Below are 60,948 nucleotides of genomic sequence, written 5' to 3' on the forward strand. Positions count from 1 at the left end.
GAAGCGACTTGCCTGAGGTCACACAGCAGATCACACAGCAGACAAGTGGCAGAGGCAGGATTAGAACCTATGATCTTCTGATTCCTAGGCCCGTGCTCTATCCACTACACCATGCTGCTTCTTTCTTGTAAGTTCCCTCTAAACTGTAATCTCACTGTGGGCAGGGAATGTGTCTGTTTATTGTTATATTGTACTCTACCAAGCACTTAGTATAGTGCTGTACACACAGTAAGCACTCAATAAATATGATCGTCTAGCTCCTTCCCGCAGGGCCGACTGGGTGGGGCCCACCTTGAGAGCGGGTGCATTTCCACAGAGAACAGCATTTGCAGAAGTTCCTCTGTAGGAGGTTCCTGAGGGCTTGTGGTTCCTGTTTTCCATCAGGAGCCAGTGAGTCAGACTGCAGTGGTGTGTTGGCATGGGGGACGGTGTTCACAAGGGAATTCTCTAGTGGAAGATTCCTGTCTGGGCTCATATCTACATGGGACAGATGGACCTTTTGGCCAAATGGTAGTAGTAGTTAAATACCATTGAGAAGAAGTGTGCCCTAGTGGTTAGATCACAGGCCTGGGAAACAGAAGGACCTGGGTTCTAATTCTAGCTCTGCCACCTGTCTGCTGTGTGACCTTGGGCAAGTCACTTTACATCTCTGGGCCTCGGTTACCTCATCTGTAAAATGGGGATTGAGACTGTGAGCCCCTCATGGGACAGGGACTGTGTCCAACCCTATTTGTTTGTATCTACCCCAGCACTTAGTACAGTGCCTGGCATGTAGTAAACACTTAACAAATACCATGATGATAATAACAATAATATTTTTATTAAATGTACCAGAGCAGCTAAGGCTCAGAGTATGAGCCTCATGTGTGACAGGGACTGTGTCCAGCTTGATTACCTTGTATCTAGCCCAGCGCTTAGAACAGTGTTTGGTACACAGTAAATGCTTAACAAGCATCATAATAATAATTATTATTATTACCCTTAATAATCATCATACAGTACTATAGAAATATATGATTATAGAGTGATATACAGTAATAGTATTTATTAAGTGTTTATTGTGTGCACAGCACTGTCCTAAGAGCTGGGAGAGAATACACACAGATGAGAATTAGACATGGTGTGTCAGCTAAGGGTTCTTCATGAAGCTGAGCACAGGTTCTGCCTGAAGTTGATGCCTGAAGATGGGAAGGTAGCGTGGCCTAGTAGAAAGACTTTGGAACTAAGCACCGGCTCTGCCACTTACCTGCTGTGCGACCTTGGTTAAGGCAGTTAACCTCTTTGTGTCTCATTTTTCCCATCTATAAAATGGAGATAAAATATTTGTTCTCCCTCTTCCTTAGATTATGAACTCCATGTGGGTTACTGTAGCCAATCTGATTGCCTTGTACCTTATCTGCCGCTGCGTTAAGCACAGAGTTGGGCACATGGTAAGTGCATTTTATTATTATTATTATCATCATCGTCATTATTACCATCACATTCAGGATACAACAGATGCCCAGTATAATTCTCTACCCATAGTCACTTCACTTCTCTGTGCCTCAGTTACTTCATCTGCAAAATGGGAATTAAGACTGTGACCCCACATGTGGGACATGGACTGTGTCTAACCCAATTAGCTTGTATCTACCCCACTGCTTAGTTAAGTGCCTGGCACATAGGAAGCACTTTACAAATACCATTAAATTTTTTTTAAATAGTAATAGCATTTTTGAGTGCTACTTAAATATGTTTGATTGCAACCGAATGCAATTTACTGAACTATGCGTTTGAGAGATACCATAGAAGCATGTCTCCCATCCACAGTAGGCTCCCAGTATGGTTTTCTTACCACAGCCAGTATCTAGTGCTTTGTTCTGAACCCAATAGGTTCTCAGTACACTGCTCTGTAGCACTAGTATTTATTAAGTGCTTACTTCTCCATGTGCAGAGCACCATAGTATGTAAGCACTGTAAAAAAAATACATGTTTTAGAATTAGACATGGGTCTAGCCCTCTTGGATTCACAGCCTGATACTGTAATAAAAACTGTGGTATTTGTTAAGCGCTTACTATGTTCCAGGCACTGTTCTAAGCACTGGGTTGGATGGATACAAGCAAATTGGGTTGGACACAGTCCCTGTACAACATGGGGCATGCAATCTTAATCCCCATTTTACAGATGAGGTAACTGAAGTACAGAGAAGTGAAGTGACTTGCCCAAAGTCACTTATCAGACATGTGGCAGAGGCAGGATTAGAACCCATGTCCTTCTGACTCCCAGGCCCATGCTCTATCCACTAGGTCACACCTCTTCTTTTGTAAAGTACTCTTTTATATTATACTCTCCTAAGTGATTATGCAGTGCTGTGCACACTGTAAGCACTAAGTAAATATCATTGCTCCTTTTGGGCAGGAACGTGTTCACTAACTCTGTTGGATTGTACTCTCCTAATAACTTAGCACAGTGCTCTGCACCTAGTTAAGAGCTCAATAAATGCCAGTGATTGACTGACTGATAGATTAAGCTGGGAAGGGGTTTTGTGAGTGACAGATAGGGAAAGATCAATCAGACAAAGGTAGTTAATGAGAGCTTAATGTGTGCTGATCACTGAACTAAGCTCTTGGGAGAGTACAGTACAATAGAGTAGACATGATTCCTCCCTCTAGGATAGTAAACATGAAGGCAACAAGAAAGACAAGACTCAGATTCTAATTGGTCCAGTGGTAGAGCCTCAAAGTGCTGCTTTCCGTGTCATCCAGGGGACATTCACGTCAGAAGCTTTGACAACATCTAAATTTAGTGGTGGCTCCACTACTGCAGCTTGTGTCTTCCCTAGTCTGGCAGGCCCAGAGCAGGTCAAAGGCTGGGGATGACATCCCGAGGGGGTGGAGAGTTAGCGGGGAGACGGCAGCAGGTGTTTCTATGTGGGACTGTAAGCTCACTGTGGGCAAGGACCTTGTCTATCCAGTCTGTGCTATTGTACTCTCCCCAGTTCTTAATACATTGCTCCACACACCATAAGCACTCAATAAATACGATTGATTGACTGTTATCTACTGTGTGACCTGCACACATGGAGTGCTCTATAGATAACAGGCTCTCAGCCAACACTGCTGTTGATGCTGATCAATGCATCAATCAATTAATGGCATTTATTGAGTGCTTACTGTGTGCAGAGGACTGTACTAAGCATTTGGGAGAGTAGAATACAATGGAGTTGGAGGATACATACCCTGCCCACAGCAAGCTGTTGAGGTTAAATTTGTTCCTCCTGGATTTAATAATAATAAATAATAATTTGGTACTTGTTAAGTGCACTGTTCTATGCACTGGGGTAGATACAAGTTAATAAAGTTGGGCACAGTTCCTGTCCCACATAGGGCTCACAGTCTAAGCAGAAGGAAATAGGATTAGCACAGTAAGTGCTCAAAAGATATGGTCAAATGAATCCCCATTTTACAGTTGAGGAAACTGAGGCACAGAGAAGTGAATAGACTTGCCCAAGGCCACAAGCAGACACAACGGCACTGTCATAAGAACACAAATCCTCTGACTCCCAGGCCCATACTCTTAATACTTATAATACTACTACTCTTCACTAGGCTTCAGGAGGCTTTCTGTGATGACTTTTGAAATCAGTCAATGGTATTTATTAATAATAATAATGTTGGTATTTGTTAAGCGCTTACTATGTGCAGAGCACTGTTCTAAGCGCTGGGGTAAACACAGGGGAATCAGGTTGTCCCACGTGGGGTTCACAGTCTTAATCCCCATTTTAATAATAATAATAATAATGTTGGTATTTGTTAAGCGCTTACTATGTGCCGAGCACTGTTCTAAGCGCTGGGGTAGACATAGGGGAATCAGGTTGTCCCACGTGGGGCTCACAGTCTTAATCCCCATTTTACAGATGAGGGAACTGAGGCACGGAGAAGTTAAGTGACTTGCCCACAGTCACACAGCCGACAAGTGGCAGAGCTGGGATTCGAACTCATGAGCCCTGACTCCAAAGCCCGTGCTCTTTCCACTGAGCCACGCTGCTTCTCACTGTGCCACGCTGAGTGTTTACTGCATGCAGAGCACTGTACTAAGCGACGGGGAGAATACAATATTTTCGAGTTGGTAGACATATTCCCCGCCCACAAGGAGCTTACAATTTTAGAAACCAGAGATCAAAGCCAAGACTGAAATGCAGAAAGCAAAGGGAATGGTGGCAGGGAGGGGTTGATCCCCAGGCAGAAATTTGATTCTGAGACAAGGAAAAGGAACCATGGGATCAAAACTGATTATTCTCAGATATGGGATGAGCACTATGATGACCTGAAGGAAAAAGGTAGGGACACAGTGAGACAGGTGCCAGGGTAACTCTTGCTGTTCTGGGAGCTGGAAAAAAAAAAAGCTCCTTCTCATCATTCCAGCCTCTGCCACCCACAGTCTGCTTGCCCCTTGGAATCCCACTAAAGAGCTCGGATTAACCAGTCGGCAGAATGTACTAAATGAGTTTTCCCATTCCTTTTTGTAATCCTCTTTGCCTACTTCCCAAACATCCAGTAATCTGGATCAACTGTAATTAACAGCACCCTGGTGAATGAGAATGCCAATATTCTTTAGGCATCTTGGGAGGTTGTTGCCTACACACTAAACTCACAAGTCATCCCGGACTGCCCCCTCCCCCACCTCAAGGTGGTCCTTTGGCTAATGCTGGAATGGCCCAACACCCCCTACTGCTTCTGCCAATCCCTTATATCTCCCTCAGCCCCACAGCACTTATGTACAGAGCAATACTTCATTTGCACTAATGCCTGTCTTCCCTCTAGATGTAAGCTCATTATGGGCAGGGAACATGTCTACCAACTATGATGTATTGTACTCTCCCAAGTGCTTAGTACAGTGCTCTGCTCAAAATAAGTGCTCAATAAATATGATGGATGGATTGACTGACCATCTGCTTCTCTGAGAGGAACCTTGGAGATGACAGGGTCCATGGCAGCAGCTAGAAGGAAGTTCCTGGGTGTATTGGGCGGGACCGGAGCCTGCATAGACTACCTGTCCCCCCTATATCAATAATAACGGAATACCGAAGAGAGAGGTGGATAAGTCCAGGTTGATAGTTTATTTAGAGTGGAACACGGTGGGGCTTACCCACAGAACAGTCCATGGCGGCCAGGGGACTTGGAGAGTTAACACCGCATCCTCCCCCTGCATGCACCGCCTTATATCTCCTCTGGTGTGCCAAGAACAAAGGGGTCCCTGTATGGGTGGAGGGGAGGGAGGCATCGGCCATCTGGCTCGATACTCCCTTCCAGATATCTCTGGGGTCCCAAGATTCACGAGGCAGTATGTCCTTGGCGGTCATTCACAGTACGGTCTTGTTGCTGCCGTGGGGCCTCCTTCCTCCGGCAGGTCCGTCTTCCTCCCACCCGGGGTGGGCACTACGCCGGCGCTGTGCAATTAACGAAGGCAGGATGGAGCAGGGGTCGGCCATGACTGTGCTAGCCCAAATGTTTCCCATGGAGTCTGACCATACACCGGGTAAGAGTTCATTTCCCTCCACTCTAGCTGGTTGTCCTCCTTCCCTAGAGCATGCTCGAGCTGTGAGGGGCCTGGGATTGCTCTGTAGGATCCCGGAGGCCTCTTCAGTGAACCTCATCTTCCTCTCTTTTACATTGTGTCCAATGTACTTATAATGCATCTGCCCCCAAATAGGTGCTTAACAATACTATTATTATTATTGCTATTATTATTCTTGTTATTATTAATAACAATACCATGAAGCAGGCACCCTTTTCATGGTATTTGTTAAGTGCTTACTTAATGAACCAGACACTGTACTAAGAGCTGGAGGAGATACAAACTAATCACGTTGGACACAGTCCCTGTCCCACATGGGGCTCACAGCCTTAATTTCTATTTTACAGATGAGGGAACAGAGGCACAGAGGTGTTAAATGACTTGCCCAAGGTCACACAGCAGACAAGTGGCAGAGCTAGAATTTTGACTCCTAGACTCATGCTCTATCCATTAGGCCACATTGCTTCCCCTCCTAAGATGCCACTGCTGTAGCAGCAGGGCAGTTTTAACCCCCAACCGTCCCTTTCCAAGCTATAGCTTTTTTCCTTGCTGGGATTCTTGTCTCCTCACTCCTCAAAAACCTCCAATGGTTCCCTATCTACCTCTTCCTCAAACAGAAACTCCTAAGCAGAAGTTATTAGGCACAATAGTAGGATAGAAATCCATAAAAAGTAGACTTGAAAAAGAAATAATAATAATAATCGTGGAATTTGTTAATCACTTACTATGGGTCAGGCACTGAACTATAAGTGTTGAAATAGATTCAAGCAAATCAGGTTGGTCATAGTCCCTGGCCTGCATGGGGCTCGCAATCTCAATCCCCATTTTACAGTCCCCATTTTACAGTTGCGGTAACTGAGGCACAGAGAAGTTAAGTAATTTGCCCAAGGTCACACAGCAGACAAGTGGTGGAGCTGCGATTATTACCCAGGTTCTTCTGACTCTCAGGCTGGTGCTCTATCCACTAGGCCGTGTTGCTTCCTCGAAGGAAATAATCTCTTTGTAGAACCACCTCTAAAGTGATCAAAAATCAGTCAACTAGCCCAACGGGATGATCGCTTTTAAGAAAGTCAGCTCAGTTATCCTTCCCAGAGAATTTACTAATTCAATTTATTGTGACTGATTAAAGAGTAACAAGTTTAACTGCAGGAGGCATTGCTGCCATCTATTGGCTTCTACCTGATTGCACCCTATTCCCTGACGCTCAAACACGTCCATTGATTCACATTACATCCTCTTGCTAAAACCCCTAAGAAACAGATTTCAGGGGCCAACAGGCTTCTTCGGGGAGCCAAGCATGGCTGAAGGGTGACCCCCTGACCTGGGAAGTTACCCCAGGAATGGAGGGACGTAGAGGACTAGAGTAATGGAAAAGGAAGTCACCCCACATGGGTTAGGTGTGTCTAAAAGGAGCATTCAATCAATTACTAGAATTCATTTATTCAGTCGTATTTATCGAGCGCTTACTGTGTGCAGAGCACTGTACTAAGCGCTTGGAAAGTACAATTCAGCAACAAAGAGAGACAGTCCCTACCCATACCGGACTTACAGTCTAGAAGCCGAGAGACAGACATTAAAACAAGTAAACAGGCATCAATATAAATAAATAGAATTTTAGGTATATGTACATCAAAACAAGTAAAAGGCATTAATATAAATAAATAGAATTATAGATTTGTACATATATACAAAAATGTTGTGATGGGAGGGAGGGGGAGACAGGATTGTCTCATCTGGCCTAGGTGATGATGGAGTCTCCTGTTGGGAATGATGGATGAGCCTCGTTCTGGGAAAGCAGCCTAGCCTAGTGAAGAGAGCAGAGGCCTGGAAGTCAGAGAACCTGGATTCTAATACCAGCTTTGCCACTTGCCTGCCATGTGATCCTGGGCAAGTCACTTCACTTCTCTGTGCCTCCATTTCATTTATTCACTCATTCAGTCGTATTTATTAAGCACTTAATGTGTGCCGGTCTCTGCACTAAGTGCTTGGGAAAGTACAATGCAACAGTAAACAGTGACATTCCCTGCCCACCACAAGCTCACGATTTCCTCATCTGTAAAGTGGGGATTCAATACCTGTTCTCCCTCCTACTTACACTGTAAGCCCCATTTGGAACAGGAACTGTATCTAATCTGATTAACCTGTTCCTACCCCAACCCTTAATGTTGTGCTTGCCACAGAGTAAGCATAAAACAAACACCATCATTATCTTCATTATTATCCTGAGACCTCAGGTCCAAGAACCTTGTAGAGGAATTGATTCTAGTGCTAGTGGCTTGCACAGTTCTATTCACACTCTCTCGACCTTGTCAGTCATGGTCCCACTGGAGCAAGGAGTGCAGTGAGGGAGTAGACCGTCAGAAGTGCAGCACATCGACAAGTGCACTTGCAAGTGTTTGTCAAGCATGGACTGATGGAAAGAGCAGAGACTGCTAATCCCTGGACTCCACCAAGTGCCTGCTGTGTGACCTTAGGCAAATCATTCAACTTCTCAGGTCCTCAGTTTCCTCATCTGTAACATGGGGATTCGATACCTGTTGTTGTCCCTCATAAACTATGAGTCCTTCATGGGTTAGGGACTGAATCTGATCTGCTTATATTGTATCTATTGCTTAGTACAGTACTTGGAAAAAGTCAGTGCTCAACAAATATCAAAATTATTGCTATGATTACATTCAGAACCCATTTATGGCTGAAGCAACTGAAGCCCAATGTCTTATAATAATAATAATGGTATTTGTTAAAGGCGTATGAGAAGCAGCATGGTCTATGGCAAAAGCGCGAGCTTGGAAGTCAGAGGATGGGGGTTCTAATCCTGTCTCGGCCACTTGTCTGCTGTGTGACCTTGGGCAAGTCACTTGTCTTCTCTGTGCCTTAGTTACCTCATCTGGGGATTGAGACTGTGAGCCCCACTTGGGATAACCTGATTGTATTTACCCCAGTGCTTATAACAGTGCTTGGCACATAGTAAGCATTTAACAAATACCATAATTATTAGTATTATCATTACCACTGTACTAAGTGCTAGAGTAAATACAAGCAAATCAGGTTGGACAAGTCCCTGTCCCATGTGGGGCTCACAGTCTAAATCCCCATTTTACAGATCAGGTAACTGAGGCACAGAATAGTAAATTGACTTGCCCCAGGTCACACAGCAGACAAGTGGCAGAGCTGGGATTAGAATCCACGACTTTCAGACTCCCAGGCCTGTGCTCTATCCTTTATGCTATTATACCATAGAGCATAACCCAGCAGGTAGTTCCCCTGTAGCAATCAATCTATCAGTCAATCATATAATGAGCACTTACTGTGTGCAGGGCAGTGTACTAAGCCCTCGGGAGAGTTCAGCACAACAATGTAACAGACATATTCCCTTCCCACAGCAAGTTTACAGTCTATGCTTAGTACAGAGCTCTGCACAAAGTAAGGGTTCAATAAATATGACTTACTGGTAGGATGCTATGATCTTTGCCATTGACATTTAACCAGCTGGGCCTGGCCATCTCATGGAATAATAATAATCATAACAATAATAACCATGGTATTTGTTAAGTGCTTCCTATGTGGCAACCACTGTTCTCAGCACTGGGGTAAATACTAGGTCATCAGGTTTTTCCATGTGGGGCTCAGTCTTAATACCCATTTTACAGATGAGGTAACTGAAGCACAGAGAAGTTAAGTGACTTGCCCAGAGTCGCCCAACTGACAAGTAGTGGACTGGGATTAGAACCCACTACCTCTGACTCCCAAGCCTGTGCTTTTTCCACTAAGCCACACTGCTTCTATAATGGAACGTTTCCTGTAACTCTTTGGCCAGAAACCGTCACCCGGGTAACACTGGGCCTAGAACCCAGGTCTCCTAATTTCCAGATCACTGTTCTTCCCACTGACCAGCAGCAGGGTTAATGCATTTAGAACTGCAGTGTGGTACTCCGGGATCCTGGTGCAACCCAGAAGGCTACAGTAGGCAGGATTGCTTATTGTTTGGAACAGCTGCATGGGCTGCTGAGAAGCAGCATGCCTAATGGATAGAGCCCGGGCCTGGGAGTCAGAAGGATTTGGGTTCTATCCTGACTCTGCCACTTTTCTGCTGTGTGACCTTGGGAAAAAAAAAAAGTTGGTATTTGTTAAGTACTTACTATGTGCAGAGCACTGTTCTAAGCTCTGGGGTAATCAGGTTGTCCCACGTGAGGCTCACACTTAATCTCCATTTTACAGATGAGGTAACTGAGGCACAGAGAAGTGAAGTGACTTGCCCACAGTCACACAGCTGATGAGTGGCAGAGCAGGGATTCGAACCCATGACCTCTGACTCCAGAGCCCGGGCTCTTTCCACTGAGCCACGCTGCTTCTCTACACTGCCCTGCACACAGTAAGTGCTCATTATATGATTGACTGATAGATTGATTGGGAAAGTCACTTCAACCTCTCTGTGACTCAGTTACTTCATCTGTAAAATGGGGATTAAGACCGTGGGCATCACTTAGGACAGGGAATGTGTCCGACCCAATTACCTTGTATCTACCTCAGCACTTAGTATGCCTCCCACATAGTATGCTCTTAACAAATGACATTATTATCATTACTATTAGTAACGGTAAACTGACACCTGCCTGAATGTGCTTCTAAGGCTAGGTGGAGATGGGCAAGGGGACAGTTTCCACTTGCACAATTTCCCAGTTTCTTCTTTCTCCATAAATATCCCTTCCCCCAATCTTTCCCACCCCCAAACCAGACAGATTTGTAATTTTCATTCATCTCTTAGCAATGTCGTAGAGGATGATGGTACGTGGCTTCCCGTGTGGCTTTCTATTTTCCTGAAAAATGTGATCTACCCTTTAAATCTGGAAAATGGCACATTTCATCCCTCGAGCACCATATCCCATCCCAAAAGCTTCAGGTTTCACAGCAAATTACAGGGTTATGTACGTGGAGGCTTCTGGGTAGTAAAATCAGGACAGATATTTTTCTTGGTGACAGCTGCAGCAGAAGGAAGCGACGGAAGTGGGGAAAGGCAAGCACTAGCCAACATGATGCAGCCTCCCCCACTGTGAGAGTCTCTGCATCAGCCTTCCTCCTGATGCCATTTTTTGTCCTTTCATGCCTGTGTGCTCTTCCCCACAAGTGGTGACTCAAGCCTCTGGTAGCAGCAGCAGGAACAGCAGAAGCAGCAGCTGGGCCATCAAGGCAGGGGGACAGCAATCTACGTGACTTGTCTTCCCCTTCTCCTCTGCCACTCTGCGCCACTGATGCAAGAGGGAATGACTCCCTGCCACCGTTGCCTCTCCAGCCATTCTGGCCATTCTGGCCACACAGTTTAGTGGTCCCAGGGGCCCTATTTTGGACGTCGAGATGGTGCCCTCAGATTTGGGCCTGTCCCACCCAGGGGAGATTAACCAGTCTGTGTTCTCCCAGAGTCCCTGTGGTGCAGCTTGAGTCAGGGATAGGAGAAGGGATGGAAGAGGGCCAGGGAGGATTTTGAGGGGCAGCCAGGGTGAGGTGGTTTGGGCCCCTGCATCGTGTAGTGGATAGAGCATGGGCCTGGGAGTCAAAAAGTCATGGGTTCTACTCGTGGCTCTGCCATTTGTCTGCTGTGTGACTTTGGACAAGTTACTTCACTTCTTTGTGCCTCAGTTCCCTCATCTGTAAAATGGGGATTAAGACAGTGAGCCCCATGTGGGACAGTGACTGTGTCCAACCCAATTTGCTTGTATCCATTCCAGTGCTTAGTACAATACAAATACCACAATTATTATTATATTATCTGTGTGCTAAATTTATGCAAAGCTTCGAGATCCTGTTGTCTCCCAGCCTCTCTGTGAACGACCTGCTCGATGCTGATCTCCTACTACGTCCCGGTCCACATAATGTCAACCTTCTCACTGTCCCTTGATCTCATCTATCTCGCCGCCCACCCCATTTTCCTACTTCTTCCCTCTATCTTGGAATTCCTTCTCCCTTCATATCTGATAGACCTCCTCTCTCCAGATCTTCAAAGCCCTTCCAAAATCACATCTTGAGGCCTTCTTCAACTTAGCCCTTATTTCTCCTACTTCTCCTCTCTTCTGTTTCATTTATGCACTGGGATCTGTACCCTTTAAGCACTTGATATTCACCCCACCCTCAGCCCCACAGCACTTCTCTTGGTAACCTATTTCCCCTCTAGACTCTAAGCTCATTGTAGGAAGGGAATTTGACTTTTAATGTTATATCGTACTCTCCCAAGAGCTTAGTACAGTGCTTTGCTCAATATATACGATTGAATGGATGAATGAATAAATTTCCCCATCTTTATTTATTTCAGTGTCTGTCTCCCCACCTAGACTGTAAGCTCCTTTGGAGCAGGGATCATGTCTACTGATTCTATTGTACTCTGCCACTTGCCTGTGTGACGTTGGGCAAATCACTTAAACTTCTCTGTGCCTCAGTTTTCTCAACTGTAAAATGAAGATTCAATACTTGTTCTCCCTCCCATTTAGACTGTGAGCCCCAAGTGGTAAAGGGACTGTATTCGGCCTGATGAAGACTTACTTAACGCAACGCTTAGAACAGTTAAGGCTTAACAATACCATAAAAAAGTGCTTAGTATAATGCTCTGCACACAGAAAGTGCTCAATAAATACCATTGATTGATTGCTTTAATCTCCTTCTTCTCACCCCTCCCCAGTTCTTTTTTATAGTATTTGTTAAGCACCTATTATGTGCTAGGCACTGTACTATGCGCTGGGGGTGAATGCAAGATAATCAGGTTGGACACAATCCATGTCCCACATGGGGCTCCCAGCCTTAATCCCCATTTTACAGATGAGGTAACTGTCGTACAGAGAAGTGAAGTGACTTGAACAAGCACAGCAGACAAGTGGCAGAGCCAATAGAACCCAGGTCATTCTGATTCACAGGCCCATGCTTTGTCCACTAGACCACCCTACTCCTTGTCACTTTGCTTCTTATATCTGCTTCTCCCAGATATCCTGTCCCCTTAGGGAATCACAAACCCAGATAACTCAATTTCCACAGCCTTTGCCTTCGGAGTATTCAGGATTGCTGCTATCTCCCCGGTGGCCTGTGGCAGAGACCGATTCTACATAATATGGCTGCAATTACCATGGCCTTTCAACAGGCACTATAAATAGTTTCCTTCCCGTACCAAGGATCTGGCCTTCCTGGACTCAGTCCATCCCAGGGACTGCTTTGCTTTGGCACAGACTGCGAGCTCTAAGCAAACTGCAGTGCAGACCGGAGAGGAAAATTTTCTACTTCAGTTTGTGTCGAAAATGAACACAAACACTTTTCCCTTGAAAGAGGCCCTCCCTCTCTGCAGACACCCAGAGGCTGAAGATTACCCATCACTGTGCTTTTAAAACTGCAGCCCTGTTCAACAAAGAGAGCTTCTGCTTTTTGGCTTCAGTGCCCCTCTGATACTGCTGCCATTCTTCCCATTAGGAATAAAGCTATTTTTTAATCATTTGAACTAATCTTCTCCCTCCTGACCCTAATCTGTGCACTGGAATTCAATATGCTCTATTCTCTGTCAAAGGACTAAGACATTTTCCCTAATCTTGCTGATGACCTGGATTTCGCAAGGCTGAGGTGGTTCCTACCAGCAGCCATTCCAGCTGCAAGCTCACTAATAATAATAACAGTTATAATGATTGTGGTATTTGTTTAGCACTTACTATGTGCCAGGTACTGCACAAAGCGCTGGAGTAGGTATAAGCAGATCGGGTTGGGCACAGTCTCTGTCCCCTATGGGGCTCACAGTCTCCATCCCCTCTTTACAAATGAGGTAACTGAGGCACAGAGAAGTGAAGTGACTTGCCCAATATCACACAGCAGACAAGTGGTACAGCCGGGATTAAAGAGACAAATCTCCTAAGGAGGACTGAAGATAAAAGAGAGAATCAGCATGAACTAGTCGAAAGAGCATAGGTCTGGGAGTCAGAGAACCTGAGTTCTACTCCCAGCTCCACCCCTTCTATGCTGTGTGACCTTGGGCAAGTCATTTACCTTCTTTGGGTCTCAGTTTCCTCAACTATAAAATGGAAATTAAGTCCTACTCCTTCCTACTTCGACTGTGAGCCAGTTGTGGGACAGGGACTATGTTCAAGCTGATGAACTTGTATCTACTCCAGTGCTTACAGTGCTCAACACATAGTAAGCACTTAACAAGTGGGAAGCAGCGTGACTCAGTGGAAAGAGCCTGGGCTTCGGAGTCAGGGGTCATGGGTTCGACTCCCGGCTCTGCCACTTGTCAGCTGGGTGACTGTGGGCAAGTCACTTAACTTCTCTGTGCCTCATTTCCCTCATCTGTAAAATGAGGATTAACTGTGAGCCTCACGTGGGACAACCTGATTACCCTGTTTCTACCTACCCCAGCGCTTAGAACAGTGCTCTGCACATAGTAAGTGCTTAACAAATACCAACATTATTATTATTAAGTGTAATAATAATAACAGTAATAATAATAAAATGAGATTCCTTGAATCGTTTCCAGGCCCAGGACCCCCGGCACCTCAACGTTGGCTTCCCATCCTCTCCTGATGCCCTCCCTTGCCTTTGGTTTAACACTGTGACAACATTCTAGACACTTGCTAAAATGAGAGAAGCAGTGTAGCCTAATGGAAAGAGCACAGGTGTGGGAGTCAGAGGATCTGGGTTCTAAACCCAGATCTGCCACTTGTCTGCTGTGTGACCTTAGGCAAGTCACTTCACTTCTCGGTAGCTGAGATTCCTTATTTGTAAAATGGAGATTAAATCCTATTCCCTTCTACTTGGACTACGAACCCCATGTAGGACAGGGACTGTGTCCAACCTGATTATCTTGTGTCTTGCTGCCCTCACTCTCTGTCTTTACACAGCCATCCCTTTCTATCCCTTCCTGCTCCCCCTTTTGTTTTCTCCTTCATTATGAGGAGGGAACATGTCTGCTAATTCTGTTGTATTGCATTCTCCCAAGTGCTGAGTCCATTGGTTCACAGATAGTAAGTGCTCAATAAATATGATTGATTGATTAATTGATTGATTGATTGATGTGCCCTCCTTTCTCTCTCTCTCTCCCCCTCTCTCTCTCTAATCCTAGGCCTGCATAAGGAGTAAACCAGGCTTCAAGGGAAAGACATCAATTCCTCACAAAACCACGATATCTTCATCATCCTGGGAACAATGCCTAAGATAAGGTGAGAAGTCACTCTCCCACACGCTCCAGTCCAGAAAGCATAATCTCATAAACAAATGTGTTCCAAGACCCATAACAATTGGAAAATGAAGTAACTTAGCTTCTAAATTAAAGTGGAAGGAGGAAGAAGGGAGCATCTGGCAGTTTCAGGATATCTTGTCTTTGTTTTGAAGGTCTCTGCTACCAGTAGAAACAGAGTCACTTCCTCTAGGCTGCAAAATCCTTGTGGGCAGGGAATGTATCTACAAACTCTGTTATACTGTGCTCTCCCAAGTGCTTGGTACACTGCTCTGCACACAATAAGAGCTCAATAAATACAAGTGATTGATTGATTGCTTGATTGCTCTGCTGAATTACCTTCTTTTCTGGTCAGGGATGGATCATCCAGAACCCCTAGCTTTTCCTTTTTCCCTTGGGAGTCCTTCCAGTCTACTCCCCTAATTTAAACAGTCCAAATTGCTCAAGACATTATTCTATTTGACCCATCTGGATTTGTTAGGAAGCAAAATTTCGAGGCTCATTAGTACTTTGATCCTTGAATCTCTGCCTTTGTTGCTGATTTTTTTTTCTCAACTGATAGCTAATCTTTCCACAGGGAAGCCTCTTTGGTCCATTGGATTGAAAGGTGATGAGAATAATAGTGATTGTGGTATTTGTTAAGCAACTACTATGTGACAGACACTATACTAAGCGCTGGGGTGGATATAAGCAAATCCAGTTGAGAATAATACCTGTCCCATGTAGAGCTCACAGTCTCAATCCCCATTTTGCAGATGAGGTATTTCAGGCACAGAGAAGTGAAGTGACTTGCCCAAGGTTACAGAGCAGACAAGGGATGGTCTGACTCCAAGCCTAGGGCTCTAAGCACTATGTCATGCTGCAATCACTGGTACTTACTGAGCACATTCTGTAGAGTGTACAGTAGTGCTTGGGAGAGTACAGTATAACTGAGTTGGTAGACCTGCTCCCTGCCCAAAACGAGTTTACAGTCTAGAGAGATCGTAGGGCAAGTGGCAGAGCTGAGATTAGCGCCCATGACCTTTGACTTCCTGCTCTTTCCACTAGACCACACAGCATCCCAGGATGTAGAAAGGAATAGTATTGCATTAAGAGGCCTTCATTCTCCCTCGCTAGACTGTTAACTCGTTATGGGAAGTGAACGTGTCTGCTATTATCTGTTGTCTTGTACTCTCCCAAGTGCTTAATACAGTACTCCGCACAGAGTAAGTGCTCAATAAATACCAGTGATTGATTGATTGATTGATTGATCTGAGCTGAATAGTGAATTGATTTTAGCCCTACACTGCTTTGCCCTGCTGGGAAGTAGAGCTGAGAAGTGCAAACCAGTGTATGGAAAAGGCAACAGTGATTACTCTGTTCTGAAACACCACTTGGTATCTTCCCTGGGAAGAAGTAGACTTGGACCCACCTGAGAAATGAAAGCAGTGTGACCTAGTGGAAAGAGCATGGGCCTGTGAGTCAGGGGACCTGGGTTTTTATCCCATCTCCACCACCTGTCTGCTGGGTGACTTTGGCAAGTCACTTAATTTCTCTGAGGCTCAGTTTCCTCATCTGAAAAATGGGACAGGGACAGTTTCTAACCCGATTATCTTGGATCTACCCCAGAATTTTGTACAGTAACTGGCACATGGAAAGCTTTTAAGGAATACCACAGATAGCAAGTGGAACACAAAGCACTGTCCACCCTCACAAAGAAGGACAACTTTGGGAAAGGAAGGGGATAACATTGAGTGAGTTGCCCTAATGGGGGAGGTCCCTAGAAACCCTTTCCCCAAGGTGAAGACAATAAAGTGAATTGAGTGTAAAATTATTAAGGAGACCTCCAAGACGATGCTGAGAGACTTCCTGTAAACAGCTGTGGGCAGGAAACATGTCTCCCAATTCTGTTTTATTATACTCTCTGAGTGGAGTGCTCTACACACAGTAAGAGCTCAATAAATAAGATTGCTTGATTGACTGACTGCCAGCCCTAACTGGAAATTGACAGGGGATACTATAGGTTAACCACCTATATGCCAAGCTGAGTCCTCATCATAGAGACCAAACATGGCCAGAGGCCAAGATGACAAGTTTTACGTAGGCCAAGATGACGAGTTTTACTTAGCAAGAGACTCATTTGAAAGGTCACATCAAGTATATGTAACAGCAAGCACACACAAAGCCTGCACAGAAAACTGTGTGGGCTAAGAAGGAAGTGATCAAGTTCTATCATTTCACCCTCTGGGTGGCACTCGCATGATCTTCAAGGGAGAAAATGTGAGCCCAAGTGCAGGACAGCCAGTCTTAGGTCTTTTCAGTCTTTTGGGTTCAACTGGTCTTTTGGTAGAGGGGTTTTCTGCTGGGGGTCAAGAATCCTGGGGGACCCAGGCAATAAATTCAGTTCTATTCACATAACGGGGGTCACTTGCCAACATATAACTCAGAGTTGCCTTAGGCCAGTGACCAAAACCACTGCCATAGGGAATGGTGAAGAAAGGGAGGAGTCTCTAGGACATCTAGCTTCACAACAGTGGAAGCAGCATGGCCTGCTGGATAGAGCATGGGCCTGGGAGTCAGAAGGACCTGGGTTCTGACCCCAGCTCCGCCACTTGTCTGCTGTGTTACCTTGGGCAAGTCATTTAATTCCTCTGTGCCTCAGATACCTCATCTGTAAAATGGGGATTAAGAATTTGAGCTCCTTGTGGAACATGGACTGTGTCCAACCTGATTAGCTTGTACCTACCCCAGTTCTCAGCATGGTGGCTAGCACACAGTAATCGCTTAACTAACACTGTTTTTACAAAAGTATGCTATTCAGGGTTCAAGAAGAATTACTTTGGAGGCGTGACTGACATTCTTGAGTGCAATCAGTGACCACTCTAGCCACAATCCCTGCCCTATGAAGGATTTCCAATCTAAATAATGTGTGGTATTTGTTAAGCACTTACTACTTGCCAGGCACTATACTGAGCACAGAGATAGATACAAGTTAATCAGGTTGGACACAGTCCCTGTCCCACCTGGGGCTCACTGTCTCAATCCCCATTTTATAGATGAGGTAACCTAAGGCACTGAGAAATGAAGTGACTTCTCCAAGGTCACTCCGTAGACCAGTGGCTGAGCTAGGATTGGAATCCATGACCTTCTGACTCCCAGGCCCATGCTCTATTCACTATGCCATGCTGCTTCTCTAAAAGCAGCGATCTTATCCTCACTTATTCTGACTGTGCCTTGTTCTCACCTGTCCCACCGTCGATCCCTTGGCCAACATCCTACCTCTGGCCCAGAATGCCCTCCCTCCTCAAATCCACCAATCACATTTCCCTCCTTCAAAACCCTACTGAAGGCTCGCCTCCTCCAGGAGGACTTCCCAGACTAAGCCCCCCTTTTCCTCTGCTCCTCTTCCCCTCCCATTCTCCCCCACTTGCTCCCTTTGCTCTACCCCCCTCCCCACCCCACAGCACTTGTGTATATATGTACATATAATTCTATTTATGTATATTAATGATGTGTATATATCTATAATTCTATTTATTTATATTGATGCTACTGATGCCTGTTTACTTGTTTTGATGCCTGTCTTCCCCCACCTAGACTCTGAGCTTATTATAGTGCTCTACATACAGTAAGCACTCAATAAATATGATTGATTGATCAATTAAGTAATCTGCCCGAGATAACCAATCAATTATATTTATTGTGTGCTTAGTATGTGCAGAACACATCACTAAGCACTGTACTAAGTGCTTGTGTGTGTTATGCCAAGCATAACTGAGAAGAAGTGTGGGCATAACTGAGAAGAAGTGTGGCATAATGGATAGATTATGGGCCTGAGAGTCAGAAGGATCTGGGTTCTAATCCCAGCTCTGCCACTTGTCTGCTGTATGACCTTGGGCAAGTCACTTAATTTCTCTGTGCCTCAGTTACCTCATCTGTAAAACAGAAATTAAGATCATGAGCCCCATGTGGGATATGGACTGTGTCCAACCCTATTAGCATTTCTCCTGGGAACTTGATGACAATAGCCAAGGTGTTCAGAGGATGGGTGTTCACATTTTAAATGATGGAAATAAAGGCGCCTGTTATTTATTGAAGGTCTGTCTCCCAAAAAAACTGTAAAGTCCTAGAGGTAAGGGATCGGTCTACCAAATCTATTGTATTGTACCCTCCCAAGCAGTTAGTACAGTGCTCTGCTCACAATGAAGCTCTCAGTGAATAATGTTGATTGATCAAGGGCCATATCCATATCAGACATTCATTCATTCATTCATTCATTCATTCATTCATTCAATGGTATTTAATGAGCGCTTACTACTTGCAGAGCACTGTACTAAGCGGGGACAGACTAGCTAAAAACAGACAGACAGGGGACAGACTAGCTAAAAACCAAACTGCCTGGTATAAAAATGGACAAATGGCCACCTCACACCAATCTTTCTCTCAAAATTGCTACAGTGTGTAGATCATGTACTGAGACCTATTATGCAGAGCACTCGATAGATGCTCAATAATAATAATCATAATCATAATGATGGTGTTTGTTAAGCGCTTACTATCTGCCAAGCACTTTTCTAGGTGCTGGAGTAGACGCAAGATAATCAGGTTGTCTCACAGTCTCAATCCCCATTTTCCAGATGAGGGAACTGAGGCACAGAGAAGTTAAGTGTCCAAAGTCACATAGCTGACAAGTGGCAGAGCCCACATTAGAACTCATGACCTCTGACTCCCAAGCCCAGGCTCTTTCCACTGAGCCATGCTGCTTCTCATAAATGCAGTTGTTAATCCCCACATTACCCCAGACCTTTTCCCTGTAAGACTGTGATCCTAGATATTCAGTCATGCATATTCAGCCCCATTCCTCTTTTCTATTCTCTTTTCCATCAGCAAACCAATCAATCAGTGGTATTTATTGAGAACTTACTATCTGCAGAGCATTCTTCTAAGCTCTTGGGAGAGTGCAATTCAAGAGAATTAACAGACATGTTCCCTGCTCAAAATGAGTTTACAGTCAAGAGGGCCATCCCTCGAGAAGCAGGATGGCCTATTGGAAGGAACATGGGCTCGGGAGACAAGAGACCTGGGTTCTCACCCCCGCTGTGCCACTTGCCTGCTGTGTGTCCTTGGGCAAGTCAATTGACTGCTCTGTGCCTCATTTTCCTCAGTTACCATAGTAATTATGGCATTTGTATGCGCTTGTTATGTTCCAGGCATTGTTCTAAGCACTGGTGTAGATGCAAGATAATGAGGTCGGACACAGTCCCTGTTCCACACAGCTCACAGTCTTAATCCCCATTTTACAGATGAGGTAACTGAGGCACAGAGAAGTTATGTGACTTGCCCAGGGACACACAGCCGACAAGTGGCTGAGCTGGGATTAGAACCCATGCCCTTCTGACTCCCAGGCCGGTGCACCATCCACTAGGCCATGCTGCTTCTCATCTGCAGAGTGAGTATGAAATTCCCATTCCCTCTCCTCCTTAGACTGCATGGGACAGGGACTGTGTCCCGCTGGGTTTATTCATTCATTCATATAGTATTTATTGAGCATTTACTATGTGCCGAGCACTGTACTTAAGTGCTTGGAATGTACAATTCAGCAACAGATGAGACAATCCCTGCCCAATGATGGGCTCACCATCTATATGATGACATTTACCCCAGCGACCAGCTCAATGCCTGGCCCCAGTATGTGTTTCACAATACCGTAACTCAATGTGCAGTTGAATTATATATATTCATTCATATATATATATGTATTCATTCATTCATTCAATAGTATTCATTGAGCGCTTACTATGTGCAGAGCACTGTACTAAGCGCTTGGAATGTACAAATCGGTAACACAGTCCTTGCCCTTTGACAGGTTTACAGTCTAATAGGGGAATAAAGTTGGTATTTGTTAAGCGCTTACTATGTGCAGAGCACTGTTCGAAGCGCTGGGGTGGATGCAGGCTAATTAGGTTGTGCCCCGTGGGGCTCACAAATAATCTCCATTTTACAGACGAGGTAACTGAGGTCCAGAGAAGTGACTTGTCCACAGTCACACAGCTGACAAGGGGCAGAGTTAGGATTCGAACTCATGACCTCTGACTTCCAAGCCCAGGCTCTTTCCACTGAGCCATGCTGTTTATTGAGCGCTTACTACGTGAAGAGCACTGAATCTCCCCTAGCGCTTAGAACAGTGCTCTGCACATAGTAAGCGCTTAACGAATACCAACATATAGAGAAGCAGCATGGCTCAGTGGAAAGAGCCCGGGCTTGGGAGTCAGAGGTCATGAGTTCGAATCCCAGATCTGCCCCTTGTCAGCTGTGTGACTGTGGGGCAGTCACTTCACTTCTCTGGGCCTCAGTTCCCTCATCTGTAAAATGGGGATTAACTGTGAGCCTCACGTGAGTCAACCTGATGACCCTGTATTCCTCCCCAGCGCTTAGAACAGTGCTCTGCACATAGTAAGTGCTTAACAAATACCAACATTATTATTATTATTAAAATGGGGATTAACTGTGAGCCTCACGGGGGCCAACCTGATGACCCTGTATCCCCCCAGCGCTTAGAACAGTGCTCCGCACATAGTAAGTGCTTCACAAATAGCAACATTATTATTATTATTATTATTATCATTATTATTATTATTAAAATGGGGATTAACGGTGAGCCTCATGTGGGACAACCTGATGACCCTGTTTCCCCCTCAGCGCTATGAACAGTGCTCTGCACCTAGTAAGCGCTTCACAAATACCAACATTATGATTATTATTATTAAAATGGGGATTAACTGTGAGCCTCACGGGGGCCAACCTGATGACCCTGTATCCCCCCAGGGCTTAGAACAGTGCTCCGCACCTAGTAAGCACTTCACAAATATCAACATTATTATTATTATTATTAAAATGGGGATTAACTGTGAGCCTCACGTGGGACAACCTGAGGACCCTGTGTCTACCCCAGCGCTTAGAACAGTGCTCTGCACCTAGTAAGCGCTTCACAAATACCAACATTATTATTATTAAAATGGGGATTAACTGTGAGCCTCATGTGGGACAACCTGATGACCCTGTTTCCCCCCCCCCCCCTCAGCGCTTAGAACAGTGCTCTGCACCTAGTAAGCGTTTAACAAATACCAACATTATTATTATTATTAAAATGGGGATTAACTGTGAGCCTCACGGGGGCCAACCTGATGACCCTGCATCCCCCCCAGGGCTTAGAACAGTGCTCTGCGTATAGTAAGTGCTTAACAAACCACATTCTTAGTACTATTATTATTATGGTTGCAGCGCCCCGGGGTTATTCAATCCCCCAGCGCGTCCAGCAAGCGCAGAGCGGGCCGCCCCGGGGCCCCCTGGGAAATGTAGTCCCGCCGCCGGCCTCCTTCGAGGCCCGGGGCCCGCTGGGAAATGTAGTCCCGCCGCCGGCCTCCTTCAAGGCGGCCGGGACGGGGCTGGACTACGATTCCCGGCGTGCCTTGCGGGCGGCGGGCAGGGGGAGGAGAAGGAGGAGGAGAAGAAGCAGGAGGAGAAGGAGGAGGAGAGCAGCCGGCCGAGGCGGTGCGGGCCCCGCAGAGGAGCGAGGCTGCGGGGGTCGCCATGGACAGCTCCGGCAAGGAGCGGGAGGCCGTGCAGCTCATGGCAGAGGCCGAGAAGAGGGTCAAGTCGTCCCACTCCTTCCTCAGGGGCCTCTTCGGGTGAGCGCCAGCCGGCCGGTCCTTCCTTCCTTCCTTCCCCCCCGTCCTCCATCACCTGCCCCGTCCCACCCTTCCCCTGCACAGTTCAGTTCTGTCCTATTTACTGAGCGCTTACGGGGTGCAGGGCACTGTACTAAGCGCTTGGAAGGTACAGTTCGGCAACAGATAGAGACCATCCCCATCGCTCCGCACCTGATTTCCTGCCTCCCCTCCCCCTGCCTCCCCTCCCCCTGCTTCTTTCGCCCTTGTCCTCGTCTCCCCACTCGCCCCCCCCGCGTATCCTCATCCTCCAGCCTCACCCTGCCTCCCCGCCTCATCCTCCCCCAGCCCCCTCCTGCCCCCTCGACTCTTTCTACTCCCGCCTCCTCCCCCCTGCCTCCTCTCCCTCCTTCCCCCTGCCTCCTCTCCCTCCTCTCTCCTGCCTCCTCTCCCTCCTCTCTCCTGCCTCCTCTCCCTCCTCTCCCTCCTGCCTCCTCTCCCTCCTCTCCCTCCTGCCTCCTCTCCCTCCTGCCTCCTCTCCCTCCTGCCTCCTCTCCCTCCTGCCTCCTCTCCCTCCTGCCTCCTCTCCCTCCTGCCTCCTCTCCCTCCTGCCTCCTCTCCCTCCTGCCTCCTCCTCCTCCTCTCTCCTGCCTCCCCCCTGCCTCCTCTTTCTCCTGCCTCCCCCCGCCTCCTCTTTCTCCTGCCTCCCCCCTGCCTCCTCTTTCTCCTGCCTCCCCCCTGCCTCCTCTTTCTCCTGCCTCCCCCCTGCCTCCTCTTTCTCCTGCCTCCCCCCGCCTCCTCTTTCTCCTGCCTCCCCCCGCCTCCTCTTTCTCCTCCTCCCCCCTGCCTCCTCTTTCTCCTCCTCCCCCCTGCCTTCTCCTCCTCCCCCCTGCCTTCTCCTCCTCCTCCCCCCTGCCTTCTCCTCCTCCTCCCCCCTGCCTTCTCCTCCTCCTCCCCCCTGCCTTCTCCTCCTCCTCCCCCCTGCCTTCTCCTCCTCCTCCCCCCTGCCTTCTCCTCCTCCTCCCCCCTGCCTTCTCCTCCTCCTCCCCCCTGCCTTCTCCTCCTCCTCCCCCCTGCCTTCTCCTCCTCCTCCCCCCTGCCTTCTCCTCCTCCTCCCCCCTGCCTTCTCCTCCTCCTCCCCCCTGCCTCCTCCTCCCTCCTGCCTCCTCCTCGTCCCCTCTGCCTTCTCCTCCTCCCCCCCCCTGCCTTCTCCTCCTCCTCCCCCCTGCCTTCTCCTCCTCCTCCCCCCCCCGCCTTCTCCTCCTCCTCCCCCCCCCGCCTTCTCCTCCTCCCCCCCCCGCCTTCTCCTCCTCCTCCCCCCTGCCTTCTCCTCCTCCCCCCCCCCGCCTTCTCCTCCTCCTCCCCCCTGCCTTCTCCTCCTCCCCCCCCCGCCTTCTCCTCCTCCCCCCTGCCTTCTCCTCCTCCCCCCCCCGCCTTCTCCTCCTCCCCCCCCCGCCTTCTCTTCCTCCCCCCCCGCCTCTTCCTCCTCCTCCCCCCGCCTCCTCCTCCTCCTCCCCCTTACCTCCCCCCGCCTCCTCCTCCTCCTCCCCTCCGCCTCCTCCTCCCTCCTGCCTCCTCCTCCCTCCTGCCTCCTCCTCCCTCCTGCCTCCTCCTCCTCCCCTCTGCCTCCTCCTCCTCCTCCCCCCCTCCTCCCCCCCCCGCCTCCTCCCCCCCCCGCCTCCTCTCCCCCCCGCCTCCTCTCCCCCCCGCCTCCTCTCCCCCCCCCGCCTCCTCTCCCCCCCCCGCCTCCTCTCCCCCCCCCGCCTCCTCTCCCCCCCTTTGCCTCTTCTTCCCCTCCACCCTCTTGTCCTCCCCCCACCTTCTCCCCCCTTCCACCGCCATATCTCCTGCCACCTCCACTTCGCCCTTCTTCATTTTCCCAGGCCCAGCCCCCAATTCTGCTCCCTCACTCTTCCCAATCTCTTGTCCCCGGGCCCTGTTTCCCAAAGCCTGACACCCCCAAACGGGAGTCCTTGGAGTTCCTGTAAACCCAGTGATGCTTTTGCCCAGGGCTCCTGCTCAGGCCAGGGCTGGGGCGGGGATGGGGATGGGCCTGGGCCTGCGGAAGACCCAGCTGGGTGAGATCGAGGGCCTGGGCCATTCATTCATTCAATAATATTTATTGAGCGCTTACTATGTGCAGAGCACTGTACTAAGCGCTTGGAATTTACAATTCGGCAACAGATAGAGACAGTCCCTGCCCACTGACGGGCTGACAGTCTAATTGGGGGAGACAGACAAAAACAATAGCAATAAATAGAATCATGGGAATGTACATCTCATTAACAAAATAAATAGGGTAATAAAAATATATACAAATGAGCAGATGAGCACAGTGCTGAAGGGAGAGGGGGCCAGCAGGAAGGACAAGGGTGCATATTGGGGTCTGTGACCTGGCAAAGGCTGGGCATCTGAAGGGGTGGAGGGTGAAGAGGTGGCACCCCAGGGACGGGAGTGAGGTGTGTCGGCCTAGGACCTCACGAGAGGAGGGCAGATGTCTTCCTTACCAGCTGTCATTGCCGACTTCACCTGTCCCTGGAGTGTGGAATTTGGCTAGTGCTTTCATGTAGGCTGTAATATGGAGCTTTAGAGGCGAGGGGGATTATTTTTAATATTCCAGTGTATAAAACAATTGTAGAAAAATGACTATTGCACTCCCAAGGCAGGATATACCAGGAAGAGGCTATAGTTTTAATTTTGTAATCCAGCTCTCTGTGCGATTGCAGGGGTTTACTGTCAGGCACTTTGGCTCCTGCTTCTGGGAAGTAACATCAGATTTACAGAAGAGAAATGTGTGATTTCTCCTTCAAATACCTTTCATGTGCTAATCTGACTAGCTAGAACATGGCCTTACCTGGTCTGGAATAATGTGACCTGGATCTTAGGTATTTACCGGGTTCCTATCTGTCACTTCCTGATTGCAGGAGGCCCCCAAAACTCAAAGCATCCTATCCCTCGAATAAGGGTTACCAAATCTTTAAAGCAAGATCTTTAAAGAATTGGGCAGTGGGTAGCAGCATATCGTCAAACCATTGAAGTCTTCCATTGAACCATGGAAGAGCTAGGAAGATGAAAAACAGTGCCTGCTGCCTGCTGCTGGATGATTTTGGTGCTGTTGAATTTATGAATGATTCAGCTGTTTAGCAGAGGAAAAGGTGAAAATTGAATCCTCTTTCTGGTAAGGGAAAATCTTCGAAGTAGGGAAGACTGGTCAACCCCTGATTCCAGCAGTTCTTTCAAAATGTACACCCTGAAAAATTATTGTGCATGTTCCATGATAAAATTTATCTCCGAACTGAGTCTGGGATCTTGACTGGAGAAAGGCCTATGTAACATTTACCTCCGCAAATGTTATTTTCTTTTAACCGTAAGGTAAAACCATCAGTGTTATAGTTTGTAAATTGATTTTATAATTTCACTACAGTAATATTTTTGCTCAAATTTCAATTCTTTTTAATGTACTGTACATGACTTATGTGTAAATGCAAGGCTTTGAGTATATACTGCAGAACTTTTATTGAACTCTATTTGAACTTTTTTTTTTAATGGTACTGTGTTCCAACTATGTGCCAGGCAGTGTACTAAGCACTGGGATAGATACAAGCAAATCAAGTTGGACACAGTCCATGTGCCACATGGGGCTCGCGGTCCTAAATCCCCATTGTACAGATGAGGTAACTGGGGCACAGCAAAGTTAAGTGATTTACGCAAGGTCACAGAGTAGACAAGTGGTGCAAGTGGAATTAGACCTAGGTCTTTCTGAGTCCCTGGCCCTTTCTCTATCCATTTGGCCACACTGCTTCTCATGATGCTATCCAGAACATAAAATTCTACTTCCTGATCTGTGAATTAGTTTTTTATTTAAATAACTTAATTCACTATGTCCCCAGAGAGTAGCTTTAATGTTATGAACACCCTGGGAAGTGGCAGTAATTTGTTTCCAGTAGCTGCTATTACATTCCAAATATTTACAAATACCCTGCAGTGATTACGAAACAGCGTGGCTTAATGGAAAGAGCCCGGGCTTGGGAGTCAGAGGTCGTGGGTTCTAATTCCAGCTCCACCACTTGTCTGCTGTGTGGCCTTGGGCAAGTCACTTAACTTCTCTGTGCCTCAGTTACCTCATCTGTAAAATGGGGATGAAGATTGTGAGCCCCATGTGGGACAACTGATTACCGTGTATCTACCCCAGGTCTTAGAACAGTGCTTGGCACATAGTAAGTGCTTAACAAATACCATTACTATCATTATTATTATTATGTAAGAAGTTGGATGAGCTTTTTTCCTGATTTCTAGGGACTCAAGAATCTTTCCCTTATCGGGATTCTAGTCCTTGCTTATATTTTTGCAAGTCTCTGGGAATTGTATGAATTTTGGGGTCTATTTTTACATCATGAATCACACCAATGCATGCCTCCTGATTAGAAACCAAAATGATTTTTTACAATCCTTGACAGGAAATATGCTGAGGACATAGAATTCAATATTCTCATTTTGGATCTCCCCCGCCCCCTCACCCCCCCATCCCTGTCCCTACACACACATCCCTCCTTCCCAGTGCTATTCCCTGACACACCTTTAAGTGGCCTTTGGTGTCAAAGATGATGCTTCTGATAGTGAAATTTTCAGTGTATGTATTGATGAGTGCATATCTGACAAACCCTTCCAAGTCATTTCCACTGAGCCAAGAAGCAGCGTGGCTCAGTGGAAAGAGCACGGGCTTAGGAGTCAGAGGTCATGGGTTCTAATCCCAGCTCCGCCACTTGCCCAAAGTGACTTAGCTGACAAGTCACTTAACTTCTCGGTGCCTCAGTTACCTCATTTGTAAAATGGGAATTGTAACTGTGAGCCCCACCTGGGACAACCTGATTACCCTGTATGTACCCCAATGCTTAGGACAGTGCTCAGCACATAGTAAGCGCTTAACAAATTCCAACATTATTATTATTATTTGGTTATGAAGAATACACCTTGCCACATAATTACATTCGTTCCCCACATTGCCCACCACAGTGGTATTCATTTCTCTTTCAGTGTCTCAATTGGACTGAAGCCTCTGCTCTAAGACACTCAGTCCTTTTCTAATTACTCTTCTCCAAGCTGAACCATATACTGATGATGCTGCAACCACTCAACTACCCATTGTTGCAATACATGCTAGTAAGTGCTTAACAAATACCAACATTAATACATTGTTTCAAATTTTGCTTCTGTGGTTTTTTGGACATTTCTTCCACCATCTGTATAATTACGGCACACTTTTACAAGTTTTATGCGTTGTCTGTCTTCCTCATATTGTCCCACAGGGGTGTTGTCTGACCTCCCTATCCACATAGCCAGCCTTCCCCGACATTCACCTCCCCAAATCCTAAACTCTAACAAACATACCACCCATGCTTCCTCTCACAACGTCATCACTCATAAATAAATGAACAGTCCTCCCCCTTTTCCTCTATCCCCAAGCTCTCCGACCCTCATCCCACACACACTTTCACCCAGGGACCCAGAAACATACACATGCATCATGAACAAGGAACAGAGAGGTCCAAACAGAGGACAGTCAAAGTAGAGACAGGATACAAGGAGGAAACACTTAAAAACAGTGAGGTGGTAACGAGATATCAGGCTTCAGCCCCAGTTTAAGGTCATCAGAACTGCAGTGCCATAGCTGTCTTTGGTTTAGAGACCTGAATCCCAACAGGCAGAAAGCACAAGTGATTTTTTAGGAGGGGTTTCTTTTTTTTTTTCTTGGTATTTGTGAAGCATCTCTAGATTGTAAGCTCATTGTGGTCAGGGATTGTGTCTGTTTATTGTTATATTGTTTAGACTTTGAGCCCATCATTGGGTAGGGATTGTCTCTATCTGTTGCCAAATTGTACTTTCCAAGTGCTTAGTACAGTGCTCTGCACATAGTAAGCGCTCATTAAATATTATTGAATGAATGAATATTGTACTCTCCCAAGTGCTTAGTTCAGTGCTCGGCACACAGTATAAACACTCAAATACATTTGAATGAATGAAACTGGAACAAGCAAGGAATATCAAAGGAAACATGATGCATACTTGTTCTCACCTCACCCAGACCACGACCAGAGTTTTTTGGTAGTTAGTGCCTGATCTGAAAAGTAAAGGTGAGAATACACTTGAGCTTTAGGTTCTAGAGTTTGGGATAAATCTTTCACTTGCAGTCCCCGAGCCAGTCATTGTTTTCTCCACTGTGTGCCACTTCAGTCTGATGTCACTGCGTCATGTAGACTCTCCCTGTGGCAACTCTGGGAGGTTGCTAGGAAACCACAGCCTCAGTGATGCCCAAACCCATTACACGAAGTTACTCATCTTTTAAAATGTGCATTATCTACCAATATTCTCTTTGATAACCAAATACTGTATTTCTTGTTTTGAAAGAACTTAAGGGAGCAATACTTTGGCAACCTCAAAAAGAGTGTGATAAAAGCCCAGGTAGTTAGCTGTCTTGCGTAGAGTCATTAATTTATAATTTATTAGACAGTAACTTTGATGTGTTTTTTGAGAATCGAATCCAGGTGGACATAGTTCATGGAACTCTTTATTGGCCTGAGTTTTGATTTTTAGGAAAGAAGTATTTTTGGTGTCAGACTTTTGCCTGAACATATTTGTTCTTTGGTCTGCCTTTCCTTAAATTGGGGAAAATTCAAACTCCACATAGGCTTCTTTACAGACTTTTGATTTTTCCAAAGTTCTTTTCTTTTGGGTCTCTTAAATCAGTAAATTAAATTCTAATTAGGAAATTGGTTACATAATTGTGATTTGACAGAGTTCAACTTGGGTAAAGAATAATCAATTAAGGAATAGTTGGTCTCTTATACAGTGGCACTCTCCATCAAGGACATCTTATATAAAAATTTCACTTTTGAGTTTGCCCGATTTCATCCTGTGAGGGACTATTTTTCAAGAAATGTTAATGGTTTACCATTTTTAATGAAACTAGCCAAGGACCAGTGCTTCTTGCGTGGGAGTGAGAGAAGTAAAGGGTTGTACTTAGAGACGAATGGGCATAGAGGCAGATTAAAGTAAGCACCCCTGAATCAAAGATGCAGGCCTGAGTGTTGTCATTCTAACCTTGAAATGGAGCAGCAGTGATGGCAGGATTTAAGAGAAACAACAGTAACAATATTGTTCTTCGTGGCAGTTTGCCTTGCCAGGAATACCCATTGTGAATCCCATAGGAGGCTCCTCTGGCTGGAATTGCGGTAACTGTGGAGGCATTAAACTGTTCTTTTCACTTACCTTTCTCGCCGCTGCTGCCGATCCACTCTGTAGAGGGCTTTCCACCATTTCTAATACCCCATCCACCATCCACCCCACATACCCATCCTAGCCAATTTCTGCCAGCGTTTCAGGCCTTGCCAGTAGCTGCCCAATTCCTCACCTCTGCCAGCTCACATAGACTCCTCGATGGGATTTCCCAGCCAATCTAAGCATTTGGAGTTGGCGACACTAGCACTTTCCATTCATACATTCTTACTCATTGATCTCTCTCTATATAAAGATAATAATGGTGTGTACTGACAGATATTTAAGGGCTGTCATCCTAGATTTTTGAAGGAAAGAGATATGAAGTGTTCTTTGTGAATAAGAAAAAACCCTCTGTATACTTTAGAAAACCTGTCAAAATGTGCTGTTGTAAAACATTCCACAGTCTGTAAATCATAAGCTTCTGAAGCAGGTTATTTTGAATTTAAAGCAAGGATATTTGATCTAATGAACATTTATAACCCTGGGTGAAATACTCTTTAAGGAATCATTAAAGGATAATTTTGTGTTTTGTTCCAGTGGTATACCTTTTTCTGTGGCTGTCTTCATTTCATTTGATTTATTTGGGGGGTTAGTTTTTTGTTTTTTTGAGAACTGTAAAATAGACATTATTTAAAGGTTTGAGTGTGACTCTCTGACCCCCGGATCCATTAGCACACTACGGGGAGTCATGAAGGGAAGTGTAAACCCCCTTGGCCTCTGCTTTGACTCTCCATCTGAACTGGACATAATCACACTTACAGCCCAGAACTGCTGCCGGACACCTGCAGGCTACACCCCTGCAGTCTATAACAAAATCTGAACTATATCCCTTCTCCTCAGGCCGAGCCAACTCCCTTCCAGTCTCCCTGTTCAAGCCGGACTGGCCCCATGCTAATGGGAGACATGGTTTTGGACACCACCAGTTGCCTTAGGAATTGCCTGAGCTATTCAGGAGGTTCAGAGCTGGTGACCCAGAAGGCTGACTGATTGACTGCAGCAGTGTGGTCCAATGGATAGAACACAGGCCTAGGAGTCAGAAGGACCCGGGTTCTAGTCCCGGATCCCCTATTTGTCTGTTGTGTGACCTTGAGGAAGTCACTTAACTTCTCTGTACCTCAGTTACCTCATTTGCAAAATGGGAATTAAGACTGTGAGGCCCATGTGAGACAGGGCCTGTGTCCAACCTGATTACCTTGTATCTACCCCAGTGCTTAGAATAGTGCTTGACACATAGGAAGTGCTTAACAAATACCATTGTTAGTAATAGTAGTAGTGGTATTTTTTGGTTTGCATAGGAGCTGTTGTGTACTAGGTGACTATCTGATATTTTCTGTATGAATATCTCCTTGAAAACTGATGTAGAGAACTGATAGAAAGAGTGAGCTCTTACTCTTCAATTTCCCTTTTGAATGCAGCCACAATTTTCCAAATGAGGTGTTTTTAGAGGCCAAATGGGCATTGAGTGGACCTATTTCTTCTGGCTTCATTGTTAATTAATGTTTGTGCAGATCTAGGTCTATTGTAGTAATTCATGTTCACCATTAATCAAGTACTTAGCAGTGCTTGGTGACAAATGAAAATCTCAGAATCAGCTTCATGTCATCAGGCTCAACACTTTATTTTTCAGGATGGAAGATAGTCCTGGAATAGAACTGATGATTACTGAGTTCTTGTTCTGGCCCTGGCTTGCTATGAGGACTCATTCTTGTTCATATTATTCCCTACACCAAGAACCTCCTCCCCCCACCCAACCCACCACCAAATTCATTCATTCAGTAGTATTTATTGAGCGCTTACTATGTGCAGAGCAGTGTACCAAGCGCTTGGAATATACAATTCAGCAACAGGGACAATCCCTGCCCAATGACGGGCTTACAGTCTAATTGGGGGAGACAGATGGACAAAAACAAGACAACATCATCACGATAAATAGAATCAAGGGGATGTACACCTCATTAACAAAATAAATAGGGTAATAAAAATACATACAAATGAGCACAGTGCTGAGGGGAGGGGAAGGGAGAGGGGGAGAAGCAGAGGGAAAGGGGGCTTTGCTGAGGGGACATGAAGCAGGGATCCACACTAAACCACAGCTCTTCCTATTTTCAAAGCCGTCCTAAAATCCGACCGCTCAAAAAAGCCCTTTCGAATTATTCCCCAAACACCAAGGCATATCCAGTGGTCACCGTTAGCAAGGGGGGGCACCGTCCCCCGTTCTCGCCTATCCCGCAGTCGACCCCTGGCCCACGTCCTCCCGCTGTCCTGGAATGCCCTCCCTCTCACCTCCACCAAACTAATTCTCTTCCCCTCTTCGAAGCCCTACTGAGAGCTCACCTCCTCCAAGAGACCTTCCCAGACTGAACTTCCCCTATTCCCTCTGCTGCCTCACTGCCCCCCCCACCTCCCCTCAGCTAAGCCCCCTTTACCCCCTTTCCCTCTGCTCCTCCCCCTCTCCCTTCCCCTCCCCTCAGCACTGTGCTCATTTGCTCATTTGTATATATTTTTATTACCCTATTTTGTTAATCAGATGTACATTTCCTTGATTCTATTTATTGCTATTGTTTTTGTCTGTCTCCCCGGATTAGACTATAAGCCTGTCAATGGGCAGGGATTGTCTCTATCTGTTGCCGAATTGTACATTCCAAGTGCTTAGTACAGTGCTCTGCACATAGCAAACGCTCAGGAAATACTATTGAATGAATGAGAGTATGAATTTATACCCATATTCAGTTATTTATTCAGCTATTTCATCCTGACACATTTATGTGATTCTCTCAATGTTCTTGTTCTCTCTCCTGCTTTCATTATTTGTAATTTACGTCTGCCTGCCTACCTCATTAAGTCCCTTGAGGGCAGGGACTGTGCTTTTTACTTCTGGTGTACTTTCAGGCACTTAGTATAGTTCTTCACATATTGTAGATGTTCAGTAAATAAGATTGGTCAAGTCTCTTCACCTCTCTGACCCCTTAATCTCATCGCCTACCCCCTTGCCCACATCCAATCTCTACCTGAAACTTCTTCCCCTTTCATAGCTGACAGACCACTGCTCTTCCCCATCATCAAAGCCCAAATCTCATGTTCTCCAAGAGGCCTTCCCCCTCCAATCCCTCATTTCACTACCATATTTATGTTCCTAGACTGTAAGCCCGTCAAACGGCAGGGACTGTCTCTATCTGTTGCCGACTTGTTCATTCCAAGCGCTTAGTACAGTGCTCTGCACATAGTAAGCGCTCAATAAATACTATTGAATAAATACTATTGAATGAATTGTCATCATTATTAATAAGTGCTTACTACATGCTAAGCATTGGGATAGATAGAGAATAATCAGATTCTACACAATTCCTATTGCATATGGGATCACAATCCAAGTAGGAAGTAGTAGGGTTTAATCCCCATTTTACAGATGAGGGAAGTGAGGCACCGAGAGGTTGTGACTTGCCCAAGGAGTGACTTGTTACACAGCAGGCATGTGGCAGAGCCAGTATTAGCACTCAGGGCATCTGACTCCTAGGCCCCTGTTCTTTCCACTAAACTATGGTGTTTCTAATAGGTGTGTACCCCTTAAGGACTTTGCTACTCACCCCACCCGCACTTATATACATAGATTAATTCTCTGCCATTTGCCCTTTCTGTAGTTTATCTTAATGTTGGTGTGATCCTCTAGCCTGTAAGCAGCTTGTGGGGAAGAACTGGTTCTGTCACCACCCTGATATTGTACTGTTCCTAAATGCTTATAATCTAGGGTCCTTATTGCCTCTAGTAGGGTTAGATTTAGCCCCTTTCACTGATACAGTTGTGACAGGTGTGCTTCAGAGCCTCTTTCAGGGGTGGGCAATTAGTTTGGCTTATGAGCTGTTTACCTCATTTTTTTTTTTAAGTAACTGTGGGCCTGCCAAAATGCAGAGCAGGGTGGGGAGAGGGATTGAACCCTCCAAAGCAGCTACTTGGGTGGACCCCTCACTTCCCCAGCCATGAATCCTTTGTCTGCAAAGTCTGCAAGCCAACTGTGGATTCACTTCTCTCAGGATCATTCTGCTGCTCTCAGGATCACGGTGTGCCAGGAGATCTAGGGAAACATATGGAGCAGGCTATTTCAGCCTTCGTGCTCTTTTGATTAATTTATGCAATAAAAGCTGCCTTTTAGCCTTGTCTATTTGGCCAAGTTGCAAAAGTAGTAAGGATGTAGTTCCAAGCCTGAGGGCAGTTTGAAATTACATGTCCAAAATATAAATCAGTTTACCAGGGCTCCATCTATGCTGATATTTTTGGAATAATGGTGCGCATTTATTTGACAAAAGAATTAGCAAGTCAACATTTAGCTGGAAATACAGAGTTCAAAGCAACATATTTTTGAATTTCACTTACCAAGCACTTTCATCTTCCGAGACTGGTATTTCAGGGTATAATGCAGCATGATTATCTTAAATGAAAATGAAAGCATCTTCTAAAGATGGTAAGATCCACAGATTCATAGCTCAGTCTGTGTGAAGTTTGCAACTCACAAAAGAGGAAGCATTCTTTCCGGATCAGGTAGCAGCCCAATACTGCTTTGGTTTATCCTTTACCACTTAGTGAAGTTTGAGAAATCTGTTTCCTACTGCCCTCATCCTGTTCAATTTCCAGAGCCTTTTAAAAACAAATTTTAAGTTGGCCCACCACCTTCATGAGCCTACGCAGGAACCCGGTAAAGACAACTAATAATAATAATGTTGGCATTAAGCGCTTACTATGTGCAGAGCACTGTTCTAAGCGCTGGGGTAGATACAGGGTCATCAGGTTGTCCCACGTGAGGCTCACAGTTTTCATCCCCATTTTACAGATGAGGTCACTGAGGCACAGAGAAGTGAAGTGGCTCGCCAACAGTCACACAGCTGACAAGTGGCAGAGTCGTAATTCGAACCCATGATCTCTGACTCCCAAGCCCGGGCTCTTCCCACTGAGCCACACTACCACCCAGACTGGGCATGATTATGACCATCTTTCTCCTCCACCCCGTGCATTCTATCTGTGAATGAACCTTTGAGTATGGTAGCTTTTTTAAAAAAATGATATTTAAGCGATTACTATATGCCAGAGACTATACTAAGTACTGGGGAAGATACAGGCTGATCAGATTGGGCACGGTCTGGGTCCCACTTGTGAAGTCTGCTGCAGTTGGGGCCTCTTAGATTCGCATCTGTGACAAAAGTTGTCCCCATTCTCTCTATCAGCCATCTTGCAATGCTTGCTGCTGGGCACAGGGGGACTGGTTGAGGGTATGTGGATGACTCTGTGCAAATCATCACCACTCCTGCAAAAACAACTCAAGTGCATGTGCTACTTTTTAATGACATTTGTTAAGCACTTGCTATGTGCTGGGGTAGTTACAAGACAATCACGTTGTACACAGTCTATGTCGGTAAGTGCTCAATAAATACAATTGAATGAATAAATATCCCACATGGGCTCACAGTCTTAATCCTGACTTTACAGTTGAAGTAACTGAGGCACAGATAAGTGAGGTGACTTGCCTGAGGTCACACAGCAGACAAATGGCAGAGCTGGGATTAGAACCTAGGTCTTTCGACTCTAGTCTGCTCTATCCATTAGGCCACATGGGTTCTCTACTGGCAGTAAGTCATTCCTTTCTCCTCTTAGCCTTGGTCAAATATCACTGGTTCACCTGAATGGCAAATTAGAAAAGGTGCACTACTACATTTTCATGGACAAAGTGCACAAGAGTGTGGCATGGCTAAAGTCAACACAGCATGTTGTATCAGGAAACAAAAAAACCCTCTCCTTAGGCTGGTATGTGATCGATATGTAACTTCCAGACTTTTGGAATTAAAGCATGCTAGGCCTCCTGGATATTTTATATTTAAAGTATTCTATTGTGTGAACTGTCGAGATTGTTAGGTTATTTGGCACGTTAGTGATTTCAAGAGTGAGGTGACTCATCTACTTACGGTATCTTCTGAGCCTTGAGTTTCTGGGATGTGTTTCACACACGAAATTTCCTCATGACCTGAAAGCTGTCAAAGTGATTGTGGCGTCAAGAAGGGTGGCATGGTTTGGGGTACCATGGGCCCCAAGACCTGGAACTTTGAGTGTTTGGCCATTTCAGCCCAAGTTTACTTCAGGCCCAGTTGATCTTGGCAGATATCTCCTGGTACTCCGGTAGAATGATGTGACTCCCCAGCTTAGTGAAACTGGTGAACAAACACAGCCTGCAAGTTTCCGGGGACCATTTCCATCTGTATAAATTCATAATCTTCGACCTGAGAGGTGGAGGGTAGGGCTATTTTCAAATCCCCAATATCATGTAAAAAGTGACACATACATCCACCTGTTTTTAGGAACCTTATAAAATATCAGTCAAATTTATTGAGCACTTAGTGTGCAGAGTGCTGACTAAGAATTTGGGAGAGTGCAATATAACAGAGTTGGTTGACAAATTCCTTGCCCATAATGAGCTTACATTGTAGAAGGGGAGATAAGCATTAATATAAATAAATTATGGCTAGGTACATAAGTGCTGTGGGACTGAGGGAACTGGGTGAAAAAAGGGTGCAAATTCAAGTGCAAATATTGGTTAAATGAACCGAACATTAGTCCATAGATCACCACTGACGGTGAAATTTACCTCAGGGTACGTGTGTGGCCGCAGAGGCCAATGCCCAACCCATTTCACGGCCTGCACACACGAAGAATGGCCATTGGGCCATCTTGTCTCGTTACATCCCCTGGTGCTGTTTTCACTGTTGCCTCCTTATGAAGCTTGTGCTCAAAAAGCAGTTCCTATTTTGATTGCAATGTGGCAGTTGACTCCCACCTTTCAGCTGGGATGTAGCCTTGTTTTACCCTAATGTTAAGAAGTTAGCTGTGACGTCCTTGCTTTGCTTCCCAATTTCAGCTCACCATTTAGTAACTGCTTGGGTATCCTACTATTGTCAGTTCTGATGTGTGACCTTGGGCAAGTTGCTTCACTTCTCTGAGCCTCAGTTATTTCATCTATAAAATGGGGTTTGAGACTCTGAGCCCCACATGGGACGGGAGACGGTGTCCAACCTGATTTGCTGTATCCTCCCTAGTGTGTAGTACAGTGCCCAGCATATAGTAAGTGCTGGACAAATACTACAGTTAATATTATCATTACTTGCATGCCCCACCCAGCTCAGCAGTGTGGAGGTGAGCCTCACTGCTATCAGGACAGTATAAATTCCAGAGCTACTTCCTCATCGTCTCCATCAGTGGAATTTATTGAATGTTTATTGTGTGCAGAGCAATGCACTAAGCTCTGTGTGCAGAGCAATGCACTAAGCTCTTAAGAGAGTAAAATACAACAGAGTTGTTAGACACATTCTTTCCCCGTCCACAACTATCTTCATTGCTAGTGATCCTGCCTTAGCATTTGACAATGAGTATCATCAATGGCGTTTATTGGGCACTTACTGTATGCAAAGCAATATACTAAGCACTTGGGTAGAAGAGAGGGCAGAGTTAAAGCTTGCAAGTATAAACTTGAAGTGGATAAAGCTGGCAGGATATTTAGATTTCTGCCAATAGTGCTCTGCAGCTCAAGCACAAGAGTGAAGGAGGTGGACTGGGCAGATTATCCAGGGCTGTGTGTTAGTGTTATGAGATTGATGAAGAGATGGGGAGCAAGTGAATTGAGTTCAGTAGAGAAGGTGGTGTTGAATGTCTTTTTGGTCAGCACGAGAGAGTAGTTTGTATATAGAGGCTAAATGGGGCTTGATAAATTGAGAAAATTGGACGGGGTCCAATGATAGGATGTCTCTGTGGAGGAATAGTACAGATTTATGGGAAGGAGGTGTGAGGGAGATCACATCTTCTGAAGAGAGCCAGGTTTCGGTGATGGCGAGGAGGAGGAGAGACCGGGGCAGGAACAGGTAAAGGATGAAGGGAAGCTTCATCCCCCATAATGGAGTGGGGGTTCCACAGGCCATACTTGGCAGAAACTGTGGAGGGGCTAGCAGGGGAGGGGACAGAATGAGGGATGGGAGGGTTTGGATTCATTCATTCATTCAATAGTATTTATTGAGCGCTTACTATGTGCAGAGCACTGTACTAAGCACTTGGAATCAACAAGTCAGCAACAGATAGAGACAGTCCCTGCCGTTTGACGGGCTTACGGTCTAATCGGGGGAGACGGACAGACAAGAACAATGGCAATAAATAGAGTCAAGGGGAAGAACATCTCATAAAAACAATGGCAACTAAATAGAATCGAGGCGATGTACAATTCATTAACAAAATAAATAGGATAATGGAAATATATACAGTTGAGCGGACGAGTACAGTGCTGTGGGGATGGGAAGGGAGAGGTGGAGGAGCAGAGGGAAAAGGGGAAAAAGAGGGTTTAGCTGCGGAGAGGTAAAAGGGGGGGTGGCAGAGGGAGTAGAGGGAGAAGAAGAGCTCAGTCTGGGAAGGCCTCTTGGAGGAGGTGAGTTTTAAGTAGGGTTTTGAAGAGGGGAAGAGAATCAGTTTGGCGGAGGTGAGGAGGGAGGGCGTCCCGGGACCACGGGAGGACGTGGCCCGGGGGTCGACGGCGGGATAGGCGAGACCGAGGGACGGTGAGGAGGTGGGCGGCAGAGGAGCGGAGCGTGCGGGGTGGGTGGTAGAAGGAGAGAAGGGAGGAGAGGTAGGAAGGGGCAAGGTGATGGAGAGCCTTGAAGCCTAGAGTGAGGAGTTTTTGTTTGGAGCGGAGGTCGATAGGCAACCACTGGAGTTGTTTAAGAAGGGGAGTGACATGCCCAGATCGTTTCTGCAGGAAGATGAGCCGGGCAGCGGAGTGAAGAATAGACCGGAGCGGGGCGAGAGAGGAGGAAGGGAGGTCAGAGAGAAGGCTGACACAGTAGTCTAGCTGGGATATAACGAGAGCCCGTAGCAGTAAGGTAGCCGTTTGGGTGGAGTGGAAAGGGCGGATCTTGGCGATAATGTAGAGAATTGGATGGGCATGAATTGTCAGGGGCCAGTGTAAGGAGAGGGGGATGAGGGGTGGCACTGGGACAGGAGGACAAGGATGGGTTGGGGAGGGCGGGTGGGGGTGGCCCAAGGGGTGGGAAGGGTTTAGATTGGAGCAAGTTGATGGTCTGCGCAGTGCAGGGGGCGGGGAGGGGACAAGGGGTGATGCTGGAACAGAGGGATTACAGGGATGAGGCGGGGAGGAGGGATGGGGGTGATGTGAAGGAAAGAGTTGGGTGGCGGAGGGGGCAGCGATAATGAAGTGGGAGGAGAGGACTGGGATGGGCGGACAGGCAGATGTATTGAAGAGTCATGGTGGGATCTGTGAGGTAAGGATCAGCAATAACAACTTAATCAGGTGATACCCAGAGTAGATGGTTGAATTGTCCTTGGGCCATTGAGTGCGAAAAGACCAGTGACTAGAGGAGTCCTGGGGAGATAGTGAATTGTCCTGAGGCTTGGAGAATGAAGATCCAGTGTTTAAAAGAATCCTGAGGAGATGGTTGAATTTTCTTAGGGGCCTGATGTATATAGATATATGTATATATACATATAAATGTGTATCTATAAATTATATATTACAAATTTTTCATATTAATATCTGTCTCCCCTTCTAGACTGCAAGCTCGTGGTAGGCAGGAAGCATGTCAGCCAACTTTGTTGTATTGTACTCTCCCAAGAGTTTAGAACAGTGCTCTGCGCATAATAAGCACTCAGTAAATACCTTTGATGATTATCATCATGTCTGCTGTGATCCGAAGCCACACTGTGATTCCGGGAGCATCTAGTTGAAAATAGATTTTTTAGGAGTGGACCTGGTATTCTGACTAGGATATGGCCAGCAATGTAGTTTATGAGAGTCTTGTATAAATTGCATAATCTGATCTTTCACCTTAATAATAAAAATAACATTAATTGTATTTGTTAAGCACTTTTCCAAGCATTGTTCTAAGGGCTGGGGTAGTTACAAGAGAATCAGGCTGGACACAGTTCCTGCCCCACATGGGGCTCACAGTCATAATCCCCATTTTACAGATGAGGGAACTGAGCCACAGAGAAGTGAAGTGACTTGCCCCAAGATCACACAGCAGACATGTGGCAGAACCAGGATTAGAACCCATATCCTCTGGACTTCCAGCCTGTGCTCTTTCCAGTAGATTGCACTGCTTTCTTCTTTAGGATGGCGATGATGGTGACATCTTTGAAGTCCTATGGCATCTCCTTAATGTTCCAAATGTTTAGAAAGAGCTCATGTAAGTGCTCGTAAAATGAATCACAGTGGCAGGACACTTTGCCTTTGTTCTTGGCTCTGAGTGCTGCAGTGACTCCCTCAAGCATTGGGCCAAGTGCCATGTCTTTGCATGTTGAAAGGTTTTTCTGTTTCAAAGGACCTCAACTCTAGTAGTAGAAGGTGGTTCCACAACATATTGAGGCATTTTGTGCTACTGCCCATTAACCAGGTGAAATCCTTAAAGGTGATGCAATGAATGAGTGGTTTATAGAGGCTCCTGATGGATCGTCTTCACAGTTGAAATTACTTGGTCTCCCAATCTTTCGACCAAGGGGCGGCTCTGGGGAAGAGGGAGGCGGGACTTTCTTTGAAGCTCTGGAGGAGGAAGGGACTCAGACCAATTGTGGACACGCAGATTGTGGAGGGGTTGTGCTTGCGGGGAATAGACTGTCCACCGGGTGATGCCTGGTGTCCTCCACAACCAAAGTGGCTCCGTCCCGCTTTCCCTCCATATCCGCCGGGGCTGCCGCCCCATCAGGGAACAGAGAGGAGGTGGAGGAGCTGTGTGGGTGAAGGGGGACATCTGTGTGTGATTTCCCCCCCGCTGGACTAGGGGACCGAGAGGAGATAGAGGGGCCATGTGGGTGAAGGGGCACTTGTCTGTATGTGTGATTTCCACTGTTGGACAAGGGGACAGAGAGGAGGCAGAGGGGTAAGTGAAGGGAGGCCGTCAGTGCCCAAGGTTTCCACTGCTGGATTAGGTATCGGAGAGGAGGTGGAGGGGCTGTGTGGGTGAAGGAGTCAAGTCCTGCATTCTAATTCCAGCTCTTCCACTTGATTGCTGGGTGACGTTGGGCAAATCACTTAATTTCACTGTGCCTCAGTTTCCTCAAGTGTAAAATGGGATTTAAATACCTGTTCTCCCTCCCCCTTAGGCTGTGAGCATCTTGCAGAACAGGGACTGGGCCAGATCTGATTGTATTGTATCTACCCCAGCACCTAGCACAGTGCTTGGCACATAATCAGCGTTTAATAAATACCACCGCCATTATTATCATCATCATCAATCATTATTATTATTAGATTTTGCCCTCAGTATGTCTCTTGAACCTGGACAAGTCGCTAATTTCTGGCTCCAAACGACCCTTCTGTACCTCATTACCTGTCTTCCTGGGTGCTTGAGCTCGTTGTGGGCAGGGATTGTCACTCTTTATTGCTATATTGTACTTTCCCAAGCACTTATTACAGTGCTCTGCACACAGTAAACACTTAATAAATACGATTGAATGGATGAATGGAGACAGGGCTTGGGGGATAAGGGAAAAGCTTTTTGATGGTCAGTTGGATGGACTGACATTTGGACACATTTGGAAAGTGGGGTAATTCTCACTAAGCCCGTTGTTGGGCAGGGATTGTCTCTACCTATTGCCAAATTATACATTCCAAGCGCTTAGTACAGTGCTCAGCACATAGTAAGCACTCAATAAATACTATTGAATGAATGAACTAATATTGAGATGCTGAAAAGTGTTTTACCCTGTGCGGATTTGAGTAAAAGTGAAGCTTGCTGCAGGAAAATCGTCTTCATAAGTACATTTGATTATTGCAGTCATGGCCACTTGGCGTGATAAATCTGGTTCCCATTACAGTAACAATCCCAACTTAATCTTTTTTAAAATTCTTTTTCAGAGGAAATACAAGAGTAGAAGAGGCATGTGAAATGTACACCAGAGCTGCAAACATGTTTAAGATGGCTAAAAACTGGAGTGGTAAGTTAAGTATAGGGTGGCTTGTTTTCAAGGAATTTGGGACAAATCTAAAAGATGGTGGATTCATTCAGTTAGTCTTATTTATTGAATGCTTACTGTGTGCAGAGCACTGTAGTGAGCACTTGGAAAGTCCAATCCAGCAATAGAGACAATCCCTGCCCACACTTGGCTTATAGTCTAGAATGTGGATAATGACAGTGTACTTTGTGCCCTAGAGAAGAAGGGGCTTTGCACAAATAAACTCAAAGTCCCACTGTGATAGGAACCAGAGAAGTGCACATGGTTACATAGGTTGGGTACCTGGTATGTAGCATGGGAAATAGGTTTGGCAGGAATTAGCAAATGAGCAATAATGAACAGATAAAAAGAAGCCAATTAACTCTTAACCTAGTTTTCAAGATTCTTGAGCGCAGAGATAATACCTATTCAATACTGTAAATTCCCCTAGCACAGTGTCTTTATGCCGGGTTCCTTGATGGTGTTATTTAATGCTGGTGAGAAGAAAAATTAATTGGATTTTAGAATCATGGGAATAACTTTTACTTCTTGAACTTCTTTACATTTAAGCCGTGCTGTTATACTGAATTTATATATTAGGAGAATACAGATTGGGGAAAAATGGAAAACGAGAGTGTGTTGATGGACTGAGCTGAGAGACAACAGGGTCAAGCAGAAAGATGACAAGGCCAAGGACAACAAGCACAGGACTGGGAGTCAGGAGCATCCTGGCATCATTGTTTGCCTGCTGTGTGGCTTTGGGGAAGTCACTGAACTTCCCTGTGCCTGAATTTCTTCAACTGTTGAATGGTGATTAAAATACCTGTTCTCCCCTTTATTAAATAAATGGTGTTTGTTAGGTCTGCACTATGTACCAGGCACTGTATTAAGCGCTGTGATAGATACAACATAATCAGTTTGGACATGGTCCATGTCCCACATGGGGATCACAGTCTTAATCACTCTTACAGATGACAGAAGGCGGAGCCAAGATTAGAATCCAGGTCCTCAGTCTCCCAGGCCTGTGCTTTTTCCACTGAACTGTGCTGCTTCTCTCTCCCTCTTAGACTGGGAGTCCCATGTGGGACAGGGACAATATATGATCTGATTGTATTTTATCTACCCCAGTGCCTAGCACAGTGCTTTGCACAGACAGTTTAACAAATATCACAATTATTATTATTCCACACTCTGGTACTCTGCTATCATTGCGAGTCACTATGAGGCACTGCTTCTTTATTCATCTCCCTTCTCTGCCCTCCGTAACCCGCCTGTAATCCCTTTCTTGGTCATCCCTACAACAAACTCCTATTTACACTAACTTTTTTAACCCTCCCAAGTGCTGAGTACTCTGTCATAGTTGAGATGTTGATGATGATGACCTTCACTTTTGTTTAGAGGGTAGTCCTTATTTTTCCCAAAAGTTTACGTCATTTATAATCTAGTTTCTTTGGATTTGGAGCAGTCTTTGCAGGCATAGTATTTCAAATACAGTTCATGACTTTCTTCATAAATTGCAAACTTTGAGGAAATGTTGCCATGGTCTGCAACAATTTTCTGTTCACACAACAAAGCTTCAAATGATGTTTTTAGAGGGAAATATGAGCCTCTCTTTTGGGTTCTAAGTATCTGTGGTTTGTCACCAGGACTACTAGCTAAGTCCTGCAGATGGTTGATTACTACATGATGTCTTAGACATTTCTGAGTATTCTTTGATGACCAAAATCAAAACTTACCCTGATATAATGTTTGGAATGATTCTGTACTTCACACAGTTCCTACTCCCAGAGATAATTTGACCTCAGCACATGCTGTCTGCCAGGTTAGCCTGTTTTCCTCAAAGTGGGTCTGGGTTAAGCATGGGCTTGTGGAAAAAATCTGTATATTTTCCCTTTAGAACCAAGATGTTGTTATACTGTGAGATGTAGTTATGCCATCCAGTTTTATAATGCCAAGACCAGACTAGTCACCCAAGAAGGAAATGAACAAGCTTTTATTGTTGCATGAGGGGAGGGAAGAAATTATCCTGTTTGCTATGGTCTAATGTTTGCGAAAGGAAGTTGTCGAGTGAACATCCAATGGCTTAAGCCGCCATTACTTTAATTCCTGCTCCCAGTTTGAGATTGACATATAGATGTAGTACAGATTTATTTAGAAGGTTTTTTCTCCTACACTGTGATATATAAATAAATCAATTCCACCCTTCCTAAACTGAGTAAAGGGTTATTCAGTAGACATCTTCCCAGAGAGGAAGTTTTATATTTTAAGATGGGACTTGCTTCCTCTAGACTGTAAGCTCATTATGTACAGGAAACATGTCTACAAACCCTGTTAAACTGTACTCTCCCAAGCCCTTAGTACAGCGTTCTGCAAACAAAAGCGCTCAATAAATATGATTGATTCCAAAAGCAGAGACACAATGGAAATGAACATTTGAGTACCAGACCTAATGGAGACAGCTGTCCTAGGGGACATCATCTCACCCCAAGTTAGATGATGCTCTGAAAAGGTTGGATTGGTTTTGTGACTGCCCTAACTTGATGAACATTTGCTAAATGCAGTAAAGCTTCATTTGATTGACTACATTTATCTCTGTGTCCTGAGAGGCAGAGTGTGTGTTTGTTTGGAGCAGCATATGATACTAATCGTCCTGCATTCATTAAGATATATTCCTGATTATTTTGCCTCTACCCCAGCACTTAAAACGTTGCTTGACACAGCAAGTGTGTATTAATATTGTAATAATACATCTATATGTGTGTATATACATATATATGTGTGTGTGTGTGTAAATATGTATATATACATGCACATTACAGGGAGCTAGAAAAATTAAACGTTATTTTATTTCTTAGCTGCAGGAAATGCATTTTGCCAGGCAGCAAAGCTCCACATGCAGCTCCAGAGCAAGCATGATTCTGCAACTAGTTTTGTGGACGCTGGAAATGCTTACAAAAAGGCTGACCCACAAGGTAAGGCACGCGAGATACTCTGGACTCGAAGGTGCCCACCTGACCGCCGAATTGTTTCCCACAGCCGTTTTGCGGGAAGAGTCTGTGTGGCCAGGGCTGACCATTTCATACTTTAGGCCTGTGGCTCTGTCCCCCACTATATAGTCCTTTTACAGACCCGAGATATATATATCTGGTCTACAGCTATAGCCACACTTGGCATAAAGTGAGCTACTAATTCCAAAAAGGATCATATGAGCTATCTCGTCCTTTGTGTAATTTAGCGGATAAGCAGGATCGTGAGAGGCTTTCCTTCTAGTTCCCTTTCTGTGTCTGTTTTCTCTTCTTCTCCTTTATATTTGTTAGGGTGGGTGCCTCCTTGCCCTTCAGCTCCTTAGGTTTGTTTGTCACTATCTTCTGCTTCTTCAAAAAGCATCTGAATTTGGCTCAAAGAAACAGGGCTTTTGACTTTGACCTCTCTTTCTGAAAAATACTTTCAATCCTGCTGAGTCTGCCAGCGTGACGCTAATGGGTTGATGATGTTGAATATAAGAGACACAGGTTAATGCCAGTGACCTAACCCCCTTTTTCGTCAATATGACACATTGTGCCTTATGCTCCAAGTCTGACTTTTGAGGATACAAGTAACTGAGGCCAAGAGAGGCAAAGCCAGAATGTTGCCTTATCTTATTTGCTTTTCACCAGCTTCCCTGTCCTCCCTCCACCCCCAGAATTTTTCCTTATTGATGTTCTTGTAACAACCTAGCAGAAAATGCTTTAAGTTCGTTTGACTGAATGGATTTCTCATTGTTTTTCTTAAACGCTTCACTTCAGAGGCTATTAACTGCCTAAATGCAGCCATCGATATTTACACAGACATGGTAAGCAACTACATTGATTGCTTGGAGTTGGGGTGGAGATAGCAAGCTGGTTCCCCTTTTCCTTTGTTCTTAAACAGATTTGGTAGGGATGGTTAAACCTGTGCTTCTCTTTAATATTTTCCTCCATAGGGAAGATTTACAATTGCTGCCAAGCATCACATTACCATTGCAGAGATATATGAGACCGAACTGGTAGATATTGAAAAGGTAGGCACCTTACAGTTTTTTTTGCCAAAGTCTAATCGATTTCGTCAACAATGGTGAGTTCAAGCTTTCCCAAACAATAAAAAACAACGAAATAAGCCTTTCCCTAGCAAGTGTAGCCATCACAAATTAAGACATGAGAGCAACTAGCCACCTCCCCCTACTATTAGATCTTTTGGAGGTTTCTTACCCTCCTTCTTTCTCTCTGGTGAGGTCAGCAAGGAAGTGATTTGTTAAATCTGATGTTAAATTTAGAAGCTGGTTTTAGGCAGTAACTGCCTTTTTCTGGACTGGCCAGTAGAGGACACCCAGACTTCACAACTTTCTATTCCTGCTTGTCTCTGCCTTGGCCACATCCATCTTTGGAAGTGCAGCAGTCATGTACTTTCGTGCATTCAGTTGTATTTATTGATGGTTTACTGTATGCAGAGCATTATACTAAGCACTTGAGGGAGTATAGTATAACAATGAACTGAAACATTCCCTGCCCACAGTGAATTTAAGGTCTAAAGGGTATGCACCTCATACCACTTTAGTGTGGCAGAGTTCCCAGCATGGAGATAGAGGCGTGGACCGCGTTTTCACCAGTTTGTCTGGGTACCATTGTTTCTCTCTTCAGTCTCTTTAAGGGCTGTCTTGCAAATTCCGACTATCTGATTGACCCAGGAGGGTGCATCCAGGAGGAGTGCAGGGAAGCTTTTATAGACCTGTGTCTGCATGTCACCTAATGAAATAACACAATCTGTAGGAACTTTTCCTCTGATAAGTTTTTTAGCGATTAGCCATCGTTTGACATCTACATTCCCTCCACTTGTGATGAATTCATTCAGTGGTATTTATTGAGTGCTTACTGTGTGCAGAGCACTGTACGAAGCGCATGAGAGAATACAACAATAAACAGACAGGTTCCCTATGTAATTCCATCGTCTGATGTGATTGTTAAAATTGTCTAGTGTCTGCAGTGTGCTGGTTGCTCCAAACTACTAAAGTTCATAAGTAGTCCAGCACCAGAATAGCTGGATGTGATCCTAAGTGGCCGTGTTAGCAGCTTCTTCCTTTCCTCTCCTCTCCCCATCCACCCCTCTTCCCCCAGTAGCAACATCTATGGGAGAATGGGAGACACAGCTGACCTGGAGCCTCGAGGTACTTTGAAATTTGCAGAGAAATGAGTTGGGCAGGATCTCTGCCCTCTAAGAGCTTATAGTCTGTGGGGGCCAAACATCAGTGGGAAGAAACAATTTCCCTCTAAATATCTAATTATCAGTGGTCAAAACCACCAGAACAGTAAGAAGAATTGAGATCCACCAGGGTCTCTCATGGCAGTGCCTTGAGCCCTCTCCAAATCCTGGATCCACTGAGCACTCTTTAGTGTTCTCCTGTGCCCTTTTGAGTTTCTCTCCAAATCTCCATGGCATCTGAGGACTGCCAGCCTCTTCAGGAGGATCAAGGCTCTGAAGGGGCTCAGGATTTGAGTCTCGCCTGGTTTCCAGAAGCTGGATTGGGCTCTCTGGATGATTTGTTTCCCGAGCCCGCCTTCCTCCAGTTTTCTAGTGCTGACAGTTTGGAAAAGCCTCAGTGTTATTTTTCGTAGAAGTAAATGCACCAAATGGCCATTTAAACCACTTTTTGTATTCTTTTGTTTCAACAAGAGCCACTGATGTATTGTTCAGCCTGTGCAAAGTGCCTTATTTTGAAGAGGTACAGTATGTTTATCTGAAAAAGCCTCTTCTAAAATTGAAGTAAGTTTTGTCATGGCAATATAGGCAGAGGTTTTGGACAAATTTAAGGGCATTTATGTGTTCTTTATTTCATAGTAGTACCAAGATGGTGTGAAAGGATTTGATGATAAAATAAAGAAAAGGCTTCCATATCAGCCTGATGAAAGCTCACTTCCTCTTGAAATGATGACTAATTAAATATTCTATTTTGCAAACTAATCCAGAAAGTAGCCTCACCCCCACCTTCTTAGCCTAGTCCTCCTACCCTGTTGATGATGATGGCATTTGTTAAGTGCTTACTATATGCCAGGAACTCTTCTAAGTGCTGCGGTAGGTACAAGATAATCAGTTGGATACACATAGGCTCACTCGAGGCTTCAAGGCTCTACATCACCTTGCCCCTTCCTACCTCTCCTCTCTTCTCTCTTTCTACCACCCACCCCGCACGCTCCGCTCCTCTGCCGCCCACCTCCTCACCATGCCCTGGTCTCGCCTATCCCGCCGTCGACCCCTGGGCCACGTCCTCCCGCGGTCCTGGAACGCCCTCCCTCCTCACCTCCGCCAAACTGATTCTCTTCCCCTCTTCAAAACCCTACTTAAAACTCACCTCCTCCAAGAGGCCTTCCCAGACTGAGCTCCTCTTCTCCCTCTACTCCCTCTGCCACCCCCCCTTTACCTCTCCGCAGCTAAACCCCCTTTTTCCCCTTTTCCCTCTGCTCCTCCCCCTCTCCCTTCCCATCCCCACAGCACTGTATGTCCGCCCAACTGTATATATTTTCATTACCCTATTTATTTTGTTAATGTACATCGCCTTGATTCTATTTAGTTGCCATTGTTTTTACGAGATGTTCTTCCCCTTGACTCTATTTATTGCCATTGTTCTTGTCTGTCCATCTCCCCCGATTAGACTGTAAGCCCGTCAAACGGCAGGGACTGTCTCTATCTGTTGCCGACTTGTTCATCCCAAGCGCTTAGTACAGTGCTCTGCACATAGTAAGCGCTCAGTAAATACTATTGAATGAATGAATGAACATAATGTCCCAAATGGGGCTCACAGCATTAATCCCCATTTTACAGATGAGGTAACTGAAGCACAGAGAAGTGAAGTGATTTGCGCAAGGTCATGCAGCCCACAAGTGGCAGAGCCAGGGTTAGAATCCATGTCCTTCTGACTCCCAGGCCCATACTCTACCCACTAGGCAACACTGCTTCCGTTAGACTTTCCTGGCCTGCCTCTGCCCACATTCTGATCTCTCCCACCCTGTTTTCCGCCATGGTCCCATGCTTCCCCCTCTATTCAGTATCTAGTTTTGAAAATTGCTTTTCTTTCCTAAAGCTCCAATGCAATGGACTTCACTCCCGCTGCCACTTCCACCCCTCCAGCCCCTTCCTATCTGGTGGTGTCCACCTTCTAGGGCTACGAAGTCCAGGGGCGAGATTGGGACAGCCTGGGAGGAGGGAAAGTGGTGGAGGGGAGAGTGAAGGAGAAGGTCACCTGCTGTTCCCTCCCCACCCCCCCTTTTCTGCTCTTGTGCCATTGCCCCATGTGTGCCCTGATCCAGCCCCAGTTAGGGGGACTCCCTCCTCGACTACTGTCAGCCCCAGTTAGGGGGACCACCAGTTTCTGGCAGGGCTAAGCAGCTGAAGCCATCATGTTGCAGTTGCAGGAAGAAAAAATGTTACAAGACTATAAAAAATAGAGGGGGTTTTCGATGACGCAAGGGAGGGGGAGTCCTCTGCAGAGCAAGGAGAAAAGCCGCAGAATGCCAGGAAGAGCAGGGCTGAGGATATATGTATTTGCTTCAGGCAGGGGCAGGGACAGGCTCAAAAAGCAGTCAGTCAAATATTTAACTTGTGAGGTTCTCAGAGAATGAATACCATGCCTCTGGGTAATGGGGGCAGGGTGGCGGAATCAACATTGGGTTGTAGAATACTCTCTGAAAACTTCTTTTAATTAGAAATAGATTTTTATGGGCAAGATGTTTTGAGACTAAACTTTGGGTTTGATTTCAGGCTATTGCACATTATGAACAGTCAGCTGATTATTACAAAGGAGAAGAATCCAACAGGCAAGTTTTCTTTGTGGAGTAATTGGTCGAAAGCATGACGATCAACATATTGTTTTTATTCCATGTCCTGAAGCTTTGCGATTCTTGATGTGCAGTATTTGACCAGGGAGGTCTATAAAATGAAAGTATTGCAGAGGAAGTCCTTTCATTTTCCTCGGTTACTATTAGAATGTTACTTATTTTAACTCTAGCTCTTGATTCCAGTTCAGCCAACAAGTGTCTGTTGAAGGTGGCAGCATACGCTGCCCAGCTAGAACAGTACCAGAAAGCCATTGAAATCTACGAGCAGGTCAGTGCATTTGCCCAAAATAGCATATTCTAGTTCTTACTGTTTCCCGCTATCTTGAAATGGTCACTGTTGTATTCATAGATTGACTATTCAGTTGTTAAATTTGGACTTTGTCAGTGCTGCTTGCTCCTATCCTCTGTTGGGGCCATAATAAATTTAGTGTCCTAAATCGATCCATCAATCAGTGGTATATATTGAGTGCTTACTGTGGGCAGAGCATACTACTGTGTGCTGGGGAGAGTACAGTGCAGCAGAGTAGGTAGATATGTTTGCTGCCCACATGGAGTTTACAGTTTTAAAGAAGTCATATGTAGAATGGAACACCCTAGAACATGTTTTCATGTGCACTGTTTGCCAAGATGAACGTGTGTAAACATCTCTGCTAAGCTGCTCTGTTCTTTGTTGTATTTATTGAGCGCTTACTGTGTGCAGAACACTGTACTAAGTACTTGGGAGAGTACAAAATAACAACAAACAGACACATTCCCTGCTCACAACGATTTTACAATCTCAGTTCTCTTCACATCTAGGTTGGGACAAACACCATGGATAATCCACTGCTGAAGTATAGTGCAAAGGATTACTTTTTCAAAGCAGCCCTCTGCCACTTCATAGTGGATGAATTGAATGCCAAAGTAAGTAGCCCCTAAGCCAGAAATCCCAATCTGGCTTCTCCATCTTTACAGTGGACAGACAGGGATATGCTGCTGACTGCTTTGGGAAATCGATGGGCTCCATCTGCACTCCCCACGTTCCCATTTTCTGGAGGGAGTTGGATTGGAAATGTATTTTATTTTAGGCTGAAATAGAGTTGGCCGAGATGTACTACTAGCTCCTGACATGCCGAGGTGTGGGTTTTAAATGACATTTTACTGTTCCATTTTTGGTACAAGTGAAGACACGTGGTTAAACAAAACTGTGTAAATTGACCTCTGGTTCACAATTTAACAGGATTACCATGGAAACTGATTTAAGGATGCCCTTTCATTTTCAGCTGGCTCTTGAAAAGTATGAAGAAATGTTTCCGGCCTTTACTGATTCAAGGGAATGCAAATTATTGAAAGTAAGTAAAATTTATGTCAAAAAGATGTTGTAGCTGTTGTTGCAGTGCAGCCTGGTGGTTTCAGGACTCTGAGGAACTGGGTCTTAGGGTGGGACATCATTTTAGAGGAGGGTTGCAGTCTCCGTGTTCTTCATTTTCATTTAATTTTGACCTCGGATGGAAAATGATTCTAAAACAGGCATGTGTCAATAAAACATTTAGAAACCTGAAGCTAGCTGAGTGGGATGTAAGTGCGCTGTATTTAGAAAAAAACTGCTGAAAGCTCATTTTCTCACACTTTTAGGATTGTTGACTGAAAAACAGAAGAATGTGTTTTTCATCTATATTCCATTTCCACCATTTTCCCTTATCACTTGGTAATTTCTCCTTAGACTGTGAGTTCCATGTGGAACAGGGACTGTGCCTGACCAGAATAACTTGAATCTACCCAAGGGCTTGGAACAGTGCTTTGCACATAATAAGTGCTTAGCAAATACTGTAATAATCATAATAATAATTATTTGAAAGTTTATCTCCTTCTGATGCACAAAGACACGGAGGAGTTTTAGGCTGCTATTCTGATGTCTATATTTTTATGTTGTCAGAAATTGCTGGAAGCTCATGAGGAGCAGAACAGTGAAGCTTACACAGAAGCTGTAAGTAGTCCATTTATTTTATACATCTGCAACTGTAGCAGGTGCTTCTGGTTGGGAGTTGTTGAATCTGTATTATTCCCTCTGTTTTTTGTTTACAGAACCGTTAGTGAACAGTAACACCAACAAAATGCATCTCACCTGTTTTGAGCAAATGCCTTGTTCAGAGAGGTTCTTCTCACCCTTTAAATGGATTTCAAAAATAGCATAACTCAGTGTTATTACTGTTTGGCTGGCTGCTGTTGCATATGTCCCAAATGGTAATACAGTGTAGCTTCTGTTTTAGATTTAATTTTTTTGTCTTGGTAGTTGTTGTGAATTCCTTTGACCTTTGTGCTCAGAATTGCTCTGAATCCAAGCTGAGGACTTTGGAACACATATTCCTTTAAAACACAAAAATGAAATAAGAGCAACAGCAAAAAACTAAATCCTTGAAAGAGCATTCTAAGCTTAAGAAATTGCCTTCAAATTCCATAGCTGCCAAGGCCACTTTATTTCCCATCTCCTTTCTCCTCCTCTTCCTTCGTTCCTGCTTTCCAAAGTACTAAGAAAGGAAGGGAGGAGTCTAAGGACAGAAACTGTCAGAGAACCAATGGGGTCTTTAGTCCCTCTTTGATTTTTCTCTGGTGAGTCTGCCTTGCTCTCTGTGGCACGCAACTCCATCCCCCTACACCTCTTATCTCCCAATGCCAATTCAAGCTGAGTTTCCAGCTGCCTCTTATTGTGACTCCTGAAAATAAAGGAGACCCCCGACAAAGGGAGGTAGGTAGACTGTCCAAGCGGAGTAGAGGGAGGTGAACATCAGAGAAGCAGCGTGGCCTAGTAGGAAGAGCACGGGTCTGGGAGTCAGAGGACCTGAGTTCCTCTGCCATATGTGTGTGACCTTGGGTGAGCTTAAAAAAATTATATTTTAAAAAAAGTTCTGTAGAGACAAGTGATAGGGGAGGCTGGCAGAGGGTGGGGCTGTATGATGGTTCCCCAGCGGGAGGGTCTTCACTTAGGGTGCGGGGAGAAGAGGGGGCGAAACGATCGCTTTTCCCTTCTCGGCTCTGATTCTCTTCCCCGGCAGGGTGAGATTGGGTGGCTGAAGGCCTGAGCATCCCAAACTTCTCCATCCCTCCCTTCTCTCTCTAACCCCCCGGGGCCTGGGCTCGCCCTGCAGGGCAGTGACTCCTCTAATGCTAACCTTTTCACTGTACCTCAGTCTCGCCGCCGACCCCTCGCCCACATCTTCCCTCTGGCCTGGAACGCCCTCCCTCCTCCTATGTGACAGATAATTGCTCTCCCCAACTTGAAAACTTTATTGAAGGCACATCTCCAAGAAGCCTTCCCTGATTAACCCCTCCTCTCCTATTCTTCCACACTCTTCTGCACCACTCCTGCATTCATCCTCCCTCCCATCCTCACAGCACACATGGATATATCTGTATATATTTGTAATTTATTTATTTATCTATTTATAACGTCTTTCTCTCCCTCTAGACTGTGAGCTCGTTGTAGGTAGGAATGTATCTGTTTGTTATATTGTACTCTCCCAAGCATTTAGTATAGTGTTTTGCACACAGTAAGCGCTCAATAAATATGACTGAATGAATGAATACCCATGAATTTATAAAAAGATAAAGGGATGAATTTTAATTGGGTTTTATGTTGACTTTGGAACAGTAAAGGAAGCAATGTGGTCTGATGGAAAGAGCTCAGAACTGGGAGTCAGGAGACCTGGATTCTAGACTGTAAGCTCCATGTGGGCAGGGAACAGGTCTACCCACTGTATTATACTCTCTCCCATTCACTTAGTAAAGGGCTGTGCACCCAGTAAGTGCTCAGTAAGTATCAATTATTAATTGATAGACCTTGTGCCTGCCGTGTGATTACCCTGTGTGGAAAATCATTTAACTTCTTTGTGCTTCAATTTCCTCACCTATAAAATGAATATTATATCCTTGTTCTCCCTCTCTCTTAAACTGTGAGCGCCATATGGGACAAGGAATGTGTCCAAACTGATAGTCTATTATCTACCCCAGCGCCTAACACAGTGCTTGCCTCATAGGAACCAATAATTGCTATTACTATTTTATTATTACTATTATTTACAAGGGCGACTCAGTTCTTAGCAAAAACACGTTTTGTGGTTTGTTGTCTCCTCTGCTTATTCCCCCTTTATGCTCAGTGGGCTTATAGAAAAATGATCCAGGCAGCAGAGTGAAATATGGACTGGAATGCAGGAAGAAAGATTGGCAGGGAGGTCAGCGAAGAGGCTGATCCAGTAATCAAGATGGGATAGAATAAGTGCTTGGATTTACACTGTTAGCAATTTGGATGGAGAAGAAAGGGCAGATTTTAGCAATGTTGTGAAGTTTGAACCAACAGGATTTGGTGACAGATTGAATGTGTGGCTTGAATGAAGATAGATGAGTTGAGGAAACACCAAGTTACGGGCTTGTAAAACAGGAAGGATGGTGGAGCAGTCTACAGTGATGGGAAAGACAGGATTTGGGTGGGAAGATGAGGAGTTCTGTTTTGGACATGTTAAATTTGAGGTGTCAGTGGGGCGTCCAGGAAATATCTTGAAGGCAGGGGAAATACAAGACTGCAGGTAAGGAGAGATGTCAGAACTTTCATTCATTCATTCATTCAATAGTATTTATTGAGCGCTTACTATGTGCAGAGCACTGTACTAAGCGCTTGGGATGAACAAGTTGGCAACAGATACAGTCCCTGCCGTTTGACAGGCTTACAGTCTAATCGGGGGAGATGGACAGACAAGAACAATGGCAATAAATAGAGTCAAGGGGAAGAACATCTCGTAAAAACAATGGCAACTAAATAGAATCAAGGCGATGTACAATTCATTAACAAAATAAATAGGGCAATGGAAATATATACAGTTGAGCGGACGAGTACAGTGCTGTGGGGAAGGGAAGGGAGAGGTGGAGGAGCAGAGGGAAAAGGGGAAAAAGAGGGTTTAGCTGCGGAGAGGTAAAGGGGGGGTGGCAGAGGGAGTAGAGGGAGAAGAGGAGCTCAGTCTGGGGAGTTAATTTGGGTATCATCCATATGAAGAATGCAGTTGAAGCTATGGGAGTGAATGAGTTCACCATCTGAGTGGGTGTAGATGGAGAACAGAAGGGGACCCAGAACTGAGCCTTGAAAGACTCCCACAGTCTGGGAGGCAGAGGAGGACCACGAAAGAGACTGAAAATGAGCAGCCATAGAGATAGGAGGAAAACCAAGAGATGGTGGTGTCAGTGAAGCCAAGGTTGGATAATAATAATAATGTTGGTATTTGTTAAGTGCTTACTATGTGCAGAGCACTGTTCTAAGCGCTGGGGTGGATACAGGGTAATCAGTTTGTCCCACGTGAGGCTCACAGTTAATCCCCATTTTACTGATGAGGTAACTGAGGCACAGAGAAATTAAGTGACTTGCCCACAGTGTTTCCAGGAGAAGGGGGTGGTGATGTCAAAAGCAGCTGAAAGGTCAAGGAGGATTAGAATGAAGTAGAGTCCTTTGAATTTGGCGAGGAGATCATTGGTGAGAGGGCAGTTTTGGTGGAGGCCAGGGAAAGGAATCCAGATTGGAGGGTGTCAGTGAGAGAATTGGTTGAGGGTAAGTGTAAATAACTCACTCAAGGAGTTCAGAGAGGAACTTTAATTCATTCATTCAATAGTATTTATTGAGCACTTACTATGTGCAGAGCACTGTACTAAGCACTTGGAATAAACAAGTCGGCAACAGAGACAGTCCCATTTGAGGGGCTTACAGTCTAATCGGGAGAGACGGACAGACAAGAACAATGGCAATAAATAGAGTCAAGGGGAAGAACATCTCGTAAAAACAATGGCAACTAAATAGAATCAAGGCGATGTACATTTCATTAACAAAATAAATAGGGTAATGAAAATATATACAGTTGAGCAGACGAGTACAGTGCTGAGGGGATGGGAAGGGAGAGGGGGAGGAGCAGAGGGAAATGGGGGGAAAAGAGGGTTAAGCTGTGGAGAGGTGGGGGGGGCGGTAGAGGGAGTAGAGGGAGAAGGGGAGCTCAGTCTGGGAAGGCCTCTTGGAGGAGGTGAGTTTTAAGAAGGGAGATGAGGTGATAACTGGAGTGAGCCCTGGGGTCCAAGGAAGGGGTTTTTTAGGCTATGGGAAACATGAGCTCATTGTGGGTGGGGAGTGTATCTGTTTGGGTTTTTTATTGTACTCTTCCAAGCCTTAGTACAGTACTTTACACACAGTAAACACTCAATAATTGAATGAATGAGCAGACAGTGGGGAAGAAGCCATTGGAGAGTGAACAGTTGAAGATAGCAGTCAGGGAGGGAAGAAGGAAGGGAGCAGGGGTAGGGTCACAGGTGCAGGTGGAGAGGGTAGATTTTGAGAGGAGGTAGGAGAGGTGGGAGATTTCAAGCTCACCATCAATTGGGCAGGGTTCCTGGGAGTGCTGACCTGAGACTATGGAGCTAGACGGTAAAGTCCTTGACAGCAGGGATCGTATCCTCTTAAGTCTACTGTTCTCTCCCAAGCACTCCCTACAGTGCTCTGCATAAAGTAGGCTGTCAGTCGATAAGATCGAGATTGATAGGACACCATCCTGCCTTCATCATGCAATCTTAAGCAATTCTCGGTGATAGATTTGTCTCCCGGCAGTGTGTGACTCAAACAGGATTTTCCGCAGCAAAATTACTTTCAAGGAATATACGCGATCTGTGCAGACATAATCCCCAGATTGTGTAATAATAATAATGATGATGGCATTTGTTAATCACTTAATGTGTGCGAGGCGCTGTTCTAAGTGCTGGGAGGGCTACAGTAATAATAATTTTGGTATTTGTCACTTACTATGTGCAGAGTGCTGGGGTAGATATAGGGTAATCAGGTTGTCCCACGTGAAGCTCACAGTTAATCCCCATTGTACAGGTGAGGAAACAGGCACAGAGAAGTTAAGTGACTTGCCTACAATCACACAGCTGACAAGTGGCAGAGCCGGGATTTGAACCCATGACCTCTGACTCCCAACCCCGGGCTCTTTCCACTGAGCCACACAAGGTGATCCGGTTGTCCCACATGGGGCTCACAGTCTTAATCCGCATTTTACAGATGAGGTCACTGAGGGTCAGAGAAGTTAAAAGACTTGCCCAAAGTCACACAGGTAACTAGTGGATGAGCCAGGATTAGAACCCATGACCTCTGACTCCCAAGCCCATGCTCTTTCCAGTGAGCCACGCTGCTTCTAGTGCTGCCATTTTGTATTCATGTTCTTGAGATTGATTTTCATTCATCTACCCTCATCCTAGGTTAAAGAATTTGATTCAATATCTCGCCTAGACCAATGGCTCACTACTATGTTGCTTCGCATCAAAAAGTCAATTCAGGAAGATGGTGAAGTCGAGGGAGACCTGAAGTGAATTATCCGTGAACCCTGTGGCATGTGCAGTCTCACTATCCCTCCTCCTCTTCTGTTTTGTGTTGACAGCCAAGGGCTATTACAGGTTCCTGATGAATGGCTGTGTTTTGTTGCTTATGAACCAAATGATTTGTGTATTCTTTAATATCTGTGTCTGTGTTGTTGTAACCTTGGTGAGTAACAAAGAAAACTCAAAATGTCATTTGTATGCGATTTGACAGTAACACCCATTTGTCAAATTTCCAAGATCGCTGCAATAAATGTGTTGTTTTGTTCTCGGGGAAAGTGAAAGATCCAAGTTAAAATTTTGTCTGATGCTTATCAACTGTATGGAGGGCTTCAACACCTGACTCAGTCTTGTGAATATCTTTGGCATAAGATAGTGACGCATTAGTATTTTGGACTACTTTAGAACACTTTTGAAATTATATTTTAATGAAGGTTTTTAATGGGCCAAGAACAACCTTAGGCAACTGCGTTATTCTGTACTTCCCAAGCACCTGGTACTGTGTACTGCACCAAGAAATGTATTTGGCTTTCAGTTTTTATGGAACTATCTTAAAGGTGTGGGTGAGCAGTTCCTATTCTTTAATTTTTGTGTACCCAGTGGGCATGGGTAGAGACCAATAGCATCATGAAGCAGCATAACTTCTCTAAATGAATGGACACCCATCCAGGTTTTCCCACAAGATTAGTGTCTCATCTTCTGTCATCGATTAGAATTTAATCATGTGGAAGATATCAAAATGCAGGTTTTTTTCTTGGAGAGATTTTCCTACTTAATTTGTGGCAGAAATCACTTCCCTCTCCAAATTTAAAGAGGTTTTATTGTACAGCCTTTTTTAATTTTCCCTTTCTGGTTCACTGGACCCAGGTTTGTTCCAGGTGAGTTGGGATGGGTGTTGTCTATTTTGTCTGTCTTGGAGTTAGAGAAGAATGGGTTTGTTTGATTAGTGGGTCATATATACAGGTGCTTGTTGAGGACTTCAAGGAAAGTTCATTGAGGCTACTAAAGATTTGTTAGTTAAAGCCAATTTAGCAATATTTCTTATATTTAGTTGCTAAATCCATAAACATTCCTAGCAGTAGGTGTGAGTAACAGAGACTGAAACACATTGTTCAGTATGTTTTCTCTTTGATCTCTGAGCTGCTTTCAAGCTGGAAAGAGACTAGCACCATCCATGGTGGTGTTTATTAAAGACCTGGGCTTTGTGAGTTTGGAGGGCAGAAGCCGTCATGGAGGTAAATAATATTGGCCTCTTTAGCCAGTTTAAGTTTTGTTTAGCAGTGTTCCATTTTTCATGATGTAATGGGATCTGATGACTGTGTTCCTCCAATTGAAATAGTGTGTAACCCTAGAAAAATGAACCTACCTTTAGGGAAACCTCAGGGGAGACCAAAATATGGTCACACAAGTTGGGAAAAATGTTTTTGCTTTTTTTTTTTTTAAATGCACATAGCCATACTGGATATCTGTCCTGTCTCTTTACTTGGCAGGGTCTTAGCCTTCTGGTTACAAAATAAGCATTAGAGCACTTGCCCTTCCCCCTTATGTGGATTTTTTTCCATTCAGTACCGATTGGAAGCATTCTTGATCCTGTTCAACCCTTTTGTTCTGACACTTAAACAGGGAGGGTGGGGGTCTGTATCTCAGGGAAACTTGACTGGAAGGGCAGGGCAGAATGGTTACCCCAAAGATGTCGAGAAGCAGAAATAAGATCAGATTGAATTTTTCAACCCTGAAATTAAACTGTAAAGCCGAAATATGGGACTGAAAGTTGCTTATCTAATAGCCTTTAAAATCAAGTGCATGGTAGGTTGGAGGTGAGATTTTAGCCATCATGAAACTGTTGAATGTTTCAGGGGAGGTGAACCCCACTAATAGCTCCAGGAGACCCAGGTCTGTCTGCTTCTAGCCACCGCATTGCTTGGGCATGCATAAGGAAGCTCCAATTTAGTTGTGTCCCTCCTGTGTTTTCTCAGGTTAGCAGTGAAGTGCCAGTGGGTACTTGACATGTCAGGTCTGAGACACAATTAAATCAAACCCTCCTAAAGAAGCACACAGCCAAGTTCTACAGGGAACCAGTCCCTCATGGGGCTTGGAAAACAATTCCAACTCAACAGAGAGTGGCTGAAAAGTCCAAGTCTTTCTACTTTGTCAGTCTGGGCCACAGCCAAACTCTAACCCTAGAAAAAAGGGCAGATTCTGGCTTAGTGCTCAGCCAGAAACAGTTTCATTAGCTTTAAGCCCAGAGCACCAATCTGAATATCTGGGGTCTGCCTCAGTGCCTGGCACATAGTAAGCACTTAATACCATCCTCATCATACTAATATTATTATTAGTAGTAGTAGTAGTAGTATACCCAGACATACTTTTCAGATGTTTCAGCTGGCATTGCCATGGGTTAGGGATTCTGCTGGGATTTACAGGTTTTTGAACAGTAGCCAGACAGGTTGTAGACTGTTTTCACCCACCCGTGATGAAGTTCGTGGAGGGATTGGATCCCCTGTCCTCTTGAAGCCCAGGGAAGAAATGGGCACCGGCGCCTACCATTTTCAAGTAGCAGAGGCCAGAGACCATTACTAGTAGGTTGTCATTAAGTAGCTCTGCTGTCTTCCTTCAAGTTCCCACGATTGTGTTGTTCACCGGCAGTGAACAGAGGAGCTGCTGCTGCCTTTTCAATTTGTACTTGGAATTTGTAAAGGCTAGTATCTCTGGTGTTAGGCAATACTTATTTTTTGATCCGCTCCTGGCGGGTGGCTGACTGGAATCAACTGGAGTTCCCCATGTCAGAACAAATGATGAGTTCTGTGTCTGAGCCAAACTAACCAGAGAGGAAGTGTTTGTATTCATCCCAAATAGCCAGACTACAATGTAAAATGAATCTGGCTGCTATCCCAATAAAAAAGAGAGTAAGAGAAGGAGTTAGGTTTTCCAGATGCAGATAACTTTCTTTTCAGTGTAACTACGTTTTAGTTTAATGGTACAATAAAATTTTAAATAAACTTGAGAGAAATCTTATGTTTGATCATTTGAACTTAAAGAGGAGTAACATTTCTTGTTTTTTTGAAAAGCAATGCTTTTGTGAAAGTGTTTTTACAGTTGGTCTGACTTTCTTTGGGTGTTTACTTTTTTATTTATCCAATAATTTGAAAACAGTATTTTTGCACAGTTGTGATATGCATAAATGAACTTTGATGTGTCACTGTAACCAAACTATAGGTACTAGCTATTGTGATGTGTCCTGTTCCTTCTTTGCCGTTGTACACATTTGTCTAAATGCAAAACCTTTGTGACTTTTGTATAGTAGGCTAGTGGAGCATGCCCTCCCCTCTTCTAGAACCCACCCCTGGGCTGAAATGTGGCCAGAGCTGGGTGCACCTGTTAGAGCACTGGGGCTGTCGCACTTAGTGGTTGTTTCCTTCCTAGGCCTGTACCCTCTGTTATGATACTGTTTAATAAGAACTTTGCCTTAGCTGGAACGGAAACTGTTCTGTGGGAATCTGTAAAGTAATAAAGTGAAAGTGACCATTCATTTTGATGCAATCATTTACATAGAGCAACTGGCTTCCAGGTGTAAGAGGATAATGGGATCCTACCACTAAACGTTTAATTGATTCACTTAGTACAGTGTTCTTTATACAGTAAGGGCTCAGTAAATACCATTGATTGATGTACAGCTAAGAGTCCCCTGGCCACCATCTTGAATCTTTACCAGCTCTTATCCAGCACCATGGGCTAAAGGACAGCCGTGGATGAGGAAAAGATTTGCTTTGTGCAACTGGGCAGCTTAGCTGGCTAAAACTAAACTGGGACTAAAATTGACCCTCCTACATTCAAAGAAATTCAAGGAAATGCAGGACTAGGAACTCCAGACAATCTGATTAATAGCTGTGAGAAGCAGTATGGCTTAATGGAAAGAGCTCGGGTCTTGGAGTCAGAGGACTTGGGCTCTAATTCTGACTCTTTCATTTGACTGTGTGACCCTGGTCAAGTCATTTTACTTATCAGTGCTTCAGTTGCCTCATCTGTAAAATGGGGATTAAGACTGTGGACCCTATATGGGAGAGAGTCTGTGTCCAACCCAGTTATCTTGTTATT

At 45.2% G+C, this 60,948-nt stretch overlaps 1 protein-coding gene across 1 annotated transcript; it reads left to right on the forward strand.

Moving 5' to 3' along the window:
- The first annotated feature begins 22,224 nt into the window (after nt 1–22,224).
- Nucleotides 22,225–60,382, forward strand: NAPB (NSF attachment protein beta). The gene is made up of 11 exons (XM_029063773.2): nt 22,225–22,417; nt 41,559–41,638; nt 44,491–44,607; nt 45,421–45,467; nt 45,597–45,674; nt 49,403–49,458; nt 49,663–49,747; nt 50,278–50,382; nt 50,742–50,810; nt 51,395–51,445; nt 56,737–60,382. The coding sequence occupies exons 1-11, from the start codon at nt 22,320–22,322 to the stop codon at nt 56,845–56,847; spliced, it is 897 nt and encodes a 298-aa protein (XP_028919606.1). The 5' UTR covers nt 22,225–22,319; the 3' UTR covers nt 56,848–60,382.
- Nucleotides 60,383–60,948: the final 566 nt, after the last annotated feature.

Source organism: Ornithorhynchus anatinus, chromosome 1 (genome assembly GCF_004115215.2).
Source record: "Ornithorhynchus anatinus isolate Pmale09 chromosome 1, mOrnAna1.pri.v4, whole genome shotgun sequence".
In the NCBI taxonomy this organism is placed as follows: domain Eukaryota; kingdom Metazoa; phylum Chordata; class Mammalia; order Monotremata; family Ornithorhynchidae; genus Ornithorhynchus; species Ornithorhynchus anatinus.

What these genes read in the sequence shown, in the direction of transcription:
- NAPB (XM_029063773.2), top strand. Translation starts at nt 22,320, where the DNA reads ATGGACAGCTCCGGCAAGGAGCGGGAGGCCGTGCAGCTCATGGCAGAG. An exon ending in CAAAAAGGCTGACCCACAAG is followed by an intron (nt 44,608 to 45,420) that starts GTAAGGCACGCG and finishes GCTTCACTTCAG; the next exon opens with AGGCTATTAACTGCCTAAAT. An exon ending in TCGATATTTACACAGACATG is followed by an intron (nt 45,468 to 45,596) that starts GTAAGCAACTAC and finishes TTTCCTCCATAG; the next exon opens with GGAAGATTTACAATTGCTGC.